At 39.5% G+C, this 58,149-nt stretch overlaps 1 protein-coding gene across 5 annotated transcripts; it reads right to left on the bottom strand.

The window, feature by feature from the left end:
• Window positions 1-333: 333 nt before the first annotated feature.
• ATP6V1C1 (ATPase H+ transporting V1 subunit C1) lies at window positions 334-41,971 on the bottom strand. 5 transcript variants are annotated; one of them, XM_079901328.1, is made up of 15 exons: window positions 41,724-41,971; window positions 40,682-40,857; window positions 27,659-27,733; window positions 27,069-27,239; window positions 25,724-25,791; window positions 20,790-20,875; window positions 17,848-17,942; window positions 16,201-16,292; window positions 14,920-15,018; window positions 12,949-13,017; window positions 8,655-8,747; window positions 8,471-8,564; window positions 6,672-6,769; window positions 5,339-5,465; window positions 334-3,553 (listed from the first exon to the last, which is right to left on the bottom strand). In XM_079901328.1, the coding sequence occupies exons 4-15, from the start codon at window positions 27,198-27,200 to the stop codon at window positions 3,458-3,460; spliced, it is 1,149 nt and encodes a 382-aa protein (XP_079757454.1). In that variant the 5' UTR covers window positions 27,201-27,239; window positions 27,659-27,733; window positions 40,682-40,857; window positions 41,724-41,971; the 3' UTR covers window positions 334-3,457. The 5 variants fall into 5 exon arrangements, with proteins under 5 accessions (XP_079757454.1, XP_079757456.1, XP_079757455.1 ...); XM_079901330.1 differs by lacking the exon at window positions 40,682-40,857; XM_079901329.1 differs by lacking the exon at window positions 27,659-27,733.
• Window positions 41,972-58,149: the final 16,178 nt, after the last annotated feature.

A 58,149-nucleotide genomic window follows, 5' to 3' on the forward strand; every position in this document is an offset into this window, starting at 1 on the left:
GAATATTCTAAGGATAATCCGCCAGTAAATAAAATAGTTCTGATGTGTCATATTACTTTTAAAAAAAGCTAGAATTACATTCATATATTAATCTAAAGGTATTTATGCTAGAAAAATAAAAACCATAAATAAGTTTATATTACAGAAATGGGTAAACTTCAATTTAGAGACAAGAACTAAATTAGGAAAGTTTTCAACACGTTTCCTCTAGAACATAATACTATTACAGACTTTCTAGGACAAACCATCTCTTACTGATATTAACAGGAAACAATAACCACATTTTTTTCTAAAGGTCAGCAAGGTTTTCATTATAAGCTGTTTCATAATATTTGTGTATATGGTTTTTAACCTTGTGCATGTTACCTTAATTTCGTCTTTTTTTTTTTTAAAGAGGCAGCCAAGAATGAAGGAGAATAAGCTCATATCTAGATCAATTTCTTTTATTTCCAACACTTGGGACTATTTAATTTTAAAGTGAGAGCAAGGAAAAGTTCACGTCTGCCGAGTGTTCGTTACATACAAAGTATTGCTTTAAAGGTACTACTTGATATGTGCTCATTCAAAAAGCTGCACGGAGTGTGCTCTACCCAGAACACACAGTGCCTGTTTAAGAGCAACTCCAACATGTAGGAAAATCTTCTAGGTTGAATAACGTAGTCTACAGAAACTAGCACGGAATACCTGGACACATCATCACCGCTCACTAACAAAATGTTCTGGGACAAACAGTGACACAATTCGGTATCTGATGACCCACACCCCATGCCTTTTCTACATCACCGTCTGTCTTGGACTAAGGTTAAAGAATATGTTTGCCTCACTTGTTCAGCGCCTAGTAAAGATGGGAGGGACGACAGGAAGGAAAGAGCCCAGCAATCGGAAATCTTAGGTTCAAATTCTGACTCCAACTCAAGTTTTAATGAAGAAATCACTTAAACTTCTTTGACCCTAAGCCTCGCCTAGTACCACGGGGACTGCTGGTCCTCCCAGCACCAACACCATGGGGGAGGGAGGAGGTAATGGGTGTGAGAGCACCAGCAGAATGGTCTCTGTCAGACACTCGATAAATGTTTAATGACTCTCAGAGTTACCTGAGCTCCATCCTAGAGGAGAATCAGCAGACTCCAGAGCAAACAAAGGAAGGCAAGCAACAGGAGCAGGCCCTCCCAGAAATGACAGCTGCCATCAACACGGACTGCAGCTCGGAGACTCTCAAACTGCTTTAACGCTGCGCTACAGACACAGACTGTATTCCTTACCCCACCACACACACACACGCACACACACACGCGCGCACACACACACATCACTACTTCTTTCTAACCTTCAGACTCCACAATGACTCACGCCTTGAAATTCCCAGGTTAAACACAAGTGGAAAAGGAGCTACTGGCCCTCTTCTAGGACCGTCCGCCCATGAATCAAGCTCTCCTGGTGCACCACTCCAAGCACTGGATGGGCCGCTGGATACTCAACCCGACAGACTATGAGGTGGGCACTCTACCTACCCCATTCTACCAAGGAGGGCGCGAGCGCTGAGACCACAGGGCTAACTGGTAGCAGAGCTGGGGTCTGGCTGCAGAGCTACTCACGCAGCTGCTCTGTGTCCCAGAGAGAAATGATAATCAAAGTCCCATAGTTCCAAACATATGCTGGAATTTTAAACCTGACACAATCCCCACCTACTCCTATCACAATAATATTAAAGACTAAGGAAAACCTTCCAGTCATCGTGTGGGCCTAACAATCTTTTAATCATCAAAACACACCCCCCATGATAGAGATTATACCCGTTTTACAAACACTAAGACTCAAAGAACACTTGCAAAAGAAGACAAAACCAGAATTTGCTGACATCAAAACCAAAACTTTTCAGCTTCCTCTTATCCAAAGAAAAACTGAAAATAAAACTGCATTCCAATCATGTCTTGAACTGAGAATTCTGACAATAACTTGGCAGTTATGTCAAAACTTTAAATATATATACCCTATGACCTACCAACCCTACTTCCAGGCTCTTTCTTACAGAAATACTACTACGAATAAACAAAGACAAGGATGTTTACCGCATCAGCGGTTGTAAGAGCAAAACCAAAAACAAGGTGAATATCCATCCAGTTAGCTACACTGTGACACAAATACATGATAGAAAACCACTGTAGCCAGTTAAAAGAATGAGGTAGCTCTAGACACACTGACAAGATACCCTGGCTATACTAGTAAGCAAAAAAAGCAAGTGACAGAATATGTGTGATATGATCCTATTTTTATTTAAAAATAAACTGTGTGGATATATATGTTGTAGAGATACAGGAGAAGGCCTGAAAAACTCTGTAACTTCCTTGCGAAGAAAAAACTTAGGGGCTAAGAGGGCTCGTCTCTCATGTTTTACGTCATAGAAGTCTGGATTTGTTTGAAGTAAACAATTACTTTTGACATAACAGTATACAATTTTGAAATAAAACGGATTTGAGAGGCTAATTTTCTAGATGGAATATGGTAGTTTAGAAATGCCCTTAAAACCTAAATTTCTTTCTCCCATTTACAAGACTGGGAGGACACAGGAAGGGGAGCACTGCCACAAAATCCTCTTCTAAAAGCTCACTCGGGATGCTAACCTAAGTCTCATTTCAGAGGTTTGTAAGGTTAGCAATGCCTCTTTTCACACTACATCAGAAATGACATCAATGTCAAGATGAAGGCAAAATTAACAATCTTAAAAAGGAAACATGTAAAATACTTAGACAAAACAAATGACTAAAACTGCAGAGTTCTACTACACTTTATTCAAAAATTGGCCCTACCTCCTAATTGAGAGACCTGAAAGTCTAGTGTCCAAATGTAAATACCCACCATGTGTTCAAAAATAATCTTCAAACTTGAACCGTAATCTTTGGAAGTTACACACACCACAATCCACCTTTGCACAGGTAATTTTATTCTCTCCTGTGGGTGTCAAGTGCTCACAGATTGTAATTTGAAACATTCAGAAAGCACATACCTGAATATTGTCACATTTCTTTACATCACGATTCAATAACTATTAAACAATTATGTCTACTAAATACAGTGAACAAAATGGTATAACTGTTTACACCATTCCCTTGTACACAAGGCTTCTGTCACAACAGCAACAAATGGAATTAATGCATACCACAATATCGATGAAGTAAGACCTTCTTTTTAAATAAACTATTCTGTTTATAAATAAACTCTGATTTTTTTTTTTTTAGTACACATTTACAGACCTGATCAATAAAAAGAAACAAGACATATAGTTTCCTTTTAAAAACAAAATGTTGACAATGGACCACTACGAGAGAACGCGAATAGGAAAGGGGGTGAGAAGCAAGCAAGGGGTAAGAGAGAGTTAAAAGTACAGCCATACTACAACCTACGTCTGTTAGCAAACACCGACACCGACATGAGGGCAGGGCTATCTGGGGGGCTCATTTTACTTGAATTCCAGCAAGTTGCAATCGATCTTGTAGTACACATAGGGGTAATATTCCTGTTGACTCAGGTTTAAGCCTGGAATATCCATAGGAGCCTATTGAAAAATCAGATGATTATTCAACTAAGTACTTAAAGAAATTAAACAAGAAAAAAAGTATTACCATTCATAGGCATACCTTGGAGATATTGCAGGTTCTGTTCCAGACCACCACAGTAAAGCGAGTGGTTTCCCAGTGCATATAAAAGTTATGTTTACACTATACTACAGTCTATTAAGTGTGCAACAGCATTATGTCTTGAAAAACAATGTACTACACCTTAATTCAAAAATACTTTATTGCTAAAAAATGCAAACCATCATCTGACAATGCAGGGTTGCCACAAACCTTCAATTTGTAAATTGAAAAGTGCATTATCTGTAAATTTCAATAAAGTGAAGCACAGCAAAACAAGGTATGCCTGTACCTTCCTAATGAACATCTACTCTGGGCTAAGTTTATACATTTTTGCTAATTTAATCTGAGTTTGGCATTGCTAACTCCATTTTGCAAATGAGAAAACAATCTCTGAAAGGCTGACTTGAGACCTCCCTGGTGGTCCAGTGGTAAAGAATCCACCTTACAATGCAGAGGATGCGGGTTCGATCCTCGAACTAAGGATCCCACATGCCACGGAGCAACTAAGCCCGTGTGTCACAACTACTGAGCTCACGGGCCCTGGAGCCTTCGCGCCACAACTAGAGAAGAGAAAATCCGCATGCCACAACGAAAGATCCTGCATGCCTCAAGGAAGATCCCGCATGCCACAACTAAGACCTGATGCGGCCAAAAATAAAATTTTAAAAATAAATAAATAAATCTTTAAAAATAAATAAATAAATAAAGGCTGACTTGCCCTAGGAAACAGAGTGAGTAGTGAAGCCAGATTGAAGCACTCTCTGCCCTCAAAGCCTGTGTGTGTTTAAGCCTCACCCCACCATCCTTTCTTATGCATACTGTATAAAATTACTTCTTTAATCTCAGGCTTGGTGTACTGAGTTTAGGAGACACATGGCTTATAAAATGCTGGATAAAAATAAACCAAGTGTGGTTTTTACAGATACCACTTATTACATATGCATGTTGTAAGAATTTACTGGTAGGAAATTATGTATCGAACAGTTAGACTTCACATATTATCAACCCTACAAAATGCAGAGTCATTTCCTGCATTTTCTTCTATCAAGAAACCCTGATTTTTTTCAGGGGTTCTAACTAATGCACATGTGAAATATTGCCGTCCTAAACTAAAGAGAAAAAAAATCGGCAAGATATTGGAAATCAAAAACATAAAAGCCTATTACAATTTTAAACAACAGCAACAATGAAAAGCACACATATTATTTGTATCTTTCTGTTTAAAAAGAACACATAAACACATACCATTTTAGAGACATGATAGTTCCCTTTAAAATGCTCATCTATTGACTCCACTACTTCTACCAAATAAAGTTACAATGACTACTTATTTTCTTGCTCTCTGCAATTTATAACTTTTGTAAATAACTAGTATCACTGGTTGTGTGTGTATTTCTGCAGCTATAAACATCGGATCTGTGAGAGGCCCGCGTACAGCCAAAAAAAAAAAAAACCAAAACACAAAAAACATCGGATCTACAGCAAGATAACAACTGGCTTTTAGAAATACCAAGAAGCACTAGTAAAATGGGGTAAACAAGGTAAATTATTTGCTAAGTTATCAGGTAAATTAATTACTAACAAACTGAGAATCTTACAGCAACTTTCAAAAGGTTAAATAAATAACCTCTTATCTTCTTCCAATAATTTTTTCTGAAATTCATCCAGTTCCTCTTCTACCAGGTTGTCTAATAAATACTTACATCAATAATAGCTGCTGCACTGCTATCTAGATGTTTATACAATTCATATAATACTTCTCTTAGTTTCTTCATTGTTTTCTTATTGGGCTGAAGGAGCATTGCTTGGAAGTTCACTGGCAAGCCATACCTTATAAATAAGCAGAAATACAGGATGTAACACAAGCAAACATATGCAGAGATTTTCTTTTTAAAGCAAATACTCTCACACTCTTCTTTAATCACAGTTAATGGGGAAAGGGTACCTCACTTTAATGACCATGTTTACAAGTTCAACTAATATACACAGAAACTCAAACCTTCCCTGGTCCTCAATGTCCATTAGAAATCTTTCTTTAGGATGAGAGCCAACTGTCTACTAGGAATTACTTTTAATTACTCTTCAATTTTTAAGGTAATCTATGAATACCCTCAGCAGACAGTGGTAATATGTAAACTTAGTACAGTGTCTCTAGGTATCTGCAGGGAATTGGCTCCAGGACCCCTATGGATACCAAAATCCACGGATGCTCAAGTCCCTTAAATAAAATGGTGTAGTGTTTGCATATAACCTACACATATCCTCCAGTATACTTTAAAATCATCTCTAGATTACTTATAATACAATGTAAATGCTATGTAATTAGTTGTAAGTAAAATGCAAATGCTATGTAAATCGTTGCTAGTGCTCAGTAAATTCAAGTTTTGCCTTTTGGAACTTTCTGGAGTTTCTTTTTCGAATATTTTCAACCCATGGTTGGTTGAATCCATGGATTCGGAACCCAAGAACATGGAGGGCTTTCATGATAATAAACAACATGAGATTACTACCCATATCTACTATGAAAATTCAAAGAAATTTACAAATAGTGAGCATGACTGCAGATAAACATTTTGATATATTTCTAATATGAGCAACATGTATAGAGGATCACAAGATGATTGAGATTTTAAGTACCTCAAGATAAAAACATATTTTAGGTTAATTGAAATGAGGACTTCAGATAAGGCATCATTAGGTATACTGCGTACCAAACTACATATAAAATATTCGAATGATCTTCTTTTAAACAAACACTGGCTAATATTTCATAATCTACATTTAACTTAAGTACATAATAAGAAAAGAATCAGAGAGCACAGCAGCGTGATCTCTTTCTTCAAACACGGTATTAAGGGACAAGACCAACATGCACGTAATAAGCAGTATGACACTGACAATCTCTCCCTCACGACTGGCCCTTTGGTTTCTCCAAATCAATTTCCTATTAGTAGACTGTGTGCTTTAACAAACAGGTCCAATGTAAAGGGATCTATAAATTCTTTAGTTCCAAGTTTCTCAATTAACTTCCTTTACCTCAAAACAGACTCAACAAAAACCCTCAACGCTTTTACATGAATCCACGCAATAAACGCCTCACTGAAATTCACTTTCAGCCACCGTACAAGTGGTCCCTAGAGAAAGAGAGAAAAAAAAAAAATCACCAAAAATTTGTCCTGAAAATGGCAGTTAGAAATTAGATAAATCAAGTATTTTTAAAGGAGCAACTATCCAGTAAGAATCTTTAGGAGCATTAAATCACATTATAATTCACTTTAAATATGTTTCATTATTCTCATTATCTTGGATACTTTACCTTAAATTAGATGAAAAGATTAAGCCACTACTCTGTAACCTCAGTAGATACAAAAATCCATTGAATCTATTCACTACACAGAAAAAGGTGTATATATATATATATATATATATATATATATATATATATATATATATATATATATATATATAATTATTATTATTTTCTTTCTGTTTTTTGGCCGCACCACGTGGCTTGTAGGATCTTAGTTCCCTGACCAGGGATCGAACCCATGCCCCTTGCAGTGGAAGTGCAGAGTCCTAACCACTGGAGCACCAGGGAAATCCCAAAAAGGCCTATGTTTTAATGAAAGTCATTTAAAGTGACACAGAATATAGACGTTTCCTTCTACAGGTTTGAAAATATAAAAATCTAAATTTACTATCCAATACTCTTAAACATTTTATACATTTAAAACAGAATTCAATTACACACAACTTCTCAGGAATAACGAAAAATAGCTATGTAGTAAGTCATTTAATATCCCTAGGTGTTAGTTTTCTCATCTGTAAAATCAGGGGGTTGATCTAGATCCCTAAAATCTGTTCATCATGTTCTAAATTTTTAATGGTTCTATTATGTAGTATATATTCTTTCTGAATTTAGTTATTCAGTACTTCTAAATAAAAACACTTCTTTAAAGAAACAAATGACAAATAACTTATTACCACCTCTCCATACTTAAAAGACACACATGATCAGTTCAGCTAATAGTTATTTAGATAACATTATTAGGCTCATTTGGATGTAACAATCAATTTACGAAAAAAGGATAATACAACAAGGTGAAAGTCTTTGGTTAAAATATCTGTTCTTTAAAAGTGATCTGGAACTCCCCAACAAGTTGGTTTTATTTGACATTACTTGGTTAGGGTTAGTTTTCTCCCAACTGAGATGCAATAGTTCATAAAGTACTTGGAAATAACTTTAAATGGAATGTGCTTTTATTTCCTCTTGCATTACAAGAGAAATACATTTTCACTCGTCATGTTTCCCCTTCCATACAAGCTTTAGTCTTCACAATAATCCTGTACTTGAGATAGCAAGAAAGTCAACACCATCTTTCACTCACAATTCCATCCCTGTTCTCCACTGTGCCTAGAACATACTAACTCACCAATGGTTTAAATACAAATTCCTCCAATAAAAGACTGCACGCAGCATTAAAAAAATCTGCCTCAAAAAATGAAATTTCTTACTGAAGAGAGAGAACTACTACTTAACTAAAATAACCCCATCACTATATGGGTATTAATTAAAACACTGCATTTAAAATTAATTTCTGATATGGACTTAAGGGGGGTTAATTTTAAGATAATATATTTTAAGTTAAGGATTCACAGATCTCAGGTTGCTTAGAGAAAACTTATTTTGATTATTTAGTAGGAAAAAAAGCTAGAATCAAATGGCTCAAAAGCAAAATCAGAAAAGTTTTGTTTTCTTTTAAATTAAAGAAAAGCAGTCCCACTTTTTCTTCTGCTTAACACTGATAGTATTACTAAGTATTAAAAACGCATACAAATTGCTTTTTCTTGTCGGTAGAAAGCCTGTTCATTTCTTCTTTGTCTGCTTTCATCTCCTCTTCATTATACTGGAAGTCACGAACGATGAATCTAAATTGGGGGGGGGGGAAAAAAACCAAAATTGTCCACACCATGTATAGGTGATCTAACAAATTAAAAAATAAAAAATAATAATCTTACTTGTTTTCCCTGGCTTTGTGTCTGAAGTCATCAACTGCCTTCCTAAACAAGGTGACATTACACAGGTAACTGTCTTGGTCCTCTGAGAGAACACTAGAGAGAGAAAGACCAAGTCCACTTAAAGCTTTGTATTTATTGCTCACGTTCATATTGAGGGCAGAATTCAGAAACAGGGGCAGGAAGAGGAGGAACAGACAGTAGGGTACAGCAGCCCTTCCCAAACCACTTCAGTGCTTTTCATCTGTACTGCCTCCACACTGAAGACACTCAGTGTTTATGATGTTTTTATTTACGGTGCCTTAACAGCCCCTTAGTGCATTCCTTCCTAACCAACAAAATTAAACATTAAATCAAGTAAAGCATCCAAACTCAAGAATCATGCTTTTCAATCTCTATCAGCACTAGGCCAGCTGAGGAAAAATCGTCCAGCACCTGGCTGGTTTCCAGAATCTCCTTACTTCCTTGCTAAGCACCCTCTTCTCTTCTGGTGACTGAAATCTCTCTTCCTCTCTCCAGCCCAGCCCTGACCCATGAGTCCCGGCCCACCCCTTTTAACTTGTGCCCTCTCAAAACTATTATCCTGCGTTCTTGTTCCCAGTGCCCATCAGATCTAAAGCAAGGTAGCTACAAAGTGGACAGAACTCGATAACAAACCTTTAATGATCCTCAGGTTTGCCACAACTGACAGTAATGTGCAAACTGATCGGGATCAAAACAAAGCCAAGGGACTTCTCTGGTGGCCCAGTGGTTAAGAATCCACCTGCCAATGCAGGGGACATGGGTTCGATCCCTGGTCTGGGAAGATCCCACATGCCATGGAGCAACTAAGCCCATGCGCCACAACTACTGAGCCTGCGTTCTAGAGCCTGTGCTCCGCAACAAGAGAAGCCCATGCACCGCAACGAAGAGTAGCCCCCGTTCGCCGCAACTAGAGAAAGCCCACACACAGCAACGAAGACCCAACGCAGCCAAAAATAAATAAATAAATTTGTTAAGAAAACAAAACAAAGCCAAATCCAACTTGACAGGCTATCTCAGATCCTAACAATATTCCACCACTATCATATTCACCTTTTAAACTTATCTTAACCTTAACTGATCTTTTTAACTTTAGTACTTTGCTGTTTTGAAGGTCCATGCAAACAAAGGGGTGGGGACCAGAGATGTGGACAACGTCAAACAGCAGGTTCCGTGACAGTGAAAAAGATGGAAAGCAGGCTCAGGTTCAAGAGTTGGGTTACAGTTTAAGATGCCAGACGTAAAGCCTTTCTAGAGGTTGAGGGTGAGGCCAAGGGAACAGCTACAGAAATCAAGTGGAGATGACAGTCTGTGAGCTGCAGGCTGGGTCTCCAAACTCACTCTCTTCGTTTAGTTCTACTGCTGTGTAGAAACAGTAACACTAGCTCCTCACACACAAAACCAGGCCGAGAGGAAACGAAAGGTCAATGCTTTTCGGCTGCCTCACGGCATTTTCAGTCTCCCATGGGCGTGGCAGTGCTTCTGGAGCCTACTAGCTCTTCCTGCTGCTTCTGACTTCTTACCTCTCTCCTAAGACTCGGTCCTGCCATCTGCTCTGCTCCCCAATCAACCTACCCACTTCACTGCCAAGGCATCTTTCCTGCTTTTCTTCGTAAAAGTTATCTTTGCAACTCCTGCTCCAAAACACAAAAGAAACGTTTCTTTGAACAATGGCTAGTGTCGTTTTTTTCTAGGCCTTCCTCGCTAGGATCCTCTGGTTCATCTGGAACTCTAGCTCCCTGAGCAAAAGCTTCTGTGAAGCACCAATCAGTTTGTGGTGCTGTTTTTCCAACAACAGAGAAAAGGCCGAAGTCAACCAGTGACGTAACCCAACCGGATTATCTTAACGAGCAAAAGTAGACAGACAAAAAGCTAAGTGGTAATTCTGAAAGTACAAGTGAGAATCACCTCTTTCTGAACAGTTTTTCCAACAGAAAGAAGCAGAACTCAGCCTCTCAGCTTCTTTGGCCTTTAACTCTGACTTGGCATTTATACACATCCCTGCACTTAACCACCCAATGATGGCAATATTTCACATGGTCCAATCTTTCAAGATTTATGTAGAATATTTTGCAAATAGCTAGATTTTGTGTGTTTTTTAGGTGAAATTATTTCTTTCAGGTTTAAAGATGGTTTTTTTCAATCCATTCTTCTTCCTCAAAAGTCCACTTTCATCTTCACTGCTTCCAAGAGTAACCACTCAGGTATTGTGCCAAAAAGCAACAAGTGACAGTATTACTACTTGTAATTCACTTTAAAATAAAGCACTTAGAACAATGACCAGCACATAGTAATCACTCAAAAATGTTAGTTATTATGATAAGTGAAAAATCCAACATCAAGTCATAGAGATCTTTCCTAAACAGAAGTACAAAATTCCAGACTAACCCACTAAAACCTGTCTGCCCCATGTGAACTAAGCATCCTCTTCAGGTGCTGGCTGAGCTACTGCATTGTTCTCAATGACTAAATTTAAATAACTTTTCAAGTCAATGATTCCAAAAGTCTTTAGACTGATAAATAGGTGAACAGATGTTTTCACTGGGTGAGGAAGGGCTGGGGACTCTCAGGTGGTCAGTGAGCACTCAGGGGTCATTCAGAAGACAGGTATTGCCTATACTGAACTGTTGGCATCTGATTTTTTTTTCCTTTTAACTACCAAAGTGATTTTTCAAAAGATGTAAGTCTGAAGTAATATTTCTAAAGTCCTTCTTTCCGAATAAACCTGGGACTACACACCACTCCCCTGGACTAGGCTCACACACCACAGGGTGGGAGGACATTCTGTGTGCACTGGGTCCTTACTCTCCTCCTCTCCCTGCCCCCAAACATAAAGACAACCTCTGTGACTTTTACGGTCTCCAGAGCACAAAGGTCTAAGAAGGTGTCATCTGTCAGGATAAATAGCTTCGGAGGAAAACCAGCATTAAGACACAACCTCAATCTTCAGTTTACCACGTGAAGGGCCAGTGTGAATGGAAAGTATTCCCCCCAAATGGGAAAAAAATTCACAATGAGCACAGGTTTGTGGTTTCATTCTCAAAAAATCAACATTTGTGAAACTACAATAATCATATTACCTTCTACTTTATTATCTTATCAAGCCTTAAAAGAGCCTCATAATGTGTACAGGGAAGGTGTGATGCTCATTTTACAAAGAAAATGAGGCCCAGAGAAGTTAAAAGACTTACCGCAGGTCACATAGCAAGTTGGTAGCAGAACCAGCAATAGAACTCAGATCCCTGGGTCCAGGACTCTTTCCATTATACTAAGCTACCTCCCATATGACACAATGAAACTGGAAAAGAAAATATTTCATGGGCCTGGCCTTACTAACACCACTTCTTTACTACCTCCTAGACCTTTCTTTCACCATGCTGACGGTATATATATATACACACTGAGGGATATATATGTATATACAAAACAATTCTTTGGGGGTGCATATACACTGTACTTAATATTTTCTTGAAGAATATCTTGTGTAGAATGGCAGAATGCAGGAAAAAATGACATGCTATGTAGTGTCAAGAGTGTAGGACTTGGAGTTAAAAGACCTGAGTTTTAGTCCTAACTTTGCCACTGCACACTTATACAGCCATATACACTTTAGGCAATGACTTAACTCTTCTGCATTTGTATTTCTTCATCTATGAGAAAAAGTATAACTGCCAAAACTACTTCATGGAATTGCTGTACATATCAAATTAGACAGTGAATATTAATCCATAAGTTTAAAATTGCTTAATAAAAGTTTTTTTTTTTTTTAAAGGAAAGTACAGATTCAGTAGAATCTATGCGTACTGGAAAGTGATGGTAAATATTTGCAGATCAACAGAGTACCCTAGTAGCCATCTTGGTACACTTCCTTTGCAAGATAAATGAGGAAATATAGACACACAGTAGGTATACAATAAATATTGAAGGAAGAATTTTGAGAGGGTAGCACAGCAGAAAAAGTACCACACCAGAGATCTGGGTTCTAGTTACAGCTCTGTCACTAGTGAGATGTGTGACTCTGGGCAAACCACGTCACCTCTGTGGCCTCAAACTTCTACATCTATAAACATGAGTGGGTTGATCAGACTGTACAAAGGCCCTTCCAGGTCTACAGTAGCTAGAGTTAATATAACTCACTTATTTTTAAGGTGAAAATGATGGCTCCAAAACTGTAAAATTTACCACAAAGGAAAGATAAAGATATCTCCTATTCCAACATCCAAACTACCAAAGGAATTCTACGAAAGAAACAGGCTTTACAAAGACTACTACTTACTTGCTAGACCTTGGAACTACCATTTCAGCTAATGTTTCATACTGCTTAATCCAGTCATTGTGGTTTAACCTGCAGAAAAGATACAATTAAGTTACTGGAAGAGAAAAACAAGTCCTACCTTCCTGCCGAGCCCAGAAAGAGAAAAAATTATGAGACAAATAGGAAATCCAACTATAATAGGTATACCTCAAATCTATTTAACAACAACAACGACAAAATCAAGTTTTGTACAAAGAATGAATTTCAAATACACTGAGTGGTAAAGCAGGAAATACAGCTCACCATCTCTTACATCCAGTAACTACTGCAAAAGAGGCACATTCTAGAACTAAGTTTGGAAAGGAAGCAAAGCAAAATACAGAATCTAAATTACTTTCAAACTTTAGGGTTGATATACATTATTACCTCACCAAAAAAAGAAAAAAACGAAAGAAAGAGAGAGAGAAGCCATGCTGCAATCACTAACATTTCTATTCAGTGACTATTATGAGCAGCTGGGTAAAACCACATTTACCAAAAGCACAGAGTACCAGGAAGTGCTGAGTAAACAAAGTGACAGTAAACCAAGCTGCCACAGATCACTGTGCAACAACCTTTCTAGACACCACTGGCTTTTGTAGGTGTGGCGAGAGATGATTATATATGCAGTACAAAATAAAGAATTGTAGTATCTATAGCCAGGATAGTGAATAATCCATTATACAAGGTATCCTAGGTCCTATCCGAGGTTTCAAGTACAGTGCACAGAAAACTATGAAAACTTCTGGTCTTAAACACAAATTTTAAATAAAGGTTGCATGAGACAAATCTTTTATCTGGGCAAAGGTTATTTTCCTGTAAAAGTATAAAAACACAAAGACAGAGAAATTTTTTAGAAATAGTGTTCTAGTATTCTGCAGTAAGGGGTAAAAAGCAGAAGTCAGGTAATACTGTAGCCACTGAAATTCAATGGAGGTCCTTTCCCACCCCTTTCCAGTAGGCATCATTTTCTAATATTCCCAGTTTCCTAACCAGACAAAAATGGAGAGCACAGCAAAGAAAGATTTCATGAATAATGCTCTGAAGAGTCCCCAAATCTCCCATCCCAGTTTGGATCCCCTGAAGATTCCCTGATAGTGAGATTTTAGTGTAAGTCAGAAGTGAAACCATTAACAGTGTCTCTTTCCCTCTCTCCCTCGCCCTCTCTTTCTCCCTCTCTCTCTCTCTCTCTCTCTCTCTCTCTCTCACACACACACACACAGACACAGACACACACACACAGTTCTAATCTTCCAAAGGTTTCATTTTACCAAGATTACCAAATATTAATTAAAACAGAAGGCCTAATCTAAAGGAGATTTCAAAGGATAGTCTAACCCAGCAAACTACACCCATAACCTGTACACCTGTTTTTGTAAATAAATTTCTACTGACACACAGCCATGTTCATTCATGTACATACTGTGTGTGACCGCTTTCAGCTACAACCACAAAGTTGAAGTGGCAGAACTGAGTAGTTGTATCAGAGACCATATGCCTTGCAAAGGGTAAAATACTTACTATCTGGCCCTTTGCAGAAAAAATATGCCATGCTTTTATCTAATCCATCCTTTGCTTCTCAGAGGGCTTAATTCATCCTAACCAATCATCAAATATTTTTCAGAAAATGAAATAGCTCCCTGTTTTGAAAAATCTAAGAACAATATTTCTTTTAAGTCCAATAATTTAGCATTATTTAATTTTTTAATGGGCCAACTGTACTAAGCAAATTTTGATCTGGAATATCAATTTATAACTGACAGCTCTATTACCAGGTTATGAACTAAATTCTACTGTATGTGCCATACGAGTACACGTTGGTTGACAGAGCAAATGACAAGGTGATACTCCCTTTACACTTGGGTTTATGGAAAACTTCAAATTACAATATCAGACACTAATATTTTTCTTGTATATTAACAGGTAAAAACCTTCTGTAATAAAAAGACATACTTGGGAACCACGACCAGTAATGTGACGAGATACTCTGAGTCAAGAACAAAGTCATCCTTCTTCACAATTTCTGCTAGACTTCTAGTTAGCAAACTTCCTCTGAGGAATAAGAAAAAAATCATTAGGCTGATAATTATGTGCTTCCAGAACACAAGTAAAGAAACAGCAGGCTAATTATAGTCACATATACTATATATACATCTCAAGAGAGGGATTAGCCTGAGTTAACATTTTATTTTATAAGAAGTCAAAATTTAGCTGAATATTTCCCACATCCAAACCCGAAGAAATGTAAACATTTTATCAGAACTTGCCTCTAGTGTCTCCCTTTGTGTTTGCTTTAATTCTTATAACTCAGCTCTTCTCTTGATTACATATATAGTATCTTAACTGAGAAAGTGTTATTCATTAGGTATCAGTTAAAGTCTACCTCATCATAATTATGAAATCATATCATCTAAGCACAACCTTTGATTTTCCTCCCTCTTCCTGGGTATCAATTTTGGTTAGTTAACCCAATAATCAACTCTTTTAACACAGTCTTCATTTGGTCTCCTAGTACATTTCACAGTGAAAATGATTTGCCCTGTTTGTACCACTGACAGTATCCAACCAACTTTCTCTCTGGGATATGAATGCATAACTGGAAGAGTTAAGTGCTTAAAGCTACACTTGTAGTAGTCATACTACAGTGATATTAACCAAAACAAAAGTGGTCTATTTTAAGAAAACCTAATATGTAAAAAATCAAAACTTGGAAAACAGAAAAATTAAAGAATGAGTATTACATTACAAAAGGATTCTTCTATAGAACTCTTTTAAGCAGCAGATAATTGCTATGTAATTAAACTATCATTTGATTTAAAACAATTAACTTTAGATAATTTTCAGTGAAAAACCAGATGGATAAAGGGATAAACCAGGACCCAACTCACAAGTATTATGTATGAAACGAGTATAATAAATCAGCCTCACATCTGTTTTGACTAGCCTGAATTAGTGAGCTTTTCTCCATGAAGTGAAAAAAACACCATTTTGATTATAGAAACAGCACAAAGTGGAACTTACTAACCCCTAACAATAGTTCATTCAGTGTATGCTAGAGTGCGTCCCCAATTCTTTTTTTTTTTTTTGGCTGTGCCGTGAGGCACGCGGAATCTTAGTTCCCCGCCCAGGATTGAACCTGCACCCCCTGCAGTGGAAGCACAGATTCTTAACTACTGGACCTCCAAGGAAGTCCCTCCCAATTTTTAATTATTTACATATACTTGACATGCTTACGCATTCTTTCGTTCCAAATTCTGAAGATTCCCTTTCAGGTTGTTATATGCGGATGCTCGAGATTTCAGGTCATTGTCAATCTGAGTCACTCCCTTTAAAGAGAAAAAGAGAAAAAGGGAAAATTTTCCTAAACCTGCCTCTACTAATACAATCAAAGTAGCTGTGCTTAAACTTTAAAAAACAAAACACCACTAGTTCCTGATGTAAAAATATTCTATTATTTTAAAAGCATGCCTTTAAAGGTCATTAAAAAACAAACCTACTTCATTTTTAATAACTATGGTAATTTTCATATAATCTTTTCTATTAAGGATAATGTTTTAGTCTACATGTATTTTAATTATTGTTACTATATTACTTCTTAAACCACGTAAATGGAATCTAGGCCACTGGTTACAGAGATAACTAATTAAAAGGCTTTAAAATACAAGTTTCAAGGATTGATTTCCAAAGGAACTAAATCACATAGAGTTTTGCTGTTCACAACACCACTACTCTTCCACAAAATATTTTTGCAATAAAATTAAAATTATGTTTGAATTTATTTATAAATGTTACACAAGCTGATTTTTCAAAAAGATGAGTAAAACTACTAACAACTTAGGGAGAAAACACAAAGCAGTAGATTTAACGTTTGAGGAACTAATTTCAACTCAGCTCTACCATCACCAGCTGTGTGGCACTGGGGTAAACTACTTCACCTCTCTGAGCCTCTTTCCTCAACTATAATAGTATCAGGAAGAAGACGACTAAATCCTTGATAAGGATCAAAAGAAAACAAGGCTCATAGTAAGAGCACCACTTTATATTATCTGACTACTCATTTTCATTAAATTATATGATGACTTGAGTTAAAATCCTTGATATGCTATTCATTTACATGTAACCATAGAGCACAACGTACAAATAAAGCCAGTGGGAGCCAAGGAAGTCTGTCCAGATGATTTAAACCATACTTTTCATCCTAGCCAGGTCATAGAAATGTTGTCACACAATTAATAGGTCCTTGTCTACTGCCTCATTATAGTTTCAGGTAAGACTTTTACATTTTTCTCTCAAGCTCAAGGACTTTGAAACATAAAAGGAGCTCTTAATTCAGTGAATTCATGGATGGGCTTTAACACCTGTGGGCTCCCTGAAACTGTACATAAAATCATGTGGTACAAGAATACGGGCAATTTTTCTGGGTAGAGAATCAATACTGAACATCAGAAGGGAAGGTGTCAGAGAACCCATAAAGTTTAATCTGAATCAGTACTGTACATAAACATACTTAAGTTACCATTATCATACATCTGAATGATTCATAAATCTCTAATCTATTCCAACTTCCTGTTCTATGTGATCTCAATTATGCTTCAAATTTATATAAATAACTATAAAATTTTAAAGTTACTTTTCTTATTCAAACATTGTTGATGCAACATTTAACTTAACTACCTAAATAAACTACACAATTTGGATAATGTACACATGAAAGTGTTATCCTTTTTTGACACCTTTTTTTTTAGTAAAACTGTAATAAGTCACATATAATTAAGCTGCCCTGTCAAAACCTAAATTAGAGTATTTAATAGCTAAATACTTATAAAATAAATAAAGCCACTATAAATCAATGTGTCCTACCTGTATCATTTTTTATCTTACCTTGGCAATTATTTCAGAAATATTTTTCAGGGACTGCTTGATTGGATATTTAGCCATGTCCCATTGAAACCTTGTTATATAAGTAACCAAGTCAACTGAAATAAGGGAAGAAATAAATTACTGAGGAGAAGCAATAGAATTTTTTATAGTTTGCTACACAGTAATAGGTTTTAGTGCTGAAACTGGCATTAAGAAAATCAGTAAAGATGTCATCATTTGTGAAGAGTCCTGGTTAAGTAAATGTGGAACTGTATTAAGCAACATGGATTAATCAAAATTTTTACCTTGTAATCTGATTGGATCTCTTCTCCTTACTCAAAATTTAATATATATTAAAATGTTCCTTTCTAATCTGATGACTTAATAAATGGAATATGTACATACCCATGATATGCCTCATATGTAGAAGAAAGAGACACAAAAAGATTAAGAATCTACTTCAGGGGATTCCCTGGTGGCACAGTGGTTAAGAATCCACCTGCCAATGCAGGGGACACGGGTTCGAGCCCTGGTCCAGGAAGATCCCACATGCCGTGGAGCCTGTGCTCTAGAGCCTGCATGCCACAACTACTGAGCCCACGCGCCACAACTACTGAGCCCGCGCGCCTAGAGCCCGCGCTCTGCAACCAAAGAATCCACAGCAATAAGAAGCCCACGCACCGCAATGAAGAGTTGCCCCCGCTTGCCGCAACTAGAGAAAGCCCACGCGCAGCAACAAAGACCCAACACAGCCAAAAATAAATAAAATAAAATAATTTAAAAAATAATACATTAAAAAAAAACCCTACTTCAAACTGTCTCCTCAATAATTAGAATCTGACAAAAGTATGTTCTTTCTTTGCAACTTACCCAAACAAACTGAAAATGAACTTGTCTGTTAAAACTCTGTGATGACTGTTTCTAGGAGTCTATATTTCAGTAATCTTCAAAACATGGACCTTTGTACTTTCAAATGACAAGAATAAGAAATGCAGAGCTTCCCTGGTGGCACAGCGGTTGAGAGTCCGCCTGACGATGCACGGGACGCGGGTTCGTGCCCCGGTCCGGGAAGATCCCACATGCCGCAGAGCGGCTGGGCCCGTGAGCCATGGTCGCTGAGCCTGCACGTCCAGAGGCTGTGCTCCGCAACGGGAGAGACCACAACAGTGAGAGGCCCGCGTAACGCAAAAAAAAAAAAAAAAAAAAGAAATGTGGAGCCAAAGAGACACTCAACCACTAATTCCCTGGAAGTGTGGTAGTCAAGATGACTTTACTCCTCAAGTCTGATGGGACCAAGGTCAGGGAAACCAAATGTCAATTATGGTTAACTGGCAAAAGTAATTCATACCAAAATATCTTCTCTCCTCAACTTCTCCCTACATAATACCAGCGAGTCAACAACATAGATGGTATCTCCAAAAGCAGTTTTGGATGCAATGCCCCCTAGACTGTCATCCCCCATTCGGCCTCGCAGACTGACCGCCCTAGTTCATCAGGTACCTAGAGACCAGTGAAGGCAACTAAGTTGTTAACACACCTAACTTTCGTCCTGCCCCCAGCCGCACGTTAACAGACACAGTAAGCAGCTCAGGATCGCTATTATTAGCAAAGAGTAAAAATAAACTACTAAAAATTTTTTTTTTTACTGATTAAGTACTTCTGAGCATCTATTATTTGCAAGGAGAAGAAATGACATTAGAGAGACACTGGATTTAAAATACAGTGACTGCTGAGAGTTTAGGCAAATCCCCATACTGCTGCCTCAGCATCCATTTCTGTGTGGCCAAGTGGCCTACAGGGGCCTAGAAGTTATACTAGATAACAGCCTGCAATCACAAGTAGATGTAAGCTCCTGATATGATTTCTCTGATATGACCCTACGATAAGCGCTCTCTGCTGCTGCCCAGGGCCTCCCCTGCTAGTGTACCCTTTAGATAAGACCCCCTCGAAGTTAACCGAAACCCTCCTTTTTGGTTTGAATCGACCAACCTGGACTTGGCTTGGGAACCCCAAAGCACTCCACCCACGGACCCTAATAGAGGCATGTGCCCCAGGTCCCGCCGCTCTCCCTCTGCCGGCACCCCGTCTTGACCTCCCTGCCTTGCCCCCCTCCTCCAGGACCTGTGAGTAATAAACTTCTCTATTTCTCTTTCCCTTGTGGTTTTTTGTTGAACCGTGGCTCACCAACCCATGACACCCCAGGGCTTTACTTAACAAACGTTAATTTAACCAAGTCACATCAGTGACCTTTATTTATCACAGTAGGCAATATAGGACAGAAAGAAAGGAAAGGGTTGTTTCTTATTATAATGACATATCACTAAAGATCAGCCTAATTAAAAATGAAGCAAGTGCTAAAGTGATATTTCAGGAGAAAACAACAAATCCAAGTATAAATGACAACAATGCGGTTGAAACCATCTTTATAAAGCCATTATTACATAAAGCAAACTCTACGTAAATACTAGTTTCTAGCTATGGAGAGGTCAGTGGTAGACTATTTCTATGGGTACTAAAGAAATGTCACATTCAAATCTGAAGGGAGGAGGCATTACTCTGCAATAAAATTAATAATTTTTATTGTAAGGATTTGGCAGTTGGATGCTATTAAATACAAAAAGCCAGAGAAAACAAGTATTCAACTGGAACAATGCTGAGAGACATAACTTGGAAACACAGTTGTTAATGGGAGTTGACAAATAGATTCTGGAAAGAACTAAGGTAAATCTTTATAATATTGCTTTTGGAAGATCCATATCATAAACTATATTATATATTATGTAGGATTGTCTTATGAGAGGTTGTGTTTCAGAGGAAAGAATGTAACTGGCAATATCACCAAATTCAGTAGTAATCATTCTATTTTAATGGCTTTCTATTGTATTTAATATCCTTACCTATAAACCTTTTTTAAGTCATTCACTTTATAGAAATAAATTGCAAATCATGAAACATTAGCTTACCTCCATTGGCCAACAAATTCTCCTGAACTTTATCTTTACTATCCTCCAATACGTCAGCCATATACTGAGCCACTTTCTTAACCACCCTTGGGAGAAAAAAAAAAAAAATCAACAATCACTTTCAGGAAAACAACCTAAATTCCATACTATACAATGAACACATTACATAAAGACACGAATTTGACTCTATTTGTTCCAATTACACTATCTGTATAATATAGAACAAATGGGTCCTAACTTCTAAAATAATGTTTTAAGGACAAAAAGCACGAAGATCTTATTACATATGTCAAACTCAACTGAGTAACTGTAGTTTTAAGGAGACCACATGCAATATGTTTACCAAGTCCAGAAAGAAAGTAGTGGAAAGCTAGCAAGAATAAGCTGAAAAACTGGGCAACAGATCTCACTGCACTGCAAAAACAAAGGGGGAAGCAGGAGCTTTCATTCACCAGTTATGTCCTTCCCCTTAGGACAAAAGGGATCCCACAGGCAATAGAATACAAGCAATGGTAACAATGAAGAATGCGGTCCTACACTACTTATTCATTAACTATTTATTGAGCATCTACTATTTGAGAAAAACAATCTAAAGGGGAAACCATGGTGCCAAAACTACTGAGGCATCTGCATATCACCTTCTCAATCCCTTCACTTTATAAATAAAGACACCCCCAGGTATGAAGAGAGTAAGTGACTTAGCCCCAAAAGTCACAAAACCAGTTCCCAGCAGAGCTGTGACTAAAAACGTGGTGTCTTGACTCTGGAGTCTGTTGTTCTTTCCCCCATTCCTTGTCTGCCTCTGGGCCGTGGGTGGGATACAAAAGTATACGCCAAAAATCTAGCTTCCCATTGCTTAAAATCAAAATGGAAAGATACCAAAAAAGACGGATGACTAAATACAAAGCCATCTGTGGTGAGCGCCAGCTGAGATGACCAGGCTACAGACAGAAACGCATAAAGGAAAAAGACTTCACTTCCAGCTACTGTAATCAAAAAAGCATAACGGATCAGGCGCAGGGCAATGAAGGACACGAATGGTTTTGAAAGGCTGATTAGGTGGGAAGAATGTATATTCTTGCCACAGGGCATCATAGGAGTCAAGATCCAGAGAGATAAGAAAAGCAACGAATGATGAGGGGTCCAGACTGCCGGGAGTGTCGTGCTCAGGAGAAAGGAGGTTGTGCTAGGACGGCCGGCTGGGGCCAGACTGCAGGTAGATTGCCTCTGATGTCAGCCTTTAGGAAGAGGTGTAATATGGTCAAAACAGGACTTCGGACAATTACTCCAATGACTTTGTGCTCAACAACAGGGAGTGTAAACTGGAAGACAAATTAAGAAACTCCTGCAACATGAACCAATAAAGGCCAGAAAGAAGCAACAGAAGGACAAAATGTGAATGACAATCCTATGCGGAATGACCTCAAACCTAAGAAAGTGGAACAAATTCAGAAAAAAATGATGTAAGCCGTAAGTCTTCAACATGTTTAACTTGGGATTTGTCCATACACTTGGCTGTGTCTCCAAAATTCACCCATTCCTTCACAGAAGACAAACCATTATTCCTATATAAGTTGACGAGCATCTTGTAAACAGAACCATCTGCTATGAACATTCCAAAATGTGCATGTTCACAACACTGTAAATCAACTATACTTCAATTTTTTTAAAAAAATGTGCATGTTTACCACAGAAATGGTTCAGAGTGTAGAACTGCCTGGTGTCAAATTTATCAACTTAACATCGCATAACTCAGACCTTGACAATCTCCCTATGCATCTCTACGGGAGTATCCATGACACATGGTAACCTTAAAAAAAAAAAACAAAAAACAAACTGCTCTAATGATCAGATTACTGAAAAAGTATGAACTATAATTTACTCCAGCACAATGTTCAGTGTTTAAAAACTGGAACACTCAGTCATTAAGCTAGCATCTGTCAATTCTACCTAAGTCTAACAATCATATGATTTTTAAATTCCTCTTATCTTTCAGGAAGACTGATACAAAGACTAGATTGCGTAACAGTGCAGAAAAGAATAGCTGACAAACTGCATAGGCAACTTGCAATGCTTCTGACCAAATGAACTGCATTTGCCCTAAATACTTACTTCCCTAAAAAATGTGCGCAAACCTTAAACTATACTCAGGACATCCCACTGATGATTTAAAGAAAGATCTAGAGAGCTACTGAGGTGATTTATAAGGATCCAAGTAAGTGTTAATAATTATATTCTCAGGAACCTCCCTTCTCACTGTCCTCTTCGTTGTCATGACCTAACATTGCAATGAGGCTGGTGGGACTGCAGAAAGGACAATCACCTCAGGGGGGGGCAACCACGAAAAGTTTACTTAATTAAAAACCTATAATCAAGAAACCAAGAGACAAAAAACCGACTGATGGTAAGAACTGAGACTATCATCAAAAATTACTTTCACATTTGCTCTACTGAATGCATGGAATTATTAACCCTAAAAGCAGTTTGTTACTTTTGCTTTCATCCTCTCTTTTCCATTTTTATTGCCTAGTGCCTGCCCTTAGCTGACGTTTTCAGTATCTCTTGCATAATCTACTGTAAAACTAGCCCCCAACTGGCCTTTTGCCTCATGAGTACATCTTTAGGTCTATTTATTTACTTACCACATGTTGTTATGTCAAAAGATCTCTCTGCAACACCTCAGCCTCTACTACCAGAGTACTGCATTATGGTGGTTCTATCAATTCAGAAAAGCATAACAGCATAAACAAGAAAACCCTTCTGCACAGATTTTGAGATTAAGTTCCCCTCTATTCAGGTCTGTTCCCTTAAAGCTTTAATCAGAGGTACATTTCTAAGATTCTCCAAAATTCTGGTTTTTTACAAATTATACCTATTTACCTAAGCCCTAAGTATTTAGAAAGCTCTGTACGTCAAGAGTCAAAGGGATTGTAGACTGAGTCTGTCAATTAATCAAAATTCAGAAAGTTATTACAGATCCCATACCCATCTTCAGCTAAAATACACAGTAACTGAATTTCAAGTGACTAAACCTGTAGCCTAGAAAAATCTTTTAATGTAACTGAATTTTGAAGACAAAATCATCACCAAATAAATCTTCAAATAAATGGTATAACAGCCCATGTTCATGAATCAAAGACTTAATATGTCAGGATGGCAATACTGCCCCAATTACCTACAGATTCTACATAATCCCCCTCAAAATTCCAGCTGACTTCTAGCAGATATTTGACATGGTATTCCTAAAATTCAAATGGAAATGAAAGGAACCAAACAGCCAAAATAATCTTGAAAAAGACAAAGTTAAGTTGGAGAGCTCACACTTCCTAATTTCAAAACTTACTACAAAGCTGCAGTAAAGAGGGCAATGTGGTACTGGACAGGAATATGGAATACAAATGAGAGTCCAGAAATAAACCCTTACATTTATGTTCCATGGATTTTTGCAAGGGTGTCAGGACAGTTCAATGGAGAGAGAACAGTCTTTTCAACAAATGGACAACTGGATATCCACATGCAAAAGAATGAAGATGGACTTCTCCCTACCACCATATACAAAATTCACTCAAAATGGATCAAAGACCTAAATGTAAAAACTAAAACTATAAAACTCTTAAGAGAAAATACAGACATAAAACTGTGTGACCTTGGATTAGGCAATGTTTTCTTCCATACAACATCAAAAACACAAGCAACAACAAAAAAGAGATAAATTGGACATTAAAATTAAATGTTTTGTGCTTCAAAGGACACTATCTAGAAAGTGAAGACGACCGACAGAATGGGAGAAAATATTTGCAAGTCATATCTGATAAGAGTTGTATCTACAATATATAAAGAACTCTTACAAGTCAATAATCAAATGACCAATAAGCCAATTAAAAAACAGGCAAAGGATCCAAACAGACATTTCCCCAAAGAAGAAACACAAATGGCTAACAAACACATGAAAAGATGTTAAACACATTATTAGCCATCAGGGAAATGCAAATCAAAAACACAATGAAATTCTCTTTAATATCCACTAGGATGGCTATAATCAAAAATATGGATAGTAACAAGTATTGTCGACAATATGGAGAAATTAGAACCTTCGTACACTGCTGGTGAGACCGTAAAATGGTACAACCACTTTGGAAAACAGTCTGGCAGTTCTTCAAAATGTTAAAAGTACAGTCACATTGACCCAGCAATTCCACTCCTAGGTACATACCCAAGAGAAATGAAAACACATGAGCTCACAAATACTTGTACACAAATATTCATGGTAGCATTATTCATATGAGCCAAAAAATGGAAACAACCTTAATATCCATCAACTGATGAATGGATTAACAAAATGCAGTATATCCTCACAATGTAATATTATTTGGTAATAAAAAGAAATTAAATGTTGACACATGCTACAACACGGATGAACCTTGAAAACATTACACTAAGGAAAAGAAGCCAGTCACAAGAGATGACATATTGTATGATTCCATTTATATGAAATGTCCACAAAAAGCAAACGTGTAGTGTCAGAAAGTAGGTTAGTGGGCAGTGGGGGTTAGGGAGTAACTACTAATGGAAACAGGATGTTTATGGTAGTGGCAGGGGGATGAAAATGTACTAAAATTGATTGTGGTGATGGCTGCACAACTCTGTGAATATATGAAAAATCACTGAATTGTACACTTGAAGTAGGTGAACTGCCTAGCATGTAAATTATATCTCAATAAAAATATTAAAAGGAGTCACCATTTTCACACGTCAAACAGCTGTATTTTATTGCACATTAATTATATCTTCATAAAGATTTACAAAGAAAAAAAAGTCATTGTTTTCTAAAACCATTCCAATAAGCAGAATACACATGTGATAATAAACCCAATGCCCCCGTAGCCTAATAGCAACTCTCATTTTGCTCTAGCCTATGTATATAAATACATTACCCTTCTACAAATGCATCCAGTTTAGCCAGTTCATCCGACAAACCAACCAAGACATCCAGTGTGCCAACCTAGAAGGGAAAAACAACATTTCATTACTGAGATTTCATCCTGGTTTTTTTTTAAACAAGGTAATACAACATCTTGATTTGAAGGGCCTGCAAATCTTAAGTTCTCCATATTTTATTTCATAATATGCAAGTGTGGTTAAAAAATGTTTGCTAGACACTGCAAAGCTATTTATATGTACAAGATAATCCTCTAATTCACGGGCACAGCCACCACTTAGATGTGTAGATTCCACAGTAGCAGGCCTGTGCCTCTGCTGGTCCTGCCCAGTGGCAGTGGATCATTTGAAGTCATGGTTTACAAGAGCAGCTCCTAAGCAGGGGTCCAGGGTTGTGCATCAGAGCATCTGTAACTGAAATTGTGGTGTTTCTTTTTAAAGGAAACTTTATGATTATTATTATTTTGGGCCGTGCCACATGGCACACAGGATTTTAGTTCCCTGACCAGGGACTGAACCCGTGCCCCTGCAGTGAAAGCACGCAGTCCTAACCACTGGACCACCAGGGAATTCCCTGTAATTGAATTTGTACTCAACACTGTGTATATGTAAATGAGCGTGTTTTGGAAGAAATGTCCACAGTCTATATCAGTGTATCAAAGGAATTCGTAAGTCCTAAAATACTAAACCAGTGGTTTTAAGTATTTCTTAAATGAGTGTTGTATGTAACAGCCCCATTTGGTTAACCAGAAAAATATAAGTATCATGATCTTTTCCATTCTTTACAGAAGTTCAGTCAACCGATTACTGGCAGCCTGCTTCACTTAGAGGCTGCTACATTACTGATGTTTGATAAATGTTAAATAGATAAACTAGATTAAATAACTAGGATAGATTTGCCAAGTATAATTAAAGAGGTGCAATGGTAAAACATTTACAACATCAGTGAGTATTACATGAATTTAATAACAGAAAAATGGATTCACTGTGATATTTAAGAATACATAGTCCTAAGATTTTTCACTTCTAAAAATCATATTTAAGTAATACATCGAGTATTTTCATAAGATTTCTCATTAAAATTTAAATTACAATTTAGAACAGCACAAAAGTTTAGGAAAAATGTTATTTTGTTTTGGTAGTTTCCTTCAAGACATCTCAATTTCCTTATTATCTAAAATTTGAAGATCAGAAAGAACAAGATAAGTTTTAAATTATGCCAATCCCTAGAGATGAGAGTTTTCTTTTGAAGGAACCTGGATATCTCATTTCTACCAAAAGGTAAGCAGAGACAACTGTCCTCTCCTTCATGATGAACGATTTTGCACAGCACAGTTTTACCTTTAAGTCAGGAATATTGAACTTTGAAGTAGCTGCAAGATTGTTGTTCTTCGTAGTTGCCGCATGCAATTTCTCCCATGTTTGCTGACATGTTTTCTCCCCAGGAGCTGATATAAGCCAGAACTCAGTCATGTTGGTTACCAGATATTTCTTCCAAAATCAAGACAGACTCTGAAATGTAAAACAAAACAAACTAAAAGTACATTCAATATCACTTGTTTCTAAATTATTTCTGAGTGATAAGCATAGCCTGTTGCAAAACTATCAATAATTCAACACTGGCATACAATCCTAAGCAAAGTCAAATCTACTTACCTGGATGTAAATCCATATAAATGGTAAATGGTGATTTATTTATGATACTAGGAGAAAGAGATGATAAAGACCTAATACATGAAGTACATAATTTTTTTAAATTACAAAACATCCTAAAATGGGAATTAGTCAAGAAGTGAGACTACCCAAAATATCAGCCACCAATAGTTTCATTCCACAAAAGAAGGTGGGAGAGTCACAAATTTATAGGTTTATCTTAAATTTTTAAAACATAAAACCAAAATAGGAAGTAAAAAAACATGCATAACTCTTACCTTTGAAAAAGAATTGAATCAATGCATTTGAACAGTAGCCACCAAATAAATTTGCCACATCTGGCTTAGCAAATCCTACAAGGTCAGCCAAATTGGTGGTTAATTTTCATCCATATTCAATCTAAGGGAATCTCCTCAATCTCTAGCATATACTTAGTGGCCATCAAACGCTTACAAATTTGCAAAAAAAAAAAAAAACTTGACAATCAACCTTGTAAATCAGTCTCTTATTTAAAATATGACTTGGGGCAGGGAGGGATGCATAATACAGCACTATTGGATCTGAATTAAGAGGCTGTGGATCTCCCTTTCCAGAGTTCCATTAAGACAAAACCAACCCTCTTCCACAATCTTTCTCCCTCTCCCCCTTTCCCTCTCTCCCTGACACACACACACACACACACACACACACACACGCATACACACGCACGCACACATGCACACACGCACACAGAGGAAAAGAAAGTCCAAAACCAAATCTACTCAGAATCTAAGTAGGTAAAAAACACAAACACAGAAGAACTCATAATACAATAGTGTCATTATTTCTACTTTAATATGCTTTCATTAGAACCACAATTAACTTTCTACTACCACTGCTTGTTTAACCTTTCCTGAAATTTGGAGTCTTAGGCAGAAAATAACGATCTTACAAAGTTGTCCTGATAATCAATCAAATAATGAATATGAAAGAACTTTGTAAATTTAAATTTCCTTTAAAATGTAAAGTATTATAGTTAATCGCAATGGACTTTCATAATTTCAAAAGACAGCTGAAATTAAAGTAATCCTACCGGACTTCCCTGGTGGCACAGTGGTTAAGAATCCGCCTGCCAATGCAGGAGACAAGGGTTCGAGCCCTGGTCCGGGAATATCTCACATGCCATGGAGCAACTAAACCCGTGAGCCACAACTACTGAGCCTGCACTCTAGAGCCCGCAAGCCACAGCTACTGAGCCCACGTGCCACAATTACTGAAGCCCGTACTCCTAGAGCCCACGCTCCGCAACAAGAGAAGCCACTGCAATGAGAAGCCTGCGCACCACAACGAAGAACAGCCCCCGCTGGCCACGACAAGAGAAAAGCCCGTGCGTAGCATTGAAGACCCAATGCGCATAGCACTGAAGACCCAATGCAGCCAAATAAATAAATAAAATGTTTAAAAATAAATAAAGTAATCCTACCAGGTCATTACACAATTGAAGGTGACCTGAACATATACGCCATTCAATATTCTTATTTTTTTCTAACTTCCATTTCAAGAGCATCTACCACATACTAGGTACTGCTCTAAACGTTTTATACGTTATTATTTCAATTAATCTTCCTAACACCTCTACGAGATACATATCAATCTCCCCACTTATAGATTTTTTTTTAGTAAATTTGTTTATTTATTTTTGGCTGCATTGGGTCTTCATTGCTGCACGTGGGCTTTCTCTAGTTGCAGCGAGCGGGCTTCTCGTTGTGGTGGCTTCTCATTGCAGAGCACGAGCTCTAGGCGTGTGGGCTTCAGTAGCTGTGGCACATGGTCTCAGTAGCTGTGGTGCATGGGCTTAGTTGCTCCGCGGCATATGGGATCTTCCCGGACCAGGGCTCGAATCCGTGTCCCCTGTATTGGCAGGCAGATTCTTAACCATTGCACCACCAGGGAAGTCCCCCACTTACAGATTTAAAAACCTACTCAGAAAGGTTAAACTGGTGAAAATAAAGATGGTGGTATTAAATGAATCTCGAGAATTGTACTTGGGCTTCCCTGGTGGCGCAGTGGTGGAGAGTCTGCCTGCCAATGCAGGGGACACAGGTTCGAGCCCTGGTCTGGGAGGATCCCACATGCCGCGGAGCAACTGGGCCTGTGAGCCACAACTACTGAGACTGCGCGTCTGGAGCCTGTGCTCTGCAACAAGAGGCCGTGATAGTGAGAGGCCCGCGCACCACGATGAAGAGTGGTCCCCGCTTGCCGCAACTAGAGAAAGCCCTCGCACAGAAACAAAGACCTAACAGCCAAAAATAAATAAATTAATAAACTCCTACCCCCACCATCTTAAAAAAAAAAAAAAAGAATTGTACTCTAAGATGATTTTTTCCAACATTCCTAAAAAGGCTGCACTAAGAGCTGCACTCTCTCAAATGGCCGACAAACTAAACACAGATTAATAGTGATGGTAAGCCCAGACAAAGCACTCAGCCTGGCCAGAAAAACAGTATCTGATGACCTGCAGATCACCTCCTCTCCCTGCAAAATGGCAGGTGACAGAATCAATTGTTAAGGTCTTCCTCATGATACTGTTAAATTATCTAAACTGCAGCTTCTTCAAAGACTGTAACCATATGAGCTATTACAGTAGATGTCACTATCATACCACTTAAGAGTTCTAGAAAATCTTTTTCAGCCAGCAGGTTTCCAAAGGATTTCAAGAAATATAGAAAGAGGACCATATTTCCTCATTTATAAATACCTGCCTGACTCTACAGAGCTTTCATCAGGATCCAATGAAATGATGCCATGGTAATTCTAAACAAAACTAGAGTCCCATCCTGCCTCTAAAGGCTGTTCCCAGTGTCCCACGTAGGAAATATCTTGTTTACTTACTACCTTGTAAATGCCACTATTATGCATTTATCACACTATTCTGCCTCATTTTTTTCACAACATCTTTTCCTCTCCACCTGACTGGGAAATCCTGAAGGGCCAGAATCATACCTTCTTTTCTGATGCTCTAAAAACCCAGCATATACAATTCCTGCCAACAGCAGGGATGTTATGAATAAATAAGAGACTTTATGAATAAGTCCTTGCTCGTTTTATGAATAAATGAAATATAATTATAACAATGCCTCTGAACCAATCAAAAAGTCTGATTAGAGAAAAAAAATAAGGGCCAAGAAAAATATTTCAATGTTTTTTAAAGCTTTTTTTTAAAATTTAGTCTTTCAGAAAACAAATTCTAACCTTAGAGTAGTATATAAATTAAAAATCAGTAAAGCTGCAGATTACTAAGCCTTTGTCTTTCATTATTTTACAGGTGAATATAGAAATATAAAAGAGAGGGATTGAGAAAGAACCTGTTGGTACTTCAGGCAAAGCCATGGCCTCAATTCTTCTATCCTCTGGTCAAAGCAAACTATATAAGAGGAGTCTGATGCGAAAGACAAGCGACTTAAGTATCTAAGGATAAATGTAAGAACTGCCTATGAGAAGAGCATCAATAAGACTTCTGCAAAATCCCTGTTTTTTGGTCCATTGTTATCCTGTCACTTAAACAAGTCACATAAAAAATTTCTCTTTGAAACTGAAGTACAATTTACGCTCAGTTCCAAAAAATCCCTATCTTTGCAGATGAACATATTTGTCGGGGGGAGGTCAAAAAGTGAAATCCCTGTTGCTAAACACATTTCCCCTTCTGAGCCACACAGACAGTCAAGACTGGTGTCCACTGGTTATCATCTCACCCAAGGTCTGGACACCTCCACTTCCGCTGACTGCTTCAACTGACTTGTTTTTATGCCTAATTATTTCCCTTTGTTTCATCTTGTATATTGGAAGTCAGGCATAAATATAGGCAAATCATGTGTTAAGCAAAAGAGAAAATGATTTAAAAGGCATTCCTCAAGACTCAGATCAAGGTTTAAGTCCCTCTGTTATATGTGTGTACACAGTTGCTCTCTTGATGATCTTATTTATACTCAAGGCAATTCCAGTCTAGATGCTGAACACTATTCTAAATTGTATCTCCAGCCTAGGCTACTCTGCTGCATCTAGAGCTGTACCCAACAAGTCTCCACAGCTGACTACAAGACATCTCCATCTGGATGTCTCCAAAAAAACCCAACATTTCTAGTCAAACTCCTAATGGCTTCCCCAAAACCTGGTCCTACTCCAGTGTTCCCTGAGTTAGCATAGTTAGTACCCCTGCAACATTAGACAACTATCAATAGAATTGTCAAATGTCATCAAGATAGCAGCCAACACTTATTGTGCACTTCCTATCTACCAGCACCAGTCAAAACACTTTACAAGGATTAACTCATTTGGTATATCTCATGGATAGTGGTTACAAATGAAGAAACCAAGGCACAGAAAATGCCTCATACATTATATGAAATATATAGTACAATATGTATCATGTCATATATCATATAAGTGCATATATTACATGCTAAGGATGAATGTATTATATGCTCTCACAGCACCTTTTAAGTATTTCCCTGAGCAACACTTTTTATTGCTGTCTTTCTACCAAATAAACTGTGCATTAGGGTAGGTGGAAACCATGATAGCTTTTGCTCACAACCGTACTCTCAGTACCTGGTACAGAGGCTGGTATGTAGAACCTCAAAAAGTATTTGTTGGGCTTCCCTGGTGGCACAGTGGTTGAGAGTCCACCTGCCGATGCAGGGGACACGGGTTCGTGCCCCGGTCCGGGAAGATCCCACGTGCCAAGGAGCAGCTGGGCCCGTGGGCCATGGCTGCTGAGCCTGCACGTCCGGAGCCTGAGCTCCGCAATGGGAGAGGCCACGGCAGTGAGAGGCCCACGTACCGCAAAAAAAAAAAAAAAAAAAGTATTTGCTGAATATTCTTGAATGAATAAGTAACTGTGAAGATTAAGTACGATAATAAAGTTAAAATACCTGGCTTATAACTGGTTCGCTCCCTTCACTTCCTCCATATTTTTTAAAGTCAATTTCATCGAAATATAATTTATATACAATAAAATGCACCCATTACAAGAGTACAATTTGATGAGTTTTTGACAAACATACACACCTGTATAACCACCACCAAAATCAAGATTAAGAACATTTCTGTCTTCCCAAAGCCTTCCCTCACACCAAGGCCCAGTCAATCCCTACCCTACTGCTGGCCCTGGGCAGGTGCCTATCTGCTTTCTGTCACACTATAGATTCATTTGGCCCGATGCAGAATTTCATTGTAAATGCAAGTGCACACTGCGTACTCTTTTGTATCTGGCTTCTTTTGCTCAGCATGTCTGTGATATTTGTCTATGGCCTGTGTATCAGTAGCAGTTCATTCTGTTTTATTGCTTAGTGTTCCGTGACATGAATGTACAATGGTTTGCTTACCCATTCACCTGCTGATAGACATTTGGACGATTACTGGTTTGGGGCCATTAACAATAAAGGTGCTATGAATATTCCTCTACAAAGCTTTTGTGAAAATACACATTCATTTCTCTTGGATAACCATCTAGAAGTGGAATTTCTGAGTTGAATGATTAGCATATATTTAACTTTATAAGAAGCCACCAAACTGTTTTCCAAAGTAGATGTAATATTTTATATTCTCATTAGCAAGATACACAGTTCCAGTTGTTTCACATGCCCACCAACACTTAGTGCTGTCAGCCTTTTTATTTTCAGCCATTCCAGGGGGTTGCAGGGGAATCTCACATTTCCACAATGACTACAAAGTTCAGGATTTTTTCATGTTCTTATCAACCATTTGTATATCTTCTTTTGTGAAGTTTCTATTCAAATCTTTTGTGAAATTTCTATTCAAATCTTGTGCCCAATTTTTTAAAAAGCTGCATTGATCTTACTGAGTTGTAGGAATTTTTTGTATGATCCTGATACAATTTGAGAGGTGTGTGTGTGCGTGTGTATTTCTTACATATTTTCTCGTGTCTTGCCCTTTCTTAATGGTGTTTTTGAGTAGAAGTTTTCAATTCTGATGTCCAGTTTACTGACTTTTTCTTTTATAATATATGAGTTCTGACATAAGAAAAATCTGCCTACCCCAGAGTCACAAGGATTTATCCTGTTTGGAGTTCAGAGAGATTCTTGAATCTGTGTTTATAGTTTTCAACATTCACTCATTATTTTCTTCAAATTTCTTTCCTGCTTCTCTTTCCCTTTTTTTGAGACAAAAATGGCATGTATATTAAACCACCTGATATTGTCTCACAGGTCACTGAGCTTCCATTCACTTTTTTTTTAAAATAACTTTATTTATTTATTTATTTTTAACTTTGGCTGCGATGAGTCTTTGTTGCTGCGTGCAGGCTTTCTCTAGTTGCAGAGAGTGGGGGCTCCTCTTGTTGCAGAGCACAGGCTCTAGGCGCACGCGGGCTTTAGTTGTGGCATGTGGGCTCAGTAGCTGTGAGCTTGTGGGCTGCAGAGCACAGGCTCCATAGCTGTGGCGCCTGGGCTTAGCTGCTCCACAGCATGTGGGATCTTCCCAGACCAGGGCTCGAACCCGTCTCCCCTGCATTGGCAGGCGGACTCCCAACCACTGTGCCACCAGGGAAGTCCCCCATTCACTTTTTTAAATTGTTTTCCTCTCTGGGCTTCAGTTTGGATACTTTCTTGCTACATCTTCTAGCTGGCTGACTTTTTCTTTAAAGTAATCTATTTGTCTCATGAAGTGAGTTTTTCACTTTAGATGTATTTTTCACCTTTATAAGTTCCATCTTTTAAAACTTCTCTTTCCTCATTATGTTCATGTTTTCTGTAAATTCTGAGCATATTTACAATTCACAACATTAAACTGCTGATCACTGGATTTTGTTTTCTTCCTTTTAAGAATGTTGTGCTTTGTTCTGGCGGTTACCTTACTTGAGCTTTAGCATGCTTCACTTCAAGGCTTGTTTTTATACTTTGTCAGGCTAAGTCTAAAGCTTTACTCTAGGGCTAATGTAGCCTTTCTACTAAGATCTGATCGTCTGGAGATTCCATGGGATGCCCCAGGGATTCAATAAGGTATTCATACGCCTTCCGGCCCCATGAGCTCTGGCAACTGTCTAAAGTTCTCTAGTCATTCTTTGCCAGGCCTCCTACAGAGAGAGACTCCTTTACAGATGGTGGGTTTTCTGTCTAGCTCCCTCCTGTCAGCCTATCCAACCCACGAATTCTAGCCAGATAAGCCTTCCCCAACTCCAAGCCTCCTCAACTCAGCAAGACCAACATGCTCTGCTTGGTCTCCTCTAAACCATGGTCCAGAGAGTGACTCCAGGCAGAAAGCCAGAGGGATTATAGAGCTCATTTCATTTGTTTCCTGTCTCTTGGTTCCTGTATTACCTCTGTTGTCCAATAACTGGAAGCAGTTTTTTCATATATTTTATCCAATTTTCTAGTTGTTTATGGTGGGAAAGCAAGTATGGTACCAGTTATTCCACGGTGGCCAGAAGCGGAAGTCTCCTCTTGTTTTGCTGTATGTATGGTTCCTGAGTTTTTGGTTTTGCTAGGGATTCGACCACAACCTCCCAGTCCCTCAGCCCCATGCTTTAACATTTAATAGAAAACAGGATTAACAAAAATGAACGTGAGAAATATAACAAGTCTAGGCTGAAAGACTGTAATAATACTATGTGTGGGAAGAATGGAGCACTGCTTTGGCAGTAAAGTGGAGAAATGTTCATTTCCGTTTAAAAAAAAAAAGGACAGATGTAGCTTGAATAAATGTCCCACACATATGTGTCATTAATTTTGCAAATGTATAGCATGCTCTAATGATTGATAAAATATAAATTCATTAAAAAGTATTAATAAAGACATAATAACTTGCCATCATTAATATTTCCTCAATCTAAAATAATTATATATCACAGGATAACCCAAAAAAGTTCTGTAACTTTTTTAAAATGGGACAATTTCTAGAAGGCAGTTTGTCAATGTTAATCAAAAGCCATAAAAACGTTGACACAGCTTTAAGAAAGAAGACTATATATAGGTATAAACATTAAATTGTTTTAAAAAACCCATTAAAGATTATCTCTTGGGAGTGGATTATGAATGTTCATTTTCATTCTTTCTGCGTATTCCTGTTTCCTAATTTTTTATTAATGAATTACTACATGTAAATGCCAGAAAAACCCCACACACTTCATTTAAAAAAAAAAAATGGGGCAATATCCTCACACTTGAAAACACTGAAAAGTTTAGAGACCGTTAAATGGCATGGCAACAAAGAACCCTGGGTATAAATACAAAAGATAAAGGCAAAGCTGGTTAGTAAAGCTGGTTAGTAGTAGCTGTGTCTGAAGTATGAGATCAAGGTTGGTAAACAGCCTTTTTATCTCACTGGGAATTTCAGTCAGAAAGAACCTAAATGCCAACTTCAGGAAGCATAGTGTAACGGCCACAGCACTGAACTGAGAATATGAAGACTTGGAATCTAATCCCAATTCTGCATATCACTGTCTGCGTAAATTTCATTTGTAAAATGAGAGGACTGGATTACCATATCCAGGATCCTTTTTTGCTCCTGTATTCCATGAATCTATACTGGCTAAGACCCAGGATTCTTTTTTTTTTCCTATTTTCTTGTTAAGTCCCTCAAGTAAATCAGATGATCGGACAGGTTTCAGAACCACTATAGTAAAACAGGAATTTCCATGATTATATAGTGAGTTACATAGTAAATGTTACAAGAAATGGCAAATATTCCTTAATAAGATGGCTAAATGTCATACCATCATTATCAAGAATCACGCAGCATTGTTAGTTCTATAATACAGGAATGATTTTTGTTCTATGGAGTTCAGAAACCTTAACTACATGAACCCACGTTTTGCATGCTTTCTATGGCAGCTTACAAAGTTAAAAAGTGAAAAGCAATATGATATATGAAATCAAGTACAGAACAATACGAAATCTGGGTAAACTACTGCTTTGCTCAAGAAATACACAATTTTATTTCATTTATGAAGGACAGAACATAGAGGATTTTAATGCCCTTTGTACAAATAGGTGGTTTTGTGACCATAGTGTTAGAATCCGGATTCATTCCCAAAACTTCTTGAAAAACTTTTCCAGCACTAAAAACATTGCTCTAGGGCTTCCCTGGTGGCACAGTGGTTGGCAGTCCGCCTGCCGATGCAGGGGACACAGGTTCATGCCCCAGTCCGGGAAGATCCCACGTGCCGCGGAGCGGCTGCCACCAGCGGCTGAGCCTTGGCCGCTGAGCCTGTGCGTCCGGAGCCTGTGCTCCGCAACGGGAGAGGCCGCAACAGTGAGAGGCCCACGTACCGCAAAAAACAAAAAAAAAAAAACATTGCTCTAGGTGATAGGAGGCTGAGTTACTTACAAAAACTTATGCCCCTAGTCCTGCTTCTGCTCAGAAATAAAATTCAAATCTCCCATTCTTCACAGTCATCACTACTAATGTCCTTCGTCTGAGTTTTTCTGCCTCATCTTCACAATGTTCTGACCTCCCTTCATCCATCTTTACCTCAGGCCTGCCTGTAGTCTCTTTCTTACTTGCCTCTGCTCAACAGTCCATTTTGCAGAAAGCAACCTCTTTCCTATTTCAATCAACTCAAAATTCTCTTAACAAAAAGATTTCCGCAACCAAGTCCAACCATGCACCAAATCCATTCATATAATCCCAAACTATTTCTCCCTCAACCCGCATGTCCACTGAAATCCGTGTAATAGACTGCATTAAAGCAGACATCTATTTTACGTTTTTTTCCGCCCAAATATCTGTTTGACTGTAACTGCTTTCAAGTTAGGGTCGTATCATTCATCAAATGTTTTAGGTGCTTAAATTCCCAGGACTGTGGTAAGCTCCCAGAACTGTGGTAAGAAGCAAAACAAAATGTACTCCCTGTCTTGAAGGAGCTTATACTTGTGTGTGGGGGTGTGTATGTGTGTGTAGGCCTCTACAAGTAGGTAGGTCTGTGTGTGCAGGGAAAGGTAGGAAAACAATGCAGATGACAAGATAAAAAAAAAAAAATCAAGGCAGAATACACTGGAGGCACAAGAGAAACACTAGTCAAATTTTAAAACACTTCTATCTTGTCTGACTACAATAAGTATTTTTTTGTTTTTAAAGCAGTAACAATTCTTTTTCAAAATGGAAGGAAGGAAAAGAGAGAAGAAAGGAAATCCTGGGTCCAAATCTCTGAGACTGTTTATTTCATTACTGTATCACCCACTTATGAGAATTTAAAGGCAGTGGATTATTTTCCTACGGCAAGGATTTGAATTTAAAATAAAAAGAGTAAAGTAGTAACTATCACAACAACACAAAAGGTGGGGATAATAAACCCAAACAGCTACTAGCATTTCTTTTGTAAATGAAGGTATCAGCCTGACCCAGGATAGGGGCAACCACAGAAAACAGTACAGCACCCCTATACGTGCTCCAATACTTAAGTCCTTTTAATGCTTTCAAGGAACCAATATTTTAGTCTCTGAAATGCAACCACCTTTCACAGTAAATTAAATTTCTCAATAAAGGCTGAACGTGGTCTAAATGCAAAACAACTTCCTTTTTCAGTCCTTGAAAATACCAAGTCGTTTACTAAAGTGACTTATTTCAACAGGCACAAGAAGGCATACCTCGGATATCAGTGAAATATCACATAGCCTTCCAATTGTGACACATCAACTTTTAACAGAATTGATCAGTGCAAAACATTTACCACAATCCATTCATCTTAAAAAGTTGCTACATCCTTCCCCTAGAAATTTTTAACACCATACAAATAAAGAGTAAGAATAACTGTTTCCTCTCTGAATGTTAAAATTCTAGCCTTCAAAACAGAAGCACCTTAACTGGGATTGTGGGAGGGACTTGCTCACAATAAAACTTGTTTTAAAAGTTCCCAACAACAATGGGGGATTTTACCTTCCAAGAGACTTTGTCATTCATACAGAAGGAAATTTTTAAATTATCAGGACACACATCTTCTTTAAAAAATCTTAACTTTTGTGTTGTTTTGTTTTCAACTGAAACAGTACCTATAAATGCTCTATAATCCTTTTAAGAATTACCTGAATTTCATGCCATAAATATACTGAAATATGAAAGACAATTTAATCTTTGATGTATTTTATAACCAACTGCCGTCTTTTTATTTTACAGTTGGCTAGAAATAAATGTGTAAGAACCAAGCCTTACTTAGGCATAGATGCTGATCATAAAACCTGAAACCAGCTAACAACTCATAACACAATGTTAAAAACCTCTTGCAATTTCTGCTAAAGCAAGCTGAATCAACAGGCAAGGAGGGCACTGTACCCCCATTACTAAAGGAACCATCGGAACCTTCTGAGGGCCCAGAGACTTTCTCTCTGCCACAGGCAACTCAACACTGACCCAGGGAGCAAACAATTCCTTCCATGCCAGGCAACTCCCTGATTCTACACTCATGGCTCCCAAAACGTTACTTCCCTTCTCTTTCAGGCTGTTATTTTATAACAGTGACTGGACCACAGCACCATGTTTTCCACGAGAAGGTGCTGATATCTCTAAGACAATGTATTCTAGCCTGAAATTCAACAAGCCAAGGATCTAAAACAAGCTTGTCGCCCCCAATTCATCACTCAAGTAAGCTTGAGATCCTGTTTCCCGGTAATGACAACCACTTATTGAATATGTGCTATGTGATTAGCACTTCAATATGCTAAGCAATTTTGTAGTTGATTCCTTCAAAGAAGATGGTATCACCAACCCCACTTGCAGATGAGAGAACAGTTAATGAAATTTCTTGCCCAAGGCCACAGAGCTAGTGACTACATACATTTCACTTGCTAGTTTATTAAAACACTGCTCTTAACCTCTATATCCCCAACATCTAGTAGAGGGCCTGTCACTAACAAGCACTCGGATATGTGTCCCATAAGTAAAGGATGGCACCACATGGGGTGTTTCACAACCAAATGGTACCTCTCTCCACCAGGAGGAGCTTGGAAATGTCTGGGAGCATTTTAGGTTGTCCCAACGTGGGGGCCACTACCACCATTTAGCGGATGGGGACCAAACAAGGGACAGTCCTGTCCAAAATGCCAAAAGCACCCACTGAGGAACACTGAACTATAGGCTGGTTCACAAAGAAAACCTTTCATGGTAAAGTCAATCCACATGTTAACCAGCTTAATTTATAAATAACTTCCTATTCATGGATAGTTTGCTTAAAATATCTTAAAAGATACATCAATCTCTTTCTATAAAACACCATTTTTGCATTTACCTGCATTTTATTTTCAAGTACAGAGCTAAGGCTCCATCTTCTATCCTATGATGTAACCAAAGCACATCTCCTCCACTGCCCACAGGGCTCCTCTTGGAACTCTATAAATGTATAGCAGATTTGCTACACATCTGGAACAGGATTTTGCTTCATTATCAAGAATACAGTTTGAATTTTCTAGTTCCAAGGTTCACTCTTGTCAAAGGGAAATTTTAGACTGCCCTGCTTCACTGCCTGAGCTATCTTGCCAAGGCCACCGTGCTAATGGTTTCTACTATGTCTTCAAAACATCAGTGAAATGTGAACCAAACATGAATTAGTTTATAACTAAAATGGTATAAAATTCCACATCCAAAGGGTGAAAAAGGTTTACTCCAGCACATAGATCAGAATATGTACAAGAATAAAATTTAACTAGGAGGTATTTGGTCAGAACTGCAGCAACGCCTAAGCAGGCTCAAGTGCAAAAGGAAGACTGACCGCTTGGGGATTGGAGCACAAGAAGATCCTTTGGCAAAGGTTTATTTTGGCATACCAGCTTTGCTCTTTAGCCAATGCAACTATGTCGCAAGCTGTGGAAATAATTACAGAATCAAAATTTTGAAGCCCAAACGTTTCTTTTTAGGTAGAGAAAACTAATGTAAATAAGGCTCTTAAGACTAATATGCCAAAAAATAAAAATGATCATTTCCTGCCCAGTTCTAAAAGCAGTATTACACTAACCACCTAGCTCTCAGCATTTACTTTAGTCAGATCCCGAGTACTGTTTCTTTAGATTTTATCTAGTCCCTGCAAGATACACCAAAAGAGTCTGAGACACAAACCCGAGGCTCCGTCTTCAGCACAATTTGAGACTTGCTTGTTGCCAAAGAACCGTGATTGACAAGCTGAGTACCTTTTGCCCACCTTGTTGCTCATTATCTCCTCCAGCTGAACTGTAAACTGAACCGCTTCACCCAAGCCAACAGAAAAGCAGTTTTTAAAGCACTGACCACCACTGCCAAATCCCTTTGAAGCTGTCCTACTCAAAAAGGTTCACCAAAAGTGCTGAATCAGAGATTACAGTGCACTACAAAAAACTCACCCTTCTCTCTAGATGTGATTGTGGTTAAGTACTGTGCAGGTAATCGGCAATCAGAAGACGACAGAAGTTATGCTAGACTTAAACACATCACTTGATGTCCATTTCTAGGTCCAAGGGTCTAGATAGGTCCCTAACTATACAATGAATGGCATTTTCATCTACTTTCTCTCAAAGACCTGTGAGAACAAAATAAACATGAAAGGTAATTCCTGTGACTACTGTTCAATAGAAGATGTTCCGGAGTAGATGACAGTACCAAAGGATAAGTTTGGAAGGCCAAAACAGATCTTTGCAAAGGAGTCTCCCCTCAACCCCCAAAGGATCCAGTCTCCCCTGTGTACTTCAGGACTGCTTTGGGGGTAGCTATAACTACCCTCAGTGAAGAGTGCAAACAGAATCTAACCAAACTTTCCTTCCCCTTACTCCTCTGTTTCTCAGGTGATTCAATTTGCCCGTGTGATTCTCCCCTCAAGCTCCTTTTCAGGGGTTTCTTGCCTACCCTTCCCCCATTCTAATAAAAAATGGTTTGAGTTCTCTGGATTCTCGTTCTTTCCCCTGCCCACAAGGACCCTGCGTCCTCTCTGAAGGGCTCCTAGACCCTTTAAACTGCCACCCCCATAGCAAGCGCGTACACCCAGTGGAGGCTCTCGCGGTCGCTGTGACCTCACACACACCACCCCGGATCTTCATCTGGGCCACTCAGCCACCTTTCATCCCCCTCAATCAAGCGGACGAGCATTCACTGGGATCCTCACCCCAATCCAAAGAGAAATGTCCCAGACCGGAATTTTTATTTCTTCCTCTGCCACTGAGTACCCCCTGGGGCCCTTTCTCTTTTTCCCTCCTTCCTCTTCCCTAGAGACAGAACCTAGGCCCAAGGCGGCGACGAACCCGCGCCGAGAAACCAGACACAGCCGCCCAACCGGCTCCAACGCCTCAGCCTCGGCCCCCGCGCCCGCCCCCATCCCTCCCCGGCCGCGACCGCAGCGCAAGCTTCGGCCTGGCCGGGGCTCCCCATCCGGTGTAGCCATCGCTCACTGACCCAGGGAAGTGTCAAACGAGGAACTGGCAGCAGTAACAGGTACAGAGGTGTACAGCCTGGCAGACGTTAACGGCTCAGCGCTCCATCCCTACCCGACCTAATCTCCGGCCTCACAGCTTCCTCGACCCCAGAGCCCACGAAGCAAGTCACGTGCCAGCGGGAGCGGTCAGCTGACCGCGGCGCTCGCCGCTCCGCCTACGCGCGCGCCACTGCGCAGCCGCCGCGGCCGAGCCCTCGAAAGAGGGGCGGGGCCGGGCGGGGCGGGGCGGGCCTGGGAGGCTCTCGGGGGATCCAAGGAGAACCGGGAGTCGCGGCTGGCGGCCGCTGTTCCGCGATTGGGTAGGGTTCCTGCTTCTCCCTGTGTCCGGCCCGAGTCTCGTGCGCCACTTGTGAATTTCACGGCCACCATCCCTACGGTTATCCCACTTCTTCAGGTTTCTGCAGTTTGGAATTTGTCTCCAGCCCCTACACAGGCTTCTCCACTCGGGGTTTTCTTCGGACAGCCCGGTTTTCTGAGTAATATCCTTAATAGTTCACTTCGGCCGCTGATTCACCTTTTCCTTCCAGTCCACTTCAGGTTAATTCCATAAATGTTCATGGAGCATTTACTGTGCGATAGTCACTGTGCGAATTTTCTTAGGATTATCTGCTGGCGTGAATCACTCCTTGCAGGAGAGAGCCTGTTTTCTAGTTCAGGGGTATGTGAGGCGTGTATTAAATATCATAAATAGTTGGCACCACATTAGATAGTGGGAAACCAAGTAAGGTTACGCGGCAAAGGCATGGACAGGAGAAATCATGTCCTTTGGGGGAAAAAAAGGTAGCAAGCCGCTCTTTTGAGCCCTGCATATTTCATTGGCTGGGGAAGGTAGGTGGTATTATTCTAATTTAGAACATAGTTTTAGAAATGGTAAAGAACTTTGTGATTTTCTAATTCAGTGCTTTTATATTTACAAATGGAGAAGGTGAAGAGCCAGAGGTCACAGAGCTGTTTAGCACAAGAGAATAGACATACCTGGTTTTAAATCCTGGCTCCACTGCTGACCAGCTATGTGACCTCAGGCCTGTAAACTTCAGCTTCTTCACCTGTAAAATGGCGGTAATAATACATCCCTTATAGGGGTGTTGTGAAGATTAAATGACGTGTACATTTGGCATAGTGCCTGGCACATATGAAACACCCAGTAAATGGTTGCTATTATTACTATATATTATAGGACCCAGGTTTTTTGACCTATCTTATGCCTTTTCTGCTGTTGTGTCCCTGCAGAAATTCACCACAGAATTTCTTAGAGACTTAGTAATACATCGGACAAAAAGTAACAACCAACCAACCTATCCCCAACCTGATGCTTTTCACCAGTTTTGGGTGATGTGCAGGCAATTCCAACAACCAGTTCTGTAACACAACTTTGGAAACTTGTCAGGAATTCCAAGGGCTTTATCTGGCATCACAAAACATGGGCCTAAAGGCAATGTTTTGTTAGATCTGTACTGTCCAATACAACTTTCTTCAGTGGTGGAAATGGTATTCTGTGCTGTCCATATCGTATCCACTAGACTTACATGGCTCTTGAGCAGTTGATGTGTGGCTAGTGTGACTGAAGGACTGAATTTTAAAATTTATTTCACTTTAATTAATAAAAATTTAAATACCCAGAGGAGGCTAGTGACAACTGCTTTGGGCAGTGCAATATTAGGGTCTGCATTTAAAACCTTTTGGTTTCTTTATGTTTGCATATGGCCCTGAAGCAGAATTCTCATGTCCATTTCTTAATTTTTGAACTCGAGTACATCTACTTCTGATGTCCAGACACTTTCCAATGTTTTAAACACCATGTTATACTTGAGAGGCAGTATAATGTAGTGCTCAATAAATGTTAGCTCTAATTATCATTAGACCTAGCATATCTCATTTAAAAATCTAGCAAATATGTTTAGAATAAGCAGGGCATGATTGCTTTCTAATGGCTTCTAATAGTAAGGGAACGTATTTTACAAAGAGTGCGAAGCTTGCTTTTTGATACAATGCATAGGAGCATCCTAGGTATCTAAGTATGTGTAACAGGCATGACACACCTTTTCCTCCATTTCCAAGTATCTAAATATTCCCCATCTGGAAGCACCTTCTAAGGCTTAAAGCACTGAAAAAATGTGTAGAGAAGATATTTTTTTCCTCATAATTTTGTCAAGGGAAAAAGATAAATGTTTTAATGAAACAAAGTGGGGAAAGTATTTGAAACTACTAGGACAATAGGAATCAAAATCATTTTTCACCCCCCTATAATATTAAAAATATCTTGAAAGTTGGTACTGATATTCCTCTTAGAAAAGGAAATGTCCTTGTTTAGGAAAATACTTTGATAAACTAGAGGGCTGGAAGATAAACTGAGAGCTTGGGTAAATGGAGACAAAGACACAAAAGACATAAGTAAGCTAGTTTCCAATAGAGATTGGAAAGGAACAGAAATGGGGTGGGGGCGGTGTTGGAATGTGAGGAAGGCATAAGGTGCAGAGAGCAGAGAAAGAAGAAAGCAACACGATAAAGAACTTGAAAAAACACAACTGTTTAGAACCCCGTTTTAGATCCCTTCAATTGCTATGATGTAAATCCATTGCCATCTGCCCAGACGTTTAATGAACTCAAATGCTTTAATGAACTATTTTTTATTTGGTAGAAATTTATGGTATACAGGTGACATTATATAAAGATCTCAGACAAATTAATCATAACAATACTAAGACCCCCACATGCAAATGAACAAAAAGCACAAAAAATTGAGAAAAAAAGAAATACCACTGGCTAAAACATATAGGGAAATGTACACTCTTACTAGTGCTCAAAAATATAAATAAGATAGCAAATATAAATATTTATCAAAGTAAGTAAATAATATGTAAAAATAAATATGAATAAGAACCTGTATTAGCAAAGATAGAAATATGTACATAATAGCCAGTGCTGGTGATGGTGTGATAAGACAGTCTCTTACACTGCTAGTGGAAATGTAAACTGGTACAACTTTTTTTTTTTTTTTGCGATATGTGGGCCTCTCACTGTTGTGGCCTCTCCCGTTGCGGAGCACAGGCTCCAGACGCGCAGGCTCAACGGCCATGGCTCACGGGCCTAGCCGCTCCGTGGCATGTGGGATCTTCCCGGACTGGGGCACAAACCCGTGTCCCCTGCATTGGCAGGCGGACTGTCAACCACTGCGCCACCAGGGAAGCCCGGTACAACTTTTATGGTCAGCAATTTGACAGTATGGATGAGAAGCCTTAAAAATGCTTATTCCATTTTGATCCATATTAGGATGGAAATAATGGAAAAGGTAGGAAAATATTTATGCAAAATATATTCATTACAATATAATGTCTGTTTTCATCATCAACAACATTAAAGATTTAGTTGAAGAACTAAGCCCCAATGAAGATGAAGCATTGAAAATGATTTGATGTGTATATCTGGAATTTTTAGAGGATAATGTTCAGGGTTAATGAATAGGATACACTGGGGAATTCCCTGGTGCTCCAGTGGTTAAGACTCCATGCTTTCACTGCTGAGGGCCTGGGTTTAATCCCTGGTCAGGGAACTAAGATCCCCCAAGACATGCGGCACAGCCAAAAAAAAAAAGAGTAGGATACAGTAGGCCAGTGGGTCTCAGCTAGAGGACATTTGGCGATGTCTGGAGACGTTTTTGCTTGTCACAACCTGTGGAGAGGGAGACGCTACTGGTATCTACTGAAATCAGGGTAGAAATCAAGGACGCTGCTAAACATCCTACAATGCACGGGACAGCTCCACAACAAAGAATTATCTGATCCCAAAAGTCAGTAGTGCTGAGGCTGAGAACCCTAGTACTGGACCCACAGGTTCTCAGAGTCCCAAATTCTTGACGAACAACATAGTATATAATAGTCTCAGTTTTTTATCTGTGAAACTGAGACAATATTAACCTCTGTTTTAAGAATTACGTGGAATCATGTAATAAGTTATGGTCACACTGCTGCTTTGAGATGTCAGCTAGGCTCACTCACTAGCTAGGAGCTTGGCTCCTGTATGCCAGCCTCTCAGTGAATTCCTAACTCGTCACAATCACAGATTTCTAGGTATCATGTCCCTTGCTTGGGAAGAATAGAAACAGAAAATTTTTTTTCAATACATGCCAAATATTTACAGAATCACAGCTTTTTAAAACATGTTTTCATTTATTTCTGTTATAACAATGAATACATATTAATTATTTAATAATTAGGTAGCATAGATAAGCAAAAAGACAAAAAACATCACCCATTATTCTATGACTCAAGATCACTAGGGTACATCCTTCGAGAATATTTCTATTCAGTTGCATGCACATATGCCACCTGTGCCACAGGCTCAGGGCAGCAGGTGGAGAGGGTCTGTGTCTAACCCCCCCCAGAGCAGGAGTCAAGGACATCTGTCCTCCTGGTGCCCCAGTTACCTGCCGATGACCAGGGTCACCGCTAATGCCTCCCCATCCATGAAGCCGTTCTGAACCCCAGAATCACATAGGACAACAATAACAACAGCTGGACTTCAAAAGCACTTAGCTTTGTGCCCAACACTCTTCTGTGCTTTGCATATAACTCATTTAATCCTCACAACAATGCTTTGAGACATGTATTACTATTATCCCCATTTTACATATGAGAAAACTGGGGCACAGGGTGATTATAATTTGACCAGTTAGGAAGCAGCAGATCAGAGTTCTGAACCCAGGAAGTATGGTTCCTGGGTCCATGCTCTTAACCTTGTAGCATAAAGCCCCTCTTTGCACTGTTTCTTTTTTTTTTTTTTTTTGCGGTACGCGGGCCTTGCACTGTTGTGGCCCCTCCCGTTGCGGAGCACAGGCTGCTGACGCGTAGGCTCAGCGGCCATGGCTCACGGGCCCAGCCGCTCCGCGGCATGTGGGATCTTCCCGGACCAGGGCACGAACCCGTGTCCCCTGCGTCGGCAGGCGGACTCTCAACCACTGCGCCACCAGGGAAGGCCTGCACTGTTTTTTAACCACACTCTTTTTATACTCTGAATTCTCATGGCACTTTTATGGCATTTAGCTAATTTCACTTACATTTTATCAACTTTACCAAGACCACCTTTTGCTCAGAGAGTCTTGAATGTGCATTGTACATAGTAAGCGTGCAATAGGTGATAACGAAATAGATTTCACAACTAAAGGAAAGGCCAGATTTTCAAACATTTTATGTCAGAGGGGAGGGGAAGAGGTTATCTGAGTAATTAAACCTATCAGTTCCTCTCTTCTGTTCTCTGTATTCTTGGTTCCTGAATTAATAGAAATTATCATCTTTGTCATTATCTCCTTGGAAATGTTATGAAAACTTCTTGGGAGGAGGAAATGGTTATAGAAGTAGGAAGATAAAATCTTTTTTAAAGTACTTCTGCCCTGTCACCTTCATTTCAAGATTTTGCTCCCTTTACTACTACCTTCTAATTTTCTCAACCCAGCTCTAAATGACACAGTGGGAAAGATTTTGAAGAACTACTGTTCTGTACTGAGAAGTAGTTGCCAATGGACTAAATCTATTTAATTTTCATCTTATTTACAAGTAATAGCACAGGAAGTTATTATTCAGTAGTTATAATGAACCGATCGGTTAAGGTTGAAAAAAGGCAAAAAACATGCCCCCATGCAGTGGTTAAGAATCCGCCTGCCAATGCAGGGGACACAGGTTCGAGCCCTGGTCCAGAAAGATCCCACATGCCACGAAGCAACTAAGCCCACGCGTCACAACTACTGAGCCTGCACTCTAGAGCCCGCAAGCCACAGCTACTGAGCCCATGTGCCACAACTACTGAAGCCCGTGCTCCTAGAGCCCACGCTCCGCAACAAGAGAAGCCACTGCAATGAGAAGCCCGCACACCACAACGAAGAGTAGCCCCCGCTAACTGCAACTAGAGAGAGCCTGTGTGCAGCAACAAAGACCCAGTGCAGCCAAAAAAATTAATTAATTAAATAAATAAATTTATTTTAAAAAATGCCCCCCAAACGGATGTATTTAGTAATTATAAAACGTTTTACCATTATTCTATTTATTGTTATACCTAGTTCCTCAATTTACATCTTTAAAAATAGTTAATAATACATAGGGCAACTGATTTACTGAGGGGAGAGTATGTTTAAAAAATTATCAACAGAGGGCTTCCCTGGTGGTGCAGTGGTTGAGAGTCCGCCTGCCGATTTAGGGGACACAGGTTCGTGCCCCGGTCCGGGAAGATCCCACATGCCGTGGAGCGGCTCGTCCTGTGAGCCATGGCTGCTGAACCTGCACGTCCGGAGCCTGTGCTCCGCAACAGGAGAGGCCACAACAGTGAGAGGCCCGCGTACCGCAAAAAAACAAACAAACAAAAAACAAGCAAAAAAACAAACCAAAAAAAAACAAACAAACCAAAAAAAAAAAATTATCAACAGAAATAATGAACACATTTTCAGGCCAGGCTAACTTGTCGGGTAAAATCTCAAACCCTTCCAGTTCCTGATAGTGCTGGGACAAGGATGGAATATATCAGAGATATAGTTTTCTGGAAGAGAAAGCATGAGCACGTCATAAGTCAATTAATGGAATTTGCTAGAAGTCCATGGAAATTGATGGTAAGCCAAATTGTATGGTTCCTGGGAATCAGTTTTAGGCTAGATAGTATGGTCTGCCGAGCAATAAATGGTCCTGTGCTTTATTGGCTGTTAATGAGGAAAACTGGAGAGATGGTTGCAGTCCACATAGTCTCAAAGACTCCAAACAGGGCCATGGTTACTATGCTACTAACTCTCTTCCCACCATTCTGGCAGTCAGCCTCAGGTCTGCCCCTTATAATGACTAGTACTAATACTTGTCCAGGGTAGGCAGAAGGTCCCACAGAGATCATAAGTATAATGACCACTTGGTTGAGCACACTGGTCACCAAGTCTCCCTTCAGTGGCCCATGGGCCAAAGTGGGGACATCATAAGTCACTGTGAGTTTATAAAATGCCTTGTCTCTCGTGCATGACCCTTAGAGATGAAAGGTCTGGGTGAGAGGAGGAAATGATTGGGGAAAGGAGCTACTGGAAAAGGACGCACTGAATTTGGGATGATGGAAGGAGAACAACAACCCACCACTTGGGCAAGTAACACCTTAGACCTCAACATGTCATCCAGTGTCGGGGAGCAAGGACCTTAAGGACCTTTGCCCTTTGCAGTTGTCCCTGGAGCCTTCCTCAGGAAGGAAAACATCTTAGCATGATTCTCCTAAACTGTTGCAAACACCGTGATTTAACTCACTGCTGGGTCTGCCATCTCCTGCCAAATGGCTGTGAGCACGGTTTGAGGTTTGATCCCCCTTCCCCTTAAGCTAACCAAGATGTCTATCTGAAATAACAAGGGAGGCCCCAGCTCCTGCACCTCACACACAAAACCCTGTCGATACCTCTGGATGTCTTCCCCACCCCCATTCCTACAGCCATTGCTCAGTCATTCCTTGGGGTGGAAAAATGCCACCCACCTGGTGACACTGACAAACAGGAGAGTTTAGTCTGACTGCGCTAGGCAGCTCCTCCATAAACAAGGACTAGACTTGATTATTCAAAGCAACCTGAGAACCCCAAGATTTAACAGCTGATGGAGAGGCCATGTTGGTGCTACTGCCAACCTGTGTCCACTGAACAGTGTAGGTCTGACTTGAGTGGCACCGACAATTGTAACACTTTGTTTCCAGGGCTACCATGTGCATTCCCAATGATTCCCATGTATTCTTGCATGGAAGCCAAGCATTATCTTGACTTAGTTATTCCCCCAAACATGGTGACTTACACCTTATAGGTGATCATAAGAGACCTTCAAGTATTTAAGGAAATGTCACTAATAGATCACATAGCTCTTAAATAACTGTGAGCCCCAAATGAAGCATCCTTTGATTACCTGGAAGAGCTTTCCAAAGAGATAACAAACTCATCATTTATGCACAATCTGTGGCTAGTTATTGCTCCAGTGGAAGCCATCTAATTAGAAAAAAAGAGTACAAAATCTGTCCCTACCTTTAGCTAAAGTGATCAATAACATCACCTTGGCCCTGGAAGGCATTCAGGCCAGCCTCAAATTACTGGTCAGGGATATTATAGATGGTAGAATTGCTTTAAACTTCTTCCTCATGGGCCACAGCAGAGTCTATAGGATTGCTTATAGGATTGCTAATAAATCTTGCTGTGTCTGCATTAATGCCTTGGGCCAAGGGGAAAGATCAATAGAGAATCTTAAGGAGAGAGCCCCATAACTTTTCTTAAGTTAGACCCTGGTAGTTTATGGGGATTTATTCAATGGGTTGGTTCTAAGACCCTGGGAGGCATAGCTGAGGTCATTGCTGCAGGATGGCCTACTCCTGTTGCTAAATTCCTGATCATAGTAGCCTTAATAAGATGATGTATGAGACAAATTGAACAGATTTGATCCTAGCCTCTGTCAGTTAAATTAATCAGAGTAGCCAGTGGAGTGGCATATTTATGGGAAAATTCACCAGAAACAACAGGTGGATATTGCTGAGAGGCAATGCTTCATGGGTTTCTTGCATTTCCGCTATTGTCTGGATTCTTTTTCCAAGGATGTTTGTATAACAAACAGTGTTGGAAGGTAGAAATAGTACCTCCCTCTAGAGCGAAGGTCAAGTAAGCATTTTTTTAAAACAAATGTTTATTTTAGAATAGTTTCAGATTTACTGAAATGTTGTGTAGATAGCAGAGAATTCCCATAAGCCCTACATTCAGTTTCCACTATTATCCTCGTCTTATATTAGTACGGTACATTTGTCTAGGTAAGCTTTTATGCTGTTTAGTCTGAAAGATGTGGGTTCCCTAAGCTCAGGATCCTCTCCTGTGATGCAACCCACTGTGTGTCCAGGCATCCAGCTCGGTCTGTCCACATCACTCAACGCTGTGGGACTCAGGGGCAAGGGGAGCTGACGTAAATTTGAGTATGCTCATGCTGCCTACACTGTGGGGAGTAATAAAGTCCCTTTTCTCTGACCCAAGAGATTTTTGTCTTATATCAACATCCATTACAATATGGCAGGGTACCTTGTTAGCTTGCAAGCGGGGTAAAATCCCAAACCCCTCACATTTTTGACAATCCCCCTCTCCCTCCACCAACTCAACTCCTTGAAGACATGGAACAAGTTCCTGTTTGATAAATATATATTGAACTGAACTAAAATGAGCTAATGGTTTATTTTAACAATGGTGTAGGATAAATTTGAGGTCAGAGGTCAGGCTGGTATCTGCATAGAACTTGGTCAAATCAGTCAGTCTTTGCCTATTAACTGAAGCACAATGGAAGACACTCTACCGGCCCATGGGAGTAAAGCAATCCTAAGGGTAAGGGGGAGAGAAAGCAGACAGTTGGGAGAATTGGACAGGTAAGAGCTGAGGAGTGAGAGAAGCATAGGCCAATTGATGATACCTGGTGTCTGGAGAAGTCAGGAGCCACCCTCAGGTATTGCTGTCATGGGGTCATGAGGGCGCATGAGCAGGGCCGTAATGCTCAGTAAGCCACCTTAGTAGAGCACCATGACAGGCAGCCCCAGCAGACGTCCAGTGAGGCCTATGAGCCTTTGGAAGGACCTTGATCTTTTTTTTCAAATTATTTATTTTTATTGGAGTATAGTTGATTTACAATGTTGTGTTAGTTTCAGGTGTACAGCAAAGTGATTCAGTTATACATACTAATATATTTTTTTCAGATTCTTTTCCCTTATAGGTTATTATAAAATATTGAGTATAGTTCCCTGTGCTATACAGTAGGTCCTTGTTGGTTATCTATTTTATATATAGTAGTGTGTATATGTTAATCCTAACCTCCTAATTTATTGCCCCCCCTTTCCCCTTTGGTAACCATAAGTTTGTTTTCTGTGTCTGTCACTCTATTTCTCTTTTGTATATAAGTTCATTTGTATCCTTTTTTTTTTAGATTCCACATATAAGTGGTATCATATGGTATTTGTCTTTCTCTGATTTACTTCACTTAGTATGATAATCTCTAGGTCCATCCAACCTAGAGATTTGCAACAATCTCTAGGTTGTTGCAAATGGCATTATTTCATTCTTTTTTATGGCTGAGTAATATTCCATTGTATAAATATATCACATCTTTGGGACTTCCCTGGTGGTCCAGTGGTGAAGACTCCACGCTTCCACTGCAGGGGGCACAGGTTCAATCCCTGGTTGGGGAACTAAGATCCCGTATGCCGTGTAGCGTGGCCAAAAAAAAAAAAAAATCACATCTTCTTTGTCCATTCATCTGTCAGTGGACATTTAGGTTGCTTCCATGTCTTGGCTCTTGGCCTGGAGTTCAGCAGTAGGATTTCAGTCCTGAACTGTATAGCTCCCAAAGGCATGAATGATGTGGGACCTGGATTCCAAAATAGGAATCCTCAGACCGGGTGGGGATGGACCTTGAAAAGTACCATTAATATCATAATGTCAGTTTATTGGGGTGCGAGGCACAATGCTTTTAATACGAATTGACATCTGACAAAATATTCTTGACATAACTGATCCTCTGGGGGCCATGAAATTTCTGTCACTATCAGGAGTGAACGTGGGCTGGATAACGGAAGGAATGTTGTCAAGCACAATCTTAGAGGGACTGGATATTATGCAGGGACTCGATGGAACAATGAAGTTGGACCAGGCTCTGCCACTGGCTTCTGTGTATGATTCTGGGTTTTCTCATCTATAAACCCCATGGGCTTATTAGGAGGATTTAATGAGATAATGCATTTAAGCAAGTACCTAGCACTCAGTGACTCCCCTACAATGATCATTATCATTTATGAATAAAATTGGAACATAAGGAAGGGGATTGAGTCTCAAAAAGGCTGTAGCCAAGTTACTGGAACAGTAACCAGTTAGGCACAGGGTGGTGGTCATGAATCTCAGCATGGGGAGCTGGGGGGCCTCGCATCGTTCCCTACGCGTTCGTCTCATAGAAGAGAACAGAGCCTTGAGACTCCAGAAAAAACCTGCCTCAGAAGCTGAACACAAGCAGTGCCTAAAGAAGCAAATGAATGATCATAACCTATTTTCTATACACACACACACACTTAAAACTTTTAAAACTTCACTTTTAAAAGTTAAAGTATCAAAAAGAAAGGTTAAAGTATCACTAAACACCAGTTTGAACCAAAACAATCCCTGACATGGATAACACCCCCAAAGCATCAGTTTACTTACACGGCACCTAGCTGTAGCTAATACTGTATAAATGCATATGAGGTGATCTTTCAGGTTAAAAGAAAAATCCTATAAAATTAAATCCAGTTTATATAATACCACCAAATTCACCATGGCATACTAAAAAAAAATTTTTTTTTCCTAGCTCTACTACCTGCATAATCCTGGAAAAAATATCAAATTCCTAACCTGTTAAATGAGATTAATTTTAGCACCTCATAAGTTTTGAGGTTTGAGATAATGAAAGGGAGAGTGCTTTGAAATCAGACTTGCTACACCATTTTTGTTGTGATTATGATCATTATATACATTTTCCAACTAGGTTTTACAAGTATCCAATCCAATGGTGTATCAATACTACTATTTTCATTGAGAAAATAAGATACATATATGCACACATACACACCCCAAGTAAAGGGAGTGATTACACCTCAGAAGTAAAAGGGTGAATTAACAGAGGGATCTAATGGGATATAAATGGAAATGACATTGGCAACATGAAAGCAAGCATGAGTGAAGCTGCTGGATGGAATTTAGATTCTTTCTTTACTTTAGACAGTTAGATAAGGGCTGTGGCAAACTAAGGTTATTTTTCAATAAACATACATTTTGCAGTCAAGGAGGAAATACTAGTCTCTCCCTACACCTGTAAGTTCGCTGGATACAATAAACTATAAAGAAATCTAGGGTGGAAAAATTGGTGTTAGGGAAGGATAAACATGAGCCAATGTTTTCCATTCATTATTAAAAAGCAACCTGATAATTTTATGTGATTGTATTCTAAAATAAACAAATATCTTCAAACTTGGAAACCCTGTTTAACTGTTAAGACATAATTCACCTTTTCTTCATCAGTCAGCAAGTTTAGGCCCAGAAGGGAAACCTTACACAAGTTCCCTTTATACATATGGTTCTTTGATATGAACTATAGATCCTAGCAACCACTTTACAAATATCAGAAGGTAAACTGCTAGTTCTTTAATTTGATAATTCATTAAATGATTTTTTTTAAATTTTACCCACCGGGGAGGGGGAAGGGTGAGCTGTGACAAAGCGAGAGAGAGGCATGGACATATATACACTACCAAACGTAAGGTAGATAGCTAGTGGGAAGCAGCCGCACAGCACAGGGATATCAGCTCGGTGCTTTGTGACCATGACCGCCTGGAGGGGTGGGATAGGGAGGGTGGGAGGGAGGGAGACGCAAGAGGGAAGAGATATGGGAACATATGTTTATGTATAACTGATTCACTTTGTTATAAAGCAGAAACTAACACACCATTGTAAAGCAATTATACCCCAATAAAGGTGTTAAAAAAAAAAATTTTACCCACCTACCTCAACCATGGCCTAGAGCTACACTCCCTAACACCAACAGAGCTTGTCCTGGAGCCTCATGAGGTTCTCATGAAAAATGCAAATAACTGGGGCCCATGAAAAACACTCATTCTGAATTCTGGGAGTTGTGGCCTGGGTATCTGCACTTTAGTAGAACCTCACTAAATTTGATCAGTCACTGCACTAGAACCTGTTAGCAGTCCTTCTTCTGAACCTCTAAGGCATGATGATGTTATTTATTTAGCATTTAGAGTGTATTAGTATGTATTCATTTATCCAACAAATATTTTTAGGTTCCTAGTGTGTGCCCAACACCTTACTAAGTAAACACTGCCTTTTAATCCCAGAGACTGACAACATACCCTCCATTCAAGAGTTGCCCACTCAGCCTCCATTTCCTACTTCTTCCTTTCTAAGAGAATCCAGTTTTGTTTAGGGACCCATTCATATACCCAAATATTTCAGAGGAAATTGTGAAAAATGGGTCTGATGCCTCTGAAGGCAATGCCATTTCACTCGCCAATGACTGCATCATGTACTTGCATATGACCTAATTCTGGCCAGTGGGGCATGAGGAGAAGTCGGCTGGGGGCTTCTGTGAGGTTTCCTCACTCTTAGGAGAAAGTGACAGGAAAAGGTGGTCTCTCTTTTCCTCCAAATAGTTACATGTACTTCTGTTGTGATATCTAGAACTGCTACAGCCATTTGTTACTTCCCTGAAGAAGAGGCCTCCACTGGGATGGGGATAGCAGGGCAAAGAAATGGAAAAAACCTGGGTCCTTAATAAATTTGTTGAGCCACTAATCAACCAGTTGCAATGTTCACTCTGCCTCAGGACTTCCAATGTATTGTTAACACCAGTTTGAGTCTGTGTTTCTGTACTCACAGCCAAAACATCCTCACTGATGTTCAGTAAATGTCAGTTCACGATGATGTTGACAATGATGTGAAAAAACAAAATGGTAGACTTGCCGTATGGCTGAGATTTATCTGTGAATAAAAATAAGGGTGCAAGTCCTACAATCTTTTTTTTGTGGGGGGGGCATGCAGGATCTTAGTTCCCTGACCAGGGATTGAACCCACGCCCTCTGCAGTGGAAGTGCAGTGCGGTGCAGTGGAAGGGCAGTGGAAGTGGAACTACTGGACCACCAAGGAAGTTAAGACCTACAATCTTTACTCCACAGAGCTACCCTCTTTCTCCTAAGCCCCGATGGTCTCCTTATGTGCCATCTGGAAGCAGGAAGGTCAGGAGAAGGTGAGTGACCCCCACAAATGTCTGGCGGCCGTCACTGTCCATTCCTTTTTTTGACCACCCCGAATTTCCTGGTGTCAGTCTGTCTCCTCTCTTTGTTTACCTGACACTCGCTTATCATGTCAACTTTCTTCTTGCCTGACCAACCTGTCCTCCCTCTCCTTCAATGCCTCCCTCCCTCCTCTACCCGAAAGGATGAGTCTTTCCAAAGAATGAATTCTTCAAACTCTGTTTCTTCCATTCAACTAGAGTTTAAGCCATTTACTCATCCCACATTTGCAATTGCTTAGTGGACAGTTTCACCTAGATGTTTCACTCTAATCAAAAGCAATGTGTTCAAAGCCAGACCTACCAATTCACTTCTGAAAACCATCTTCTTTTTCTGGAAATGATACTATAATTTTATCAAGGTGAAGACCTTGAGATTCTCTTTGATTTTCTCCATATTCCTTGTGATTTTCACCCCGTTCCAAGTCCTAACAAGTCCTCTTGCATAATTTCTCTCGCACACACTGCCTTTCTTTCTGTTCTTACAGCCACTATCCTGGTTCCGACTCTGACTTTATCACTTTAAACCTGGAACAGTGCAATATCTCTAAAATACACTCCTATCTGTGCTCTCTCCCTGCCCTGCCCCCGACACTTCCTACACATCCCTGAACAGATCCGTAGTCAGAAACCTTCACTGAGTTTCCACTGCCTTTAAATTCGTACCCAAACTCCCTAGCCTAGCAAGGCTCCAAAATTAGACTCAAAGTTATCCTTTTAGGCAGAGTTTCAAATATGCCTCTCTACAAATTCTTCAACTCAAAAAAGCTAGTTTGCAGCTCATTACCTACATACTCCTTATAGCTGCCTTCCTTGAGCCTTGGGTTTGTTAGACAGCTCTTTCCCTCCTCCCTGTCTACGTCTACCAAAACTAAACCCTTCTTCCAAGGCCCGATTAAGAGTCTGAATGTGTCCTGATCACCTCATATGGAAGTTATTCATAAAAGTAATAACAATGATTTAAAACAATAGCCACCATTCATTTGTGCTTACTCTATCCCGGCCACTGTAAAATCCCATTCTTGTAAAATGTGGTTGATAAAAACTACCTAATGGAGTTGCCATAAGGAGCCAATGAGTCAATGTACATACGGGGCTGAGCCCAGACCCTGAGATATGTGGAAGATGCCCAATAAGAATTGGCTGAATTGTCGCTAATTACGCCATTGAAATGCCACTGTGGGGTTTTGCTCCCAGTCAAAAGGCCATGTCTTGGTCACTCAAAAGAGAATGAGCTCCAAGGAAATGGCTAAGATGCAACATTGGGATCAGGGAAGGACAGACTCAGTTCTGATTCCTCACAGTATCCCAGCATGCCTTTCTGAGCCTTAGGCAAACAAAAATGTCTTTGTTGCAAGTTGCATATATTGGCTGGCGATATGCTTGTTCTTTACATTTCTATTACGTGTGTGTGTCTTACATATCCCTTCACTTCCTTGTTCTGGGCACCAAAATGCAGAACTCAGACAGCATTAGGAAAGAAAGAACTTTCCGACGCGACCAGAGGTACAAAATCATGTGGGACACTAAAGAGAGAAAGCTCTTTTCCGGTGAGCAGAAGCTCTTCATCTCCTTTAAAATAAACAACAAAATTTCCCCCAAAATAAACAACAAAATTTCCCCCTCATGGTGAATTTGTTCTTGCTGCTTCTCAAACCAAAACGCAATTTAAGAGACAGTTACTACAGAGGAATGTTAAATACGTGGCTTTCAGGCTAAATCTGTGACAATCCTTACATTCCAACGCTGGGAAATTAGCAATGTAAATCTCTCTTTGAAACCTACTGTGGATTTACTCCTCAGCACTTGCCCAAAAAAACCCCAAGTTGCATTCAATTACACTAAGGTTAGGACATAAGTATGATTTACATAAGTATCTGTTATAATTTACATAAGTATCTGTTAATAAGTAAATATTTCACTGAGACGGAAAGTGTAGTTAGAACTCAGACCTACTTAAAATGGTTCTTCTAGTCGAAGGAAAGGCTAACCTGGTGCTTTGAAAAGTATGGCATCATACATTTATGAATGACACAGGATTTAAAATTCCTAGAGATGGAGTCATGTCCCCCAACCCTACCCACCCCCACACCACCCTGCCTGCCCAGCAGGGGGCTGGATTATAACCCCCAGGGAATGCAATCTCCGTTTCTCAGGGAATTCCAGTATACATTAGCTTGGCAAGGACAGACGAGCTTTCCTGGAAAGTCACAGCATTTTCTTCTATCCCAGCATTTTTATATAGACAAGACCCCCTACTTATGTTTTATCCCCAGATCACCTGGGATGCTTGTTAAAAGTACAGATCCCCATGCTCAATCCAAGGCCTGGGAATCTGTATTCTTAACAAACACCCACGTTTTGGTTGACTCATCCCTCAATCCAAAATCACTTGCAGCAAGAAGCCTGTTGTCATTTCTTTGTTTGTTTGTCGTGGTAACAGATCCTCTGGTTTTCTCTTTTTGAAGCCTGTCCTTCCAGGGTGCTGAAGACTGCCAACCCCCAGCTCTGTCCTCTGCAGCAGATCTTTCTCTTCTCTTTTGCTCATCAA

The sequence above is a fragment of the Stenella coeruleoalba genome, assembly GCF_951394435.1.
Source record: "Stenella coeruleoalba genome assembly, chromosome: 17".
NCBI lineage: Eukaryota > Metazoa > Chordata > Mammalia > Artiodactyla > Delphinidae > Stenella > Stenella coeruleoalba.

Excerpts from the sequence above, each read along its gene's own strand:
- ATP6V1C1 (XM_079901330.1), bottom strand. The coding sequence starts at position 27,200 with ATGACTGAGTTCTGGCTTATATCAGCTCCTGGGGAGAAAACATGTCAG. Across the intron at positions 25,792-27,068 it reads TCAATATTCCTGACTTAAAG|GTTGGCACACTGGATGTCTT; the intron begins GTAAAACTGTGC and ends TTTCCCTTCTAG. Across the intron at positions 20,876-25,723 it reads CTGGATGCATTTGTAGAAGG|GGTGGTTAAGAAAGTGGCTC; the intron begins GTAATGTATTTA and ends TTTTCTCCCAAG.